Source organism: Ranitomeya variabilis, chromosome 7 (genome assembly GCF_051348905.1).
Source record: "Ranitomeya variabilis isolate aRanVar5 chromosome 7, aRanVar5.hap1, whole genome shotgun sequence".
NCBI lineage: Eukaryota > Metazoa > Chordata > Amphibia > Anura > Dendrobatidae > Ranitomeya > Ranitomeya variabilis.
The window spans coordinates 155,899,505-155,971,593 of NC_135238.1; the positions used below are offsets into that span (position 1 = coordinate 155,899,505).

At 45.4% G+C, this 72,089-nt stretch overlaps 1 long non-coding RNA gene across 1 annotated transcript; it reads right to left on the bottom strand.

Moving 5' to 3' along the window:
- Positions 1 to 3,811: 3,811 nt before the first annotated feature.
- On the bottom strand, positions 3,812 to 59,052 carry LOC143785701 (uncharacterized). The gene is made up of 3 exons (XR_013218054.1): positions 58,988 to 59,052; positions 58,762 to 58,906; positions 3,812 to 3,843 (listed from the first exon to the last, which is right to left on the bottom strand). It is a non-coding gene; the product is annotated as an uncharacterized LOC143785701 (long non-coding RNA).
- Positions 59,053 to 72,089: the final 13,037 nt, after the last annotated feature.

Genomic DNA, 72,089 nt, shown 5'->3' on the forward strand with positions numbered 1-72,089 from the left:
TCGAAACGTAAATGAGCCCTTTCTGTCCTTCTATATGCTGTTCCGGAGGGGGGAAGAGTGTGGGCGGTGCGTGGGCGGACACTGTGAGTGTCTGTGTGTGCGGGCGGGGTCTGTGCGGGCCTGCCAGGGATCTGTACGTGCCTACCAGGGGCTCTATGCGGGCTGCCGGGGCTGTATGCAGCATGCTGGGGCTGTATGTGGGCTGCCTGGGCTCTATGCGGCGTGGGGGGTCTCTGTGCGGTGTGGGGGGGTCTCTGTGTGGCATGGGGGGGTCTCTGTGCGGCGTGGGGGGTCTCTGTGTGGCGGGTTGGGGCTCTGTGCGGCATGCTGGGGCTCTGTGCGTGTGTGCAGGCATCGTCCGATGGGACTACAAGTCCCATCGGGCTATGCCTGCTACACTGACAGTGATTGACACATTAGCCAATGATGGGACAGTAGTAGTCCCATCATCTGGCTAATGTGTTGAATGAAAAAAAAAATGCTCCATACATGCTACATACATACTCCATACATGCTACATACATACTCCATACATGCTACATACATACTACATACATGCTACATACATACTACATACATACTCCATACATACTCCATACATACTCCATACTTGCTACATACATGCTACATACATACTCCATACTCCATACATACTTCGTACATAATACATCCATACATACTACATACATACATACTACATACATACTCCATACATACATACCCCATACATACTAAAGAAAAAAGGAATATAGTCAGCTTACCGGTCTTAGACGAAATCCCCAGACCTGCCAACGCCCAGCACGGTTCGGGGTGAGCGCCCACAGCAAATGAAGACAAAAAGAGAAATGATCCAGCTGGAGGTGGAGGCAGTTCAGACTTTGTGAGACTTTATTAGCAACTAGAGCGATAAATAGTTCTTCAAAAAGAAAAATCTTTACATAGCAAACACGTGGCACACCAGTGAGGAGGATCAACGCGTTTCAACTATGAAGTCTTACTCATAGTCTTGATCATGAGTAAGACTTCATAGTTGAAATGCGTTGATCCTCCTCACTGGTGTGCCAGGTGTTTGCTATGTAAAGATTTTTCTTTTTGAAGAACTATTTATCGCTTTAGTTGTCTAATAAAGCCTCACAAAGTCTGAACTGCCTCCACCTCCAGCTGGATCATTTCTCTTTTTGTCTCCATACATACTACATCCATACATACTACATACATACATACAAACTCCATACAGTACATTCATACATGACATACATATAGACATACAGTACATTAAACATAGATTACAGACTCACCATTACTTGTCATTTTGATCCCCGAAGCCGGTGTCAACCTGTAAAAAATATGAAAAAAACAAACAACCAATATACTCTCTGTCCGCAGAAATCAAAGAGTGTCCCACGACGATCTCCCGTGGAGAACGGCAGCAACAGCTGTTGCGACCGCTCTCTAGGGGCCCCAGAAACACAATGAAGGGAGGAAGGTATTCCTCCGCCGCTGTAAAAAAAAAGTCCCTAGTCTGACTTATGGCATTGCTGTATGAGAATTTTTCCCAGGCAGCAATTGCCATAAAGTGAGACTTTGAACTATAGTAACCTCAGTGATGCACTGCAGGAGCCATTGTCTCCTGTCAGTGTGTCACTGAGGGTCCTATAGAGCAGTGACATCACCCGATGTCACTGTTCTATAGGGGAGATCGTCGTGGGACACTCGTTATTAATTGGACTACGGCGGACAGGTAGTATACGGTTTATTATTTTACATTTTTGCAGGCGCTGAAGTATGGTAAGTAAGGTGAAATGAAGAATATTAAAATACTTTTTCCTAATGTGTGCGTGTTTTATTAACCCTTTCTTACTATTGGATTAATAATGGATAGGCATCTTATTGACGCCTCTCCGTTATTAACCCGGCTTAATGTCACCTTACAATAGCAAGGTGACATTAACCCCTTATTACCCCATATCCCACCGCTACACGGGAGTGGGAAGAGAGGGGCTAAGTGCCGGAATTGGCGCATCTTACAGATGCGCCATTTCCGGGGTGGCTGCGGACTGGTATTTGTAGCCGGGGGGGGGGGCAATATCCATGGCCCCTCTTTAGGCTATGAATATCAGCCCGCAGCTGTCTGCGTAGCCTTTCTGGCTATAAATATAGGGGGACCCAACGTCATTTTTTTGGGGGGTCCTCCTATTTTAATAGGCAGTAAAGGCGGGCTGATATTCATAGCAGGCTACAAATATTGGCCCCCGGCCATCGGCTTTCCCCCTCTGGGGCCAATATTTGTAGCCTGCTATGAATATCAGCCCGCATTAAAATAGGGGGACCCCTCAAAAAAATGACGTGGGGTCCCCCTCTATTTTATAGCCAGAAAGGCTATGCAGACAGCTGCGGGCTGATATTCATAGCCTAAAGAGGGGCCATGGATATTGCCCCCCCGGCTACAAATACCAGTCCGCAGCCGCCGGATTTCTGCGGACAGGGAGTATATTGGTTGTTTGTTTTTTTCATATTTTTTACAGGTTGACACTGACTTTGGGGATCCAAATGACACGTAATGGTGAGTCTGTAATCTATGTTTAATGTACTGTATGTCTATATGTATGTCATGTATGAATGTACTGTATGTAGTATGTATGTAGTATGTATGTATGTATGTAGTATGTATGCAGTATGTATGTAGTATGTATATATGTATGTAGTATGTATGTAGCATGTATGTAGCATGTATGTAGTATGTATGTATGTAGCATGTATGTAGCATGTATGTATGTATGTAGTATGTAGCATGTATGTAGCATGTATGTAGTATGTAGCATGTATGTAGTATGTATGTATGTATGTAGCATGTATGTAGCATGTATGTATGTAGCATGTATGTAGCATGTATGGAGTATTTTTTTTTTTTTACATTCAACACATTAGCCGGATGATGGGACTATTACTGTCCCATCATTGGCTAATGTGTCAATCACTGTCACTGTAGCAAGCATAGCCCAATGGGACTTGAAGTCCCATCGGACGATGCATGCACAGACACATAGACCCCCGGCAGGCCGTACAGACCCCCCGGCAAGCCGCACAGACTCCGGAGAGGCCGCACAGACCCCCCCGGCAGGCCGTACAGACCCCGGAGAGGCCGCACAGACCCCCCGGCAAGCCACACAGACCCCCCGGCAGGCCGTACAGACCCCCCGGCAGGCCCTACAGACCCTGGAGAGGCAGCACAGACCCCCGGCAGGCCGTACAGACCCACCAGCAGGCACGCACAGACCACCCACGGTCCCGCACAGACCCCGCCCACACAGAGACATGCAGTCTCCGCCCACGCACCGCCCATACTCAATTATACTGCATTTTTGCACTGTGGGAACTTCCGATTCTGGTATCCGATATCGCAAAAATATCGGAACTCGGTATCGGAATTCCGATACAGCAAATATCGGCCGATACCCGATATTTGCAGTATCGGAATGCTCAACACTAATATACATTATACAGCTGATACTGTGATTATATACAGCAGTATCACCTATACTGTATATTGTATATACAGCAGTCTATACACATTATATAGGTGATACAGTGATTATACACAGCCAGTATCACCTATATAATGTATATACAACAGAGTCGCAGTATCACATATATTGTATATTAAGCAGTTGGTATACATTATACAGGTGGTACTGCAAGTGCTGTATATACAGAAAAAAAGTTTCCATATTGGGACTCACCCAGGTCCCTGAGATGGGGGAAGGATGAGGAACTGAGGTGGGTCCATCGTCGGGCGTGCAGTGGAGTGGATCCCTGGCTGGGACGAGTGAGTAGAGCAGGAAACTAAAACAAGATGCTCTTGTAAGCATCAGACAGAAGAGTCCTCGCCACGACGGCCCTTTCAAACTTGTGACTGAAGGCCCTGTGTGCGTGCCCTGTCATGCTTGCACACACTGATAAGGGCCACAGCTGCGCACATGCACGTAGGTACGCGCTGACAAGGGCCACAGGGGCCCTTGTCAGTGCGTGCAAGTGAGAGAGCTCACGCACACAGTGTTAGGGCTAGCGGAACGCACCAAATAATTAGAATAGAGTAAGGTGCTTTCGCAGCCCGGGGTCCACCGTGCAGAGATGGAACCTGCTGCTAAGTAATGACGTACTATATGGCGGTACAATGTGGATACACACACAGGTTAACCTCACCCTGTGTGAAGGAAGCGAACCCTGTTACGTCACAGGGCCGCGGTACCGCACCTAGAGCGCAAGCAAGGAGTCTCAGAACTCAATCCCAAGACACAGGATTTAAGTTCATATAGACCTCTTGCGCTCGACACCGCAACTGAGGTGTCAGAGTGAAGGAAGCAATGCTAATAAAGATGCACGAGAGTGCATGCGGTGCCGCACTGGCAGACGCCACTAACCACCCAGGCTTGGGTCGAGAATTTAGCCGCTGGGCTGTCTGTAAATACACCAAGTTCTTGTGGTCTGTGAACACCTGGAAGGGAAAGCGAGCTCCCTCCAGTAGATGTCTCCACTCTGAGAAAGCCAACTTCTTAGCTAGCAACTCCCTGTCCCCGATGGAATAATTCCTCTCCGGTGGTGAAAAGGTCTTAGAGAAGAAGAAGCAAGGATGCTTCTGACCTTGAGCATCTTTTTGGAAGAGGACTGCTCCAGCACCAACAGATGAGGCATCCACTTCCATAATAAATGGCCTATCTACATCGGGGCGATATAGGATGGGAGCGCTAGCGAAGTGTGACTTAATCGAGAGAAAGGCCTTGGAGACCTCCTCCGACCGCAACTTGGCATTTGCCCCCTTCTCGGTGAGGGCAACCAAGGGAGCTACCTAAGTTGAGAAGTGGGGAATGAACTGGCGATAATTAGGGTTGAGCGACTTTCATTTTTTAAAGATCGAGTCGGGTTTTGTGAAACCCGACTTTGTCCAGAGTCGAGTCGAGTGCAGTCGGCCGATTATCGCTAAAAGTCGGGGATCGACCGAAACACGAAACCCAATGCAAGTCAATGGGGAAGCATAGTCGGCAGTGAGTGGAGGCCAGGAAAACACCTACAGTGCCCATTTTAATGCCAAAAACATCCATTCTTGTTTCTGAAGCTTGTCAATCTTAATTAACTTTATAATAATAGTTGGGCATTGGAAATTGGGTGTCATTTGGCAAAAGTTGTGGGGGGTACGGCTGGTTCAAGGTTTTAGTGGGCCCAGGAATCGTGGACTACGTCACGGCGGTGGAGCAGGGAGAGGTAAGTATTTCAACATTGCAAGTGCTGTAATCCTGAGCAAGCAGGGGGGCACACTTGTTCGCATTGGCACTGGCACAGGGCCCCTCAAAGTACAGCGGTGTGTTTGCACGGCGGGGGCGCCTCCCACCAGCAGTGACACTTTTGCGTACTCTGAGGGGCCCTGTGCCAGTGACGTCGCCAACGAGTATGTCCCCCCCACCTGATGAAGGAACCTGCACTTTCATCTGCACCTTCCTCTTTGTCCCTGTGTAAGGTGGTATAACATGCGGGAAGGGGAACCTTACTTTCAGCAGGGTCAGATTCTGGCTGTGTAGAGTGCAAGGGGAATGTAGTGGTTTAGGTCAATGTACCAGCAGACTCATCTAGCAGTGGCTGAGCAATGGGCAGGATGAGGAGGAAACAGATATAGGGCCAAAGAATAAAGTAGGCTAAATGCAGTTCAAAATTTGTAACAGGACTAAACAGGCGGCATTGCTTTGTTCAGTGGAGTAGCAAACCCAGGAGCAGCAGACACTGTTTTAAGGGCCCAAACACACTAATATGCCAAATGCAGTTTAATATCTGATACTTTAGGCCAAAAGCCTAAGACTGAAGCTCAGCTTTATTCAGTTGAGGGCAAACACCAGGGAGGGGCAGACACCGTTAGTAGGCCGTAACCACCAATTTTTAAAAACACAGCACTTAATGAGAGCCAGAAGGTTGAAGCTCAGCTTTATTCAGTTGAGGACAAACACCAGGCAGGGGCAGACACCGTTAGTAGGCCGTAACCAAAGTTGAAGGCCAAATGCAGTTTAATATCTGATACTATAGGCCGAAAGCCAGAAGGTGGAAGCTCAGCTTTATTCAGTTGAGGTCAACACCAGGGAGCAGCAAACAGAGGTATTATGCCCCAACCAGCACTTAAAAAAAAAAAAAAAATTAGAGCCAGAAGGTTGAAGCTCAGCTTTATTCAGTTGAGGAAAAACACCAGGCAGGGGCAGACACCGTTAGTAGGCCGTAACCAAAGTTGAAGGCCAAATGCAGTTTAATATCTGATACTATAGGCCGAAAGCCAGAAGGTGGAAGCTCCGATTTAGACAGTGGAGGACAATTTGAATTAGGGACTGCAGACAGACTTAGTAGGCTGTCCCCTGTGGACCATGCATCCACCACATTAACGCATTGCGCCGTAATGGACACGTAATCTTCCGTGGCCATGCCTACAGGTCCATGCGTCTGTTGTCAGGTGCACCTTTGTACTCACAGATTGCCAGAGTGCATGGACAATGCGGTCTTTTACATGCTGGTGGAGGGTTGGGATGGCTTTTCTCGCAAAAGAAGTGTCGACTGGTTAGCTTGTAGCGTGGTACAGCGTAGTCCATCATGGCCTTATTAATAGTAAATAAAATATATAACTAGGCTCTATGAACTTTTAAATAGGTTCCAGGGGTACACGGGCAGCATTGGTGTGGTCAGTGGAGGAGTATTGCAAGTAGGGGCCGCAGACAGGCTATCAAAGGCCTAAAATAACAAACAATAGGCAGGCATGGCAGTTTTAAATCGGTTACATGGATACACAGGCAGGCACTCCAGGCAGCATTGTGGTCAGTGGAGGAGTATTGCAAGTAGGGGCCACAGACAGGCTATCAAAGGCCTAAAATAACAAACAATAGGCAGGCATGGCAGTTTTAAATCGGTTACATGGATACACAGGCAGGCACTCCAGGCAGCATTGTGGTCAGTGGAGGAGTATTGCGAGTAGGGGCCGCAGACAGGCTATCAAAGGCCTAAAATAACAAACAATAGGCAGGCATGGCAGTTTTAAATCGGTTACATGGATACACAGGCAGGCACTCCAGGCAGCATTGTGGTCAGTGGAGGAGTATTGCGAGTAGGGGCCGCAGACAGGCTATCAAAGGCCTAAAATAACAAACAATAGGCAGGCATGGCAGTTTTAAATCGGTTACATGGATACAAAGGCAGGCACTCCAGGCAGCATTGTGGTCAGTGGAGGAGTATTGCAAGTAGGGGCCGCAGACAGGCTATCAAAGGCCTAAAATAACAAACAATAGGCAAGCATGGCAGTTTTAAATCGGTTACATGGATACACAGGCAGGCACTCCAGGCAGCATTGTGGTCAGTGGAGGAGTATTGCGAGTAGGGGCCGCAGACAGGCTATCAAAGGCCTAAAATAACAAACAATAGGCAGGCATGGCAGTTTTAAATCGGTTACATGGATACACAGGCAGGCACTCCAGGCGGCATTGTGGTCAGTGGAGGAGTATTGCAAGTAGGGGCCACAGACAGGCTATCAAAGGCCTAAAATAACAAACAATAGGCAGGCATGGCAGTTTTAAATCGGTTACATGGATACACAGGCAGGCACTCCAGGCAGCATTGTGGTCAGTGGAGGAGTATTGCAAGTAGGGGCCGCAGACAGGCTATCAAAGGCCTAAAATAACAAACAATAGGCAGGCATGGCAGTTTTAAATCGGTTACATGGATACACAGGCAGGCACTCCAGGCAGCATTGTGGTCAGTGGAGGAGTTGTCATGTTCTCAATGGCAAGAGAACATAGCATCAGCATATATAGGAACTAGCTCTTGGAAGATGGGAACTGAGCTGACCATGAACTAAACCTAACACACAACTAGCAGTGGCCGGGTAGCATGCCTACGTTGATTCTAGATGCCCAGCACCAGCCGGAGGACTAAATAATGCTAGCAGAGGGAAATATTAGTCCTAGCTCACCTCTAGAGAAATACCCCGAAAGGAGACAGAGGCCCCCCACATGTATTGGCGGTGAATCAAGATGAAATAACAAACGTAGTATGAAAATAGGTTTAGCAAATTTGAGGTCCACTTACTACATAGCAGAAGACAGAAAGGGCACTTTCATGGTCAGCTGAAAACCCTATCAAAACACCATCCAGAAATTACTTTAAAACTCTGGCATTAACTCATAACACCAGAGTGGCAATTCCTGTTCACAAGAGCTTTCCAGACACAGTAACGAAACTACAGCTGTGAACTGGAACAAAATGCAAAAACAAACATGGACAAGAGTCCAACTTATCTAGTAGTTGTCTAGGAGCAGGAACAAGCACAGAGAGGCTTCTGATAACATTGTTGACCGGCAAGCAACTAACAGAGCAGCAAGGTTATATAGCGACTCCCACATCTTGATGGGAACAGGTGAACAGAGAAGATGAAAACACCAGTTCAATTCCACCAGTAACCACCGGGGGAGCCCAGAATCCAAATTCACAACAGTACCCCCCCCTCAAGGAGGGGGCACCGAACCCTCACCAGAACCACCAGGGCGATCAGGATGGGCCCTATGAAAGGCACGAACCAGATCAGAGGCATGAACATCAGATGCATTAACCCAAGAATTATCCTCCTGGCCGTATCCCTTCCACTTGACCAGATACTGGAGTCTCCGTCTGGAAACACGAGAGTCTAAGATTTTCTCCACAACGTACTCCAACTCACCCTCAACCAACACCGGAGCAGGAGGCTCAACGGAAGGCACAACCGGTACCTCATACCTGCGCAATAATGACCGATGAAAAACGTTATGAATAGAAAAGGATGCAGGGAGGTCCAAACGGAAGGAAACAGGGTTAAGAATCTCCAATATCTTATACGGGCCGATGAACCGAGGCTTAAACTTAGGAGAAGAGACCCTCATAGGGACAAAACGAGAAGACAACCACACCAAATCCCCAACACAAAGCCGAGGACCAACACGACGGTGGCGGTTGGCAAAAAGCTGAGTCTTCTCCTGGGACAACCTCAAATTGTCCACCACCTGCCCCCAGATCTGATGCAATCTCTCCACCACAGCATCCACTCCAGGACAATCCGAAGATTCCACCTGACCAGAGGAAAATCGAGGATGAAACCCCGAATTACAGAAAAACGGGGACACCAAAGTGGCAGAGCTGGCCCGATTATTGAGAGCGAACTCTGCCAATGGCAAAAAAGCAACCCAATCATCCTGGTCAGCAGACACAAAACACCTCAGATATGTCTCCAGGGTCTGATTAGTCCGCTCGGTCTGGCCATTCGTCTGAGGATGGAAAGCGGACGAAAAAGACAAATCTATGCCCATCCTAGCACAGAATGCCCGCCAAAATCTAGACACGAATTGGGTCCCTCTGTCAGAAATGATATTCTCAGGAATACCATGCAAACGAACAACATTTTGAAAAAACAGAGGAACCAACTCGGAAGAAGAAGGCAACTTGGGCAGAGGAACCAAATGGACCATCTTAGAGAAACGGTCACACACCACCCAGATGACAGACATCTTCTGAGAAACAGGCAGATCTGAAATAAAATCCATCGAGATGTGCGTCCAAGGCCTCTTAGGAATAGGCAAGGGCAACAATAATCCACTAGCCCGAGAGCAACAAGGCTTGGCCCGAGCACAAACGTCACAAGACTGCACAAAGCCTCGCACATCTCGTGACAGGGAAGGCCACCAGAAGGACCTTGCCACCAAATCCCTGGTACCAAAAATGCCAGGATGACCTGCCAACGCAGAAGAATGAACCTCAGAGATGACTCTACTGGTCCAATCATCAGGAACAAACAGTTTATCAGGTGGGCAACGATCCGGTCTATCTGCCTGAAACTCCTGCAAGGCCCGCCGCAGGTCTGGAGAAACGGCTGACAATACCACTCCATCCTTAAGGATACCTGTGGGCTCAGAGTTACCAGGCGAGTCAGGCTCAAAACTCCTAGAAAGGGCATCCGCCTTAACATTCTTAGAACCCGGTAGGTATGACACCACAAAATTAAACCGAGAGAAAAATAATGACCAGCGCGCCTGTCTAGGATTCAGGCGCCTGGCGGTCTCAAGATAAATCAAGTTTTTGTGGTCAGTCAATACCACCACCTGATGTCTGGCCCCCTCAAGCCAATGGCGCCACTCCTCAAAAGCCCACTTCATGGCCAAAAGCTCCCGATTCCCAACATCATAATTCCGCTCAGCGGGCGAAAATTTACGGGAAAAGAAGGCACAAGGCCTCATCACGGAGCAGTCAGAACTTTTCTGCGACAACACTGCCCCAGCTCCGATCTCAGAAGCGTCGACCTCAACCTGAAAAGGTAGAGCAACATCAGGCTGACGCAACACAGGGGCAGAGGAAAAACGGCGCTTAAGCTCCCGAAAGGCCTCCACAGCGTCAGGGGACCAATCCGCAACATCAGCACCCTTCTTAGTCAAATCGGTTAATGGCTTAGCAATATCCGAAAAACCAGCAATAAATCGACGATAAAAGTTAGCAAAGCCCAAAAATTTCTGAAGACTCTTAAGAGAAGAGGGCTGCGTCCAATCACAAATAGCTTGAACCTTGACAGGATCCATTTCAATGGAAGAGGGAGAAAAAATATATCCCAAAAAGGAAATCCTCTGTACCCCAAAAACACACTTAGAACCCTTCACACACAAAGAATTAGACTGCAAAACCTGGAAAACCCTCCTGACTTGCTGGACATGAGAGTCCCAGTCATCCGAAAAAATCAGGATATCGTCCAGATACACAATCATAAATTTATCCAAATAATCGCGAAAAATATCATGCATAAAGGACTGGAAAACTGACGGAGCATTTGAAAGACCAAAAGGCATCACTAAATACTCAAAGTGGCCCTCGGGCGTATTAAATGCGGTTTTCCACTCATCCCCCTGCCTGATTCGCACCAAATTATACGCCCCACGAAGGTCAATCTTAGAGAACCACTTGGCCCCCTTTATGCGAGCAAACAAATCAGTCAGCAACGGCAATGGGTATTGATATTTTACAGTGATTTTATTCAAAAACCGATAATCGATACATGGTCTCAAAGAGCCGTCTTTTTTTGACACAAAGAAAAAACCGGCTCCTAAGGGAGATGACGATGGACGAATATGTCCCTTTTCCAAGGACTCCTTTATATATTCTCGCATCGCAGCATGTTCAGGCACAGACAGATTAAATAAACGACCCTTTGGGTATTTACTACCCGGGATTAAATCTATGGCACAATCGCACTCTCGGTGCGGAGGTAATGAACCAAGCTTGGATTCTTCAAAGACGTCACGATAGTCAGACAGGAACTCAGGAATTTCAGAGGGAATAGATGATGAAATGGAAACCACAGGTACATCCCCATGAGCCCCCTTACATCCCCAGCTCAACACAGACATAGCTCTCCAGTCGAGGACTGGGTTGTGAGATTGCAGCCAAGGCAATCCTAGCACCAAATCATCATGTAGATTATACAGCACCAGAAAGCGAATAATCTCCTGGTGATCCGGATTAATACGCATAGTTACTTGTGTCCAATATTGTGGTTTATTATTAGCCAATGGGGTGGAGTCAATCCCCTTCAGAGGAATAAGAGTCTCCAAAGGCTCTAAATCATACCCACAGCGTTTGGCAAAGGACCAATCCATAAGACTCAAAGCGGCGCCAGAGTCGACATAGGCGTCCGTGGTAATAGATGACAAAGAGCAAATCAGGGTCACAGATAGAATAAACTTAGACGGTAAGGTGCAAATGGAAACAGATTTATCAAGCTTTTTAGTGCACTTAGAGCATGCTGATATAACATGAGTAGAATCACCACAATAGAAACACAACCCATTTTTCCGTCTAAAATTCTGCCGCTCGCTTCGGGACAGAATTCTATCACACTGCATACTCTCTGGCGACTTCTCAGTGGACACCGCCAGATGGTGCACTGGTTTGCGCTCCCGCAAACGCCTATCGATCTGAATAGCCATTGTCATGGACTCATTCAGACCCGCAGGCACAGGGAACCCCACCATAACATCCTTAATGGCATCAGAGAGACCCTCTCTGAAAGTCGCCGCCAGGGCGCACTCATTCCACTGAGTAAGCACAGACCATTTACGGAATCTTTGACAGTAAATTTCCGCTTCATCTTGCCCCTGAGATAGGGACATCAAAGTTTTTTCTGCCTGAAGCTCCAAATGAGGTTCGTCATAAAGCAACCCCAAGGCCAGAAAAAACGCATCCACACTGAGCAACGCAGGATCCCCTGGTGTCAATGAAAAAGCCCAGTCTTGAGGGTCGCCCCGGAGCAAGGAAATCACAATCCTGACCTGCTGTGCAGGGTCTCCGGCAGAGCGAAATTTCAGGGACAAAAATAATTTGCAATTATTTCGAAAATTCTGAAACCCAGATCTATTCCCCGAGAAAAATTCCGGCAAAGGAATTCTCGGCTCAGATATAGGTGCATGACAAACAAAGTCTTGCAAATTTTGTACCTTCGTGGCGAGATTATTCAAACCTGCAGTTACACTCTGAAGATCCATTACAAACAGGTGGACACAGAGCCATTCAAAGATTAGAAGGAGAAAAAAAAAAAAAATTCTCAGCAGACTTCTTATTTCTCTCCTTTCTCAGCCAAGGATTTTAACCCTTTAGTGGTCCGGTCAAACTGTCATGTTCTCAATGGCAAGAGAACATAGCATCAGCATATATAGGAACTAGCTCTTGGAAGATGGGAACTGAGCTGACCATGAACTAAACCTAACACACAACTAGCAGTGGCCGGGTAGCATGCCTACGTTGATTCTAGATGCCCAGCACCAGCCGGAGGACTAAATAATGCTAGCAGAGGGAAATATTAGTCCTAGCTCACCTCTAGAGAAATACCCCGAAAGGAGACAGAGGCCCCCCACATGTATTGGCGGTGAATCAAGATGAAATAACAAACGTAGTATGAAAATAGGTTTAGCAAATTTGAGGTCCACTTACTACATAGCAGAAGACAGAAAGGGCACTTTCATGGTCAGCTGAAAACCCTATCAAAACACCATCCAGAAATTACTTTAAAACTCTGGCATTAACTCATAACACCAGAGTGGCAATTCCTGTTCACAAGAGCTTTCCAGACACAGTAACGAAACTACAGCTGTGAACTGGAACAAAATGCAAAAACAAACATGGACAAGAGTCCAACTTATCTAGTAGTTGTCTAGGAGCAGGAACAAGCACAGAGAGGCTTCTGATAACATTGTTGACCGGCAAGCAACTAACAGAGCAGCAAGGTTATATAGCGACTCCCACATCTTGATGGGAACAGGTGAACAGAGAAGATGAAAACACCAGTTCAATTCCACCAGTAACCACCGGGGGAGCCCAGAATCCAAATTCACAACAAGGAGTATTGCAAGTAGGGGCCGCAGACAGGCTATCAAAGGCCTAAAATAACAAACAATAGGCAGGCATGGCAGTTTTAAATTGGTTACATGGATACACAGGCAGGCACTCCAGGCAGCATTGTGGTCAGTGGAGGAGTATTGCAAGTAGGGGCCGCAGACAGGCTATCAAAGGCCTAAAATAACAAACAATAGGCAGGCATGGCAGTTTTAAATCGGTTACATGGATACACAGGCAGGCACTCCAGGCAGCATTGTGGTCAGTGGAGGAGTATTGCAAGTAGGGGCCGCAGACAGGCTATCAAAGGCCTAAAATAACAAACAATAGGCAGGCATGTCAGTTTTAAATCGGTTACATGGATACACAGGCAGGCACTCCAGGCAGCATTGTGGTCAGTGGAGGAGTATTGCGAGTAGGGGCCGCAGACAGGCTATCAAAGGCCTAAAATAACAAACAATAGGCAGGCATGGCAGTTTTAAATCGGTTACATGGATACACAGGCAGGCACTCCAGGCAGCATTGTGGTCAGTGGAGGAGTATTGCAAGTAGGGGCCACAGACAGGCTATCAAAGGCCTAAAATAACAAACAATAGGCAGGCATGGCAGTTTTAAATCGGTTACATGGATACACAGGCAGGCACTCCAGGCAGCATTGTGGTCAGTGGAGGAATATTGCAAGTAGGGGCCGCAGACAGGCTATCAAAGGCCTAAAATAACAAACAATAGGCAGGCATGGCAGTTTTAAATCGGTTACATGGATACACAGGCAGGCACTCCAGGCAGCATTGTGGTCAGTGGAGGAGTATTGCGAGTAGGGGCCGCAGACAGGCTATCAAAGGCCTAAAATAACAAACAATAGGCAGGCATGGCAGTTTTATATCGGTTACATGGATACACAGGCAGGCACTCCAGGCTGCATTGTGGTCAGTGGAGGAGTATTGCAAGTAGGGGCCGCAGACAGGCTATCAAAGGCCTAAAATAACAAACAATAGGCAGGCATGGCAGTTTTAAATCGGTTACATGGATACACAGGCAGGCACTCCAGGCAGCATTGTGGTCAGTGGAGGAGTATTGAAAGTAGGGGCCGCAGACAGGCTATCAAAGGCCTAAAATAACAAACAATAGGCAGGCATGTCAGTTTTAAATCGGTTACATGGATACACAGGCAGGCACTCCAGGCAGCATTGTGGTCAGTGGAGGAGTATTGCAAGTAGGGGCCGCAGACAGGCTATCAAAGGCCTAAAATAACAAACAATAGGCAGGCATGCCAGTTTTAAATCGGTTACATGGATACACAGGCAGGCACTCCAGGCAGCATTGTGGTCAGTGGAGGAGTATTGCAAGTAGGGGCCGCAGACAGGCTATCAAAGGCCTAAAATAACAAACAATAGGCAGGCATGGCAGTTTTAAATCGGTTACATGGATACACAGGCAGGCACTCCAGGCAGCATTGTGGTCAGTGGAGGAGTATTGCGAGTAGGGACGGCAGACAGGCTATCAAAGGCCTAAAATAACAAACAATAGGCAGGCATGGCAGTTTTAAATCGGTTACATGGATACACAGGCAGGCAGCATTGTGGTCAGTGGAGGAGTATTGCAAGTAGGGGCCGCAGACAGGCTATCAAAGGCCTAAAATAACAAACAATAGGCAGGCATGGCAGTTTTAAATCGGTTACATGGATACACAGGCAGGCAGCATTGTGGTCAGTGGAGGAGTATTGCAAGTAGGGGCCGCAGACAGGCTATCAAAGGCCTAAAATAACAAACAATAGGCAGGCATGGCAGTTTTAAATCGGTTACATGGATACACAGGCAGGCAGCATTGTGGTCAGTGGAGGAGTATTGCAAGAAGTGTCTGATACAGTTAGTACTCCCAAAAAATAAATAGATGTTAATGTCTCGCAAAACAACTATAAATAAAAAAAAGGGTGGCATGCTTAGGTACAGGGGTGGGCTCATCTGCAGAGTTTATGACAAAGTAATTTGGCAGTAAATTAGTATTTACTGGTGTCAATATAGCACACTGACCCAGACTACTTTAACTAGCATCATAGATGTCAACAAATTGGTATTGTTTGTCAGTGCCAGGCATTGAATGATGTCAGCGCATAGACTAAACATTGGTGGAGCTGTGCGAGATAATTTTGCACATGGTAGAGCACAGTTTGAGCGGGGGGGGAACTCTCTTGTGGCCGGCGGTACCGCCCCAGGGCCCCTCATGTTACAATGGTGTGTCTGACGTTGGGTGCGCACCACCACCGCCAGAGACACTACATTGTACTATGAGGGACCCAGTGGCAGTGCCGTCGACCAAAAGCGGGCACACCCACCTCTTCAGACAAACAGCACTGTAACGGGTGCTTGCGCCAAGTGGCGAGACCACGGCCCCATGGGGGGAGTTTTCCCATTGGGGGAGGTGTAAACATGTCGTATGCTGAACAAACAGCTGCTGCAAATTAACAGATTGGAACACTCAGTAAGACCAGTCCACAAGCAAGCAATTTTTATAGGAAAGCTAGGTGTCAGCCGGGAAAGGTGGGGCAAAATAATTTGAAATCCAGGAGTGGTTCATTTTAATGAAGGTGAGATCATCCACATTTTGGGTAGCCAGACGAGTCCTTTTTTCGGTTAATATTGAACCAGCAGCACTGAATACTCTTTCTGATAGCACACTAGCTGCTGGGCAAGCAAGCTCCTGCAATGCATATTCTGCCAATTCAGGCCAGGTGTCTAATTTGGATGCCCAGTAATCAAATGGGAATGACGGTTGAGGGAGAACATCGATAAGGGATGAAAAATAGTTAGTAACCATACTGGACAAATGTTGTCTCCTGTCACTTTGAATATATGCTGCAGTACCTGTCCTGTCTGCGGTCATTGCGAAATCACTCCACAACCTGGTCAGAAAACCCCTCTGTCCAATGCCACTTCTGATCTGTGCACCTCTAACACCTCTGCCATGTAGCCCCCTGCAGCTTGTGTGAGCACCATCACCGGCGCTGTGTGCTGGGAATGCCTGAATCAAACGGTCTACAAGAGTAGCTTGTTTGGTTGCTAATATTTGTTCGAGGTTCTCATGTGGCATAATATTTTGCAATTTGCCTTTATAGCGAGGGTCAAGGATGCAGGCCAACCAGTAATCATCATCGCTCATCATTTTTATAATGCGTGTGTCCCTTTTGAGGATACGTAAGGCATAATCCGCCATGTGAGCCAAAGTTCCAGTTGTCAAATCTGCGGTTGTGCTGGTTGGAGGGGCAGTTACAGGCAAATCTACGTCACTTGTCTCCCTTAAAAAAACAGAACCCGGCCTTGCAATGCCACTAATTTCTGTTGGCCCAGAAGAAGCTTACTCATTCAAAAAGTACTCATCCCCATCATCCTCCTCGTCCTCCTCCTCCTCTTCGCCCGCTACCGCGTCCTCTACACGGCCCTGACCAGACAATGGCTGACTGTCATCAAGGCTTTCCTCTTCCTCGGCTGCAGACGCCTGCTCCTTTATGTGCGTCAAACTTTGCATCAGCAGATGCATTAGGGGGATGCTCATGCTTATTATGGCGTTGTCTGCACTAACCAGCCGTGTGCATTCCTCAAAACACTGAAGGACTTGACACAGGTCTTGTAGCTTCGACCACTGCACACCTGACAACTCCATGTCTGCCATCCAACTGCCTGCCCGTGTATGTGTATCCTCCCACAAAAACATAACAGCACGCCTCTGTTCGCACAGTCTCTGAAGCATGTGCAGTGTGGAGTTCCACCTTGTTGCAAGGTCGATGATTAGGCGATGCTGGGGAAGGTTCAAAGACTGCTGATAGTTCTGCATACGGCTGGAGTGTACGGGCGAACGGCGGATATGCGAGCAAAGTCTGCGCACTTTGAGGAGCAGGTCGGGTAACCCCGGGTAACTTTTCAGGAAGCACTGCACCACCAGGTTTAAGGTGTGAGCCAGGCAAGGAATGTGTTTCAGTTGGGAAAGGGCTATGGCAGCCATGAAATTCCTTCCGTTATCACTCACAACCTTGCCCGCCTCAAGATGTACAGTGCCCAGCCATGACTGAGTTTCATTCTGCAAGAACTCGGACAGAACTTCCGCGGTGTGTCTGTTGTCGCCCAAACACTTCATTGCCAATACAGCCTGCTGACGCTTGCCACTAGCTGTCCCATAATGGCACACCTGGTGTGCAACAGTGGCAGCTGCGGATGGAGTGGATGTGCGACTGCGGTCTGTGGACGAGCTCTCGCTTCTGCAGGAGAAGGAGGAGGAAGAGGAGGAGGGGGGGCGAACGCCTACAGCCAACTCTTTCCTTGACCGTGGGCTAGGCAGAACTGTCCCAATATTGCTGTCCCCTGTGGACCCTGCATCTACCACATTCACCCAGTGTGCCGTGATGGACACGTAACGTCCCTGGCCATGCCTACTGGTCCATGCATCTGTTGTCAGGTGCACCTTTGTAGTCACAGACTGCCTGAGTGCATGGACGATGCGGTCTTTAACATGCTGTTGGAGGGCTGGGATGGCTTTTCTAGAAAAGAAGTGCCGACTGGGTAGCTCGTAGCGTGGTACAGCGTAGTCCATCAGCGCTTTGAAAGCTTCGCTTTCAACTAACCGGTAGGGCATCATCTCTAATGAGATTAGTCTAGCAATGTGGGCGTTCAAACCCTGTGTACGCGGATGCGAGGATGAGTACTTCCTTTTCCTAACAAGAGTCTCATGTAGGGTGAGCTGGACTGGAGAGCTGGAGATCGTGGAACTAGCGGTGGTGCCGGTGGATATGGGTGAGTGAGAGAGGGTTGGAGATGGTATTCTTGCCGGTGCCCTACATGCAGTGTTTCCTACTACTAACCTGGTGATTCCCTGACTGCTTTGGCCTGGCGACGAAAGCTGCACAGATACTGCAGGTGGCGCGAGAAATGGTGGGCTTACAGGGAGGGAAGGGATGTAGCGTTGCTGACTAGCTTCATTGGCCGAGGGTGCTGCAACCTTTAGGGACGTTTGGTAGTTAGTCCAGGCTTGCAAATGCATGGTGGATAAATGTCTATGCATGCAACTTGTATTTAGACTTTTAAGATTCTGACCTCTGCTTAAGGTAGTTGAACATTTTTGACAGATGACTTTGCGCTGATCATTTGGATGTTGTTTAAAAAAATGCCAGACTGCACTCTTTCTACTATCGGATACCTTTTCAGGCATTGCAGACTGAGCTTCTTTAACTGGATGGCCATGCTGTCCTCCAACTGGTTTTGGTTTTGCCACGCGTTTTTGGCCAGATACGGGCCCAGTAGATGGAACCTGTTGTGATGTTGATGCCTGCTGCGCTCCTCCTCCTCCGCTTCAGAACTACTGCCGCCTGCACCCTGTTCCCCCAATGGCTGCCAATCGGGGTCCACAACTGGGCCATCTATGACCTCCTCTTCTATGTTGTGTGCAATTTCGTCTGTGTCACCGTGTAAGCCGGTGGCATTGCGTTCGTGACGGAGCACCATAGTCTCCGCTGGTTTTGATTCTGCCTCAGTACACTGCGAGGGCAATGTTCTGGTCTGAGTCAAAGGAACAGCATAGTAATCTGGCTGTGGCTGTGCATCTGTGCACTCCATGTCCGATTCAACTTCTAATGGGCATAGCCTGTTAACTGTTTCACTGTGTAACCCAGGAACGGTATGTGTAAAGAGCTCCATGGAGTAACCTGTTGTGTCGACTGACGCATCCTTCACTGTTGTTTTTAGTGAAGGACACAAGGAAGCGACTTGTTCCTGACCGGGAGCATCCACTGACGATGCACTGCTCTGACATTTGGCACTTTCCGAGGAGGAGGCGAAAAAGTTAGAGGCAGAGTCAGCAATGAAAGCCAATACTTGTTCCTCCTGCTCTGGCTTCAAAAGTGGTTTTCCTACTCCCAGAAAAGAGAGCGTTCGAGGCCTTGTGTAGCCAGACAACGAACCTGGCTCAACAACTCGAGACTTAGGTGCTGTACTGCTTTTACCACGACCACCTGATGCTCCACCACCACTACCATCATTACCAGCTGACAATGACCGCCCACGGCCATGACCTCTTCCACTAGACTTCCTCATTGTTTGCAAAACGTAACCAAACTAACGCTATTTGTTATTGTAAAACAACTTATCAGGTGAACTCAAACTTCTGTAGGATTTATATATACCTTTATAGGTGCCTGACACTGAAAGGAAAATCAGGCCCAATGTTACACACTAAGTTTTCTGTGCCCCAATAATTTGAGACAGATGGCACACACAGGACCAGCACTCAAGCAGAAATGCCAATCTTAATCTCCCACTATTTTTTTTTTTTTTTCTGGGAGAATTTACCCTAAAAAAAAAAAAAATGGCCAAGTACTACGCAGTGTTTTCGGTGGCACACAATGAGAGACAGATACCACACACAGCAATGGCACGGAGGCAGACTTGCCAATATTTATCTCCCACTAATTTTTTTTTGGGGAAAAGGGAGAATGTACCCCCCCCAAAAAAAAATGGCCAAGTATTACACAGTGTTTTCGGTGCCACACAATGAGAGACAGATACCACACACAGCAATGGCACGGAGGCAGACTTGCCAATATTTATCTCCCACTAATTTTTTTTGGGGAAAAGGTAAAATTTAGCAAAAAAAAAAAAATGGCCAAGTATTACACAGTGTTTTCGGTGGCACACAATGAGAGACAGGTACCACACACAGCAATGGCACGGAGGCAGACTTGCCAATATTTATCTCCCACTAATTTTTTTTTGTGGAAAAGGGAGAATGTACCCCCTCCCCCCCAAAAAAGGCCCAAGTATTACACAGTGTTTTCGGTGCCACACAATGAGAGACAGATACCACACACAGCAATGGCACGGAGGCAGACTTGCCAATATTTATCTCCCACTAATTTTTTTTTGGGGAAAAGGGAGAATGTACCCAAAAAAAAAAAAAAGGCCAAGTATTACACAGTGTTTTCGGTGCCACACAATGAGAGACAGATACCACACACAGCAATGGCACGGAGGCAGACTTGCCAATATTTATCTCCCACTAATTTTTTTTTTGGAAAGGGAGAATTTAGCAAAAAAAAAAAAATGGCCAAGTATTACACAGTGTTTTTGGTGGCACACAATGAGAGACAGATACCACACACAGCAATGGCACGGAGGCAGACTTGCCAATATTTATCTCCCACTAATTTTTTTTTTGGAAAGGGAGAATTTAGCAAAAAAAAAAAAAATGGCCAAGTATTACACAGTGTTTTCGGTGGCACACAATGAGAGACAGATACCACACACAGCAATGGCACGGAGGCAGACTTGCCAATATTTATCTCCCACTAATTTGTTTTTTTTTGGAAAAGGGAGAATGTACCCCCTCCCCCCCCCAAAAAAATGGCCAAGTATTACACAGTGTTTTCGGTGCCACACAATGAGAGACAGATACCACACACAGCAATGGCACGGAGGCAGACTTGCCAATATTTATCTCCCACTAATTTTTTTTTGTGGAGAAGGGAGAATGTACCCAAAAAAAAAAAAAAGGCCAAGTATTACACAGTGTTTTTGGTGGCACACAATGAGAGACAGATACCACACACAGCAATGGCACGGAGGCAGACTTGCCAATATTTATCTCCCACTATTTTTTTTTTGTGGAGAAGGGAGAATGTACCCCCCCCCCAAAAAAAAAGGCCAAGTATTACACAGTGTTTTCGGTGCCACACAATGAGAGACAGATACCACACACAGCAATGGCACGGAGGCAGAGTTGCCAATATTTATCTCCCACTAATTTTTTTTTGGGGAAAAGGGAGAATGTACCCCCCCCCAAAAAAAAATGGCCAAGTATTACACAGTGTTTTTGGTGCCACACAATGAGAGACAGATACCACACACAGCAATGGCACGGAGGCAGACTTGCCAATATTTATCTCCCACTAATTTTTTTTTGTGGAAAAGAGAGAATGTACCCCCCCCCCAAAAAAAGGTCAAGTATTACACAGTGTTTTCGGTGGCACACAATGAGAGACAGATACCACACACAGCAATGGCACGGAGGCAGACTTGCCAATATTTATCTCCCACTAATTTTTTTTTTGTGGAAAAGGGAGAATGTACCCCAAAACAAAAAAAAAGGCCAAGTATTACACAGTGTTTTCGGTGCCACACAATGAGAGACAGATACCACACACAGCAATGGCACGGAGGCAGACTTGCCAATATTTATCTCCCACTGATTTTTTTTTTGGAAAGGGAGAATTTATCAAAAAAAAAAAATGGCCAAGTATTACACAGTGTTTTTGGTGGCACACAATGAGAGACAGATACCACACACAGCAATGGCACGGAGGCAGACTTGCCAATATTTATCTCCCACTAATTTTTTTTTTGGAAAGGGAGAATTTATCAAAAAAAAAAAAATGGCCAAGTATTACACAGTGTTTTCGGTGGCACACAATGAGAGACAGATACCACACACAGCAATGGCACGGAGGCAGACTTGCCAATATTTATCTCCCACTAATTTTTTTTTATGGAAAAGGGAGAATGTACCCAAAAAAAAAAAAAGGCCAAGTATTACACAGTGTTTTCGGTGCCACACAATGAGAGACAGATACCACACACAGCAATGGCACGGAGGCAGACTTGCCAATATTTATCTCCCACTGATTTTTTTTTTGGAAAGGGAGAATTTATCAAAAAAAAAAAATGGCCAAGTATTACACAGTGTTTTTGGTGGCACACAATGAGAGACAGATACCACACACAGCAATGGCACGGAGGCAGACTTGCCAATATTTATCTCCCACTAATTTTTTTTTTGGAAAGGGAGAATTTAGCAAAAAAAAAAAAAATGGCCAAGTATTACACAGTGTTTTCGGTGGCACACAATGAGAGACAGATACCACACACAGCAATGGCACGGAGGCAGACTTGCCAATATTTATCTCCCACTGATTTTTTTTTTGGAAAGGGAGAATTTATCAAAAAAAAAAAAATGGCCAAGTATTACACAGTGTTTTCGGTGGCACACAATGAGAGACAGATACCACACACAGCAATGGCACGGAGGCAGACTTGCCAATATTTATCTCCCACTAATTTTTTTTTATGGAAAAGGGAGAATGTACCCAAAAAAAAAAAAAGGCCAAGTATTACACAGTGTTTTCGGTGCCACACAATGAGAGACAGATACCACACACAGCAATGGCACGGAGGCAGACTTGCCAATATTTATCTCCCACTAATTTTTTTTTATGGAAAAGGGAGAATGTACCCAAAAAAAAAAAAGGCCCAGTATTACACAGTGTTTTCGGTGCCACACAATGAGAGACAGATACCACACACAGCAATGGCACGGAGGCAGACTTGCCAATATTTATCTCCCACTAATTTTTTTTTTGGAAAATTGAGAATTTACCCTAAAAAAAAAATGGCCAAGTATTACGCAGTGTTTTCGGTGGCACACAATGAGAGACAGATACAACACACAGCAATGGCACGGAGGCAGACTTGCCAATATTTATCTCCCACTAATTTTTTTTTTTGGAAAAGGGAGAATGTACCCCCCCCCAAAAAAAAAAAATGGCAAAGTATTACACAGTGTTTTCGGTGCCACACAATGAGAGACAGATACCACACACAGCAATGGCACGGAAACAGACTTGCCAATATTTATCTCCCACTAATTTTTTTTTGTGGAAAAGGGAGAATGTACCCAAAAAAAAAAAAAATGGCCAAGTATTACACAGTGTTTTCGGTGCCACACAATGAGAGACAGATACCACACACAGCAATGGCACGGAGGCAGACTTGCCAATATTTATCTCCCACTAATTTTTTTTTTGGAAAGGGAGAATTTAGCAAAAAAAAAAAAAATGGCCAAGTATTACACAGTGTTTTCGGTGGCACACAATGAGAGACAGATACCACACACAGCAATGGCACGGAGGCAGACTTGCCAATATTTATCTCCCACTGATTTTTTTTTTGGAAAGGGAGAATTTATCAAAAAAAAAAAAATGGCCAAGTATTACACAGTGTTTTCGGTGGCACACAATGAGAGACAGATACCACACACAGCAATGGCACGGAGGCAGACTTGCCAATATTTATCTCCCACTAATTTTTTTTTATGGAAAAGGGAGAATGTACCCAAAAAAAAAAAAAGGCCAAGTATTACACAGTGTTTTCGGTGCCACACAATGAGAGACAGATACCACACACAGCAATGGCACGGAGGCAGACTTGCCAATATTTATCTCCCACTAATTTTTTTTTATGGAAAAGGGAGAATGTACCCAAAAAAAAAAAAGGCCCAGTATTACACAGTGTTTTCGGTGCCACACAATGAGAGACAGATACCACACACAGCAATGGCACGGAGGCAGACTTGCCAATATTTATCTCCCACTAATTTTTTTTTTGGAAAATTGAGAATTTACCCTAAAAAAAAAATGGCCAAGTATTACGCAGTGTTTTCGGTGGCACACAGTGAGAGACAGATACAACACACAGCAATGGCACGGAGGCAGACTTGCCAATATTTATCTCCCACTAATTTTTTTTTTTGGAAAAGGGAGAATGTACCCCCCCCCAAAAAAAAAAAATGGCAAAGTATTACACAGTGTTTTCGGTGCCACACAATGAGAGACAGATACCACACACAGCAATGGCACGGAAACAGACTTGCCAATATTTATCTCCCACTAATTTTTTTTTGTGGAAAAGGGAGAATGTACCCAAAAAAAAAAAAAATGGCCAAGTATTACACAGTGTTTTCGGTGCCACACAATGAGAGACAGATACCACACACAGCAATGGCACGGAGGCAGACTTGCCAATATTTATCTCCCACTAATTTTTTTTCGGGGAAAAGGGAAAATTTAGCAAAAAAAAAAAATGGCCAAGTATTACACAGTGTTTTCGGTGGCACACAATGAGAGACAGGTACCACACACAGCAATGGCACGGAGGCAGACTTGCCAATATTTATCTCCCACTAATTTTTTTTTGTGGAAAAGGGAGAATGTACCACCCCCCCAAAAAAAGGCCAAGTATTACACAGTGTTTTCGGTGCCACACAATGAGAGACAGATACCACACACAGCAATGGCACGGAGGCAGACTTGCCAATATTTATCTCCCACTAATTTTTTTTTTATGGAAAAGGGAGAATGTACCCAAAAAAAAAAAAAGGCCAAGTATTACACAGTGTTTTCGGTGCCACACAATGAGAGACAGATACCACACACAGCAATGGCACGGAGGCAGACTTGCCAATATTTATCTCCCACTGATTTTTTTTTTGGAAAGGGAGAATTTATCAAAAAAAAAAAATGGCCAAGTATTACACAGTGTTTTTGGTGGCACACAATGAGAGACAGATACCACACACAGCAATGGCACGGAGGCAGACTTGCCAATATTTATCTCCCACTAATTTTTTTTTTGGAAAGGGAGAATTTAGCAAAAAAAAAAAAAATGGCCAAGTATTACACAGTGTTTTCGGTGGCACACAATGAGAGACAGATACCACACACAGCAATGGCACGGAGGCAGACTTGCCAATATTTATCTCCCACTGATTTTTTTTTTGGAAAGGGAGAATTTATCAAAAAAAAAAAAATGGCCAAGTATTACACAGTGTTTTCGGTGGCACACAATGAGAGACAGATACCACACACAGCAATGGCACGGAGGCAGACTTGCCAATATTTATCTCCCACTAATTTTTTTTTATGGAAAAGGGAGAATGTACCCAAAAAAAAAAAAAGGCCAAGTATTACACAGTGTTTTCGGTGCCACACAATGAGAGACAGATACCACACACAGCAATGGCACGGAGGCAGACTTGCCAATATTTATCTCCCACTAATTTTTTTTTTTGGAAAAGGGAGAATGTACCCCCCCCAAAAAAAAAAAATGGCAAAGTATTACACAGTGTTTTCGGTGCCACACAATGAGAGACAGATACCACACACAGCAATGGCACGGAAACAGACTTGCCAATATTTATCTCCCACTAATTTTTTTTTGTGGAAAAGGGAGAATGTACCCAAAAAAAAAAAAAAATGGCCAAGTATTACACAGTGTTTTCGGTGCCACACAATGAGAGACAGATACCACACACAGCAATGGCACGGAGGCAGACTTGCCAATATTTATCTCCCACTAATTTTTTTGGGGGGAAAAGGGAGAATGTGCCCCCCCCCAAAAAAAAATGGCCAAGTATTACACAGTGTTTTCGGTGCCACACAATGAGAGACAGATACCACACACAGCAATGGCACGGAGGCAGACTTGCCAATATTTATCTCCCACTAATTTTTTTTTTGTGGAAAAGGGAGAATGTACCCCAAAAAAAAAAAAGGCCAAGTATTACACAGTGTTTTCGGTGCCACACAATGAGAGACAGATACCACACACAGCAATGGCACGGAGGCAGACTTGCCAATATTTATCTCCCACTGATTTTTTTTTTGGAAAGGGAGAATTTATCAAAAAAAAAAAAAAGGCCAAGTATTACACAGTGTTTTTGGTGGCACACAATGAGAGACAGATACCACACACAGCAATGGCACGGAGGCAGACTTGCCAATATTTATCTCCCACTAATTTTTTTTTTGGAAAGGGAGAATTTATAAAAAAAAAAAAAATGGCCAAGTATTACACAGTGTTTTCGGTGGCACACAATGAGAGACAGATACCACACACAGCAATGGCACGGAGGCAGACTTGCCAATATTTATCTCCCACTAATTTTTTTTTATGGAAAAGGGAGAATGTACCCAAAAAAAAAAAAAGGCCAAGTATTACACAGTGTTTTTGGTGGCACACAATGAGAGACAGATACCACACACAGCAATGGCACGGAGGCAGACTTGCCAATATTTATCTCCCACTAATTTTTTTTTTGGAAAGGGAGAATTTAGCAAAAAAAAAAAAAAATGGCCAAGTATTACACAGTGTTTTCGGTGGCACACAATGAGAGACAGATACCACACACAGCAATGGCACGGAGGCAGACTTGCCAATATTTATCTCCCACTGATTTTTTTTTTGGAAAGGGAGAATTTATCCCAAAAAAAAAAATGGCCAAGTATTACACAGTGTTTTCGGTGGCACACAATGAGAGACAGATACCACACACAGCAATGGCACGGAGGCAGACTTGCCAATATTTATCTCCCACTAATTTTTTTTTATGGAAAAGGGAGAATGTACCCAAAAAAAAAAAAGGCCCAGTATTACACAGTGTTTTCGGTGCCACACAATGAGAGACAGATACCACACACAGCAATGGCACGGAGGCAGACTTGCCAATATTTATCTCCCACTAATTTTTTTTTTGGAAAATTGAGAATTTACCCTAAAAAAAAAATGGCCAAGTATTACGCAGTGTTTTCGGTGGCACACAATGAGAGACAGATACAACACACAGCAATGGCACGGAGGCAGACTTGCCAATATTTATCTCCCACTAATTTTTTTTTTTGGAAAAGGGAGAATGTACCCCCCCAAAAAAAAAAAAATGGCAAAGTATTACACAGTGTTTTCGGTGCCACACAATGAGAGACAGATACCACACACAGCAATGGCACGGAAACAGACTTGCCAATATTTATCTCCCACTAATTTTTTTTTGTGGAAAAGGGAGAATGTACCCAAAAAAAAAAAAAATGGCCAAGTATTACACAGTGTTTTCGGTGCCACACAATGAGAGACAGATACCACACACAGCAATGGCACGGAGGCAGACTTGCCAATATTTATCTCCCACTAATTTTTTTTTGGGGAAAAGGGAGAATGTGCCCCCCCCAAAAAAAAAATGGCCAAGTATTACACAGTGTTTTCGGTGCCACACAATGAGAGACAGATACCACACACAGCAATGGCACGGAGGCAGACTTGCCAATATTTATCTCCCACTAATTTTTTTTCGGGGAAAAGGGAAAATTTAGCAAAAAAAAAAAATGGCCAAGTATTACACAGTGTTTTCGGTGGCACACAATGAGAGACAGGTACCACACACAGCAATGGCACGGAGGCAGACTTGCCAATATTTATCTCCCACTAATTTTTTTTTGTGGAAAAGGGAGAATGTACCACCCCCCCAAAAAAAGGCCAAGTATTACACAGTGTTTTCGGTGCCACACAATGAGAGACAGATACCACACACAGCAATGGCACGGAGGCAGACTTGCCAATATTTATCTCCCACTAATTTTTTTTTGTGGAAAAGGGAGAATGTACCCCCCCCCAAAAAAAGGCCAAGTATTACACAGTGTTTTTGGAGCCATACAATGAGAGACAGATACCACACACAGCAATGGCACGGAGGCAGACTTGCCAATATTTATCTCCCACTAATTTTTTTTTTGGAAAGGGAGAATTTAGCAAAAAAAAAAAAATGGCCAAGTATTACACAGTGTTTTTGGTGGCACACAATGAGAGACAGATACCACACACAGCAATGGCACGGAGGCAGACTTGCCAATATTTATCTCCCACTAATTTTTTTTTTGGAAAGGGAGAATTTAGCAAAAAAAAAAAATGGCCAAGTATTACACAGTGTTTTCGGTGGCACACAATGAGAGACAGATACCACACGCAGCAATGGCACGGAGGCAGACTTGCCAATATTTATCTCCCACTAATTTTTTTTTGTGGAAAAGGGAGAATGTACCCCCCCCCCAAAAAAAAGGCCAAGTATTACACAGTGTTTTCGGTGGCACACAATGAGAGACAGATACCACACACAGCAATGGCACGGAGGCAGACTTGCCAATATTTATCTCCCACTAATTTTTTTTTATGGAAAAGGGAGAATGTACCCAAAAAAAAAAAAAGGCCAAGTATTACACAGTGTTTTTGGTGGCACACAATGAGAGACAGATACCACACACAGCAATGGCACGGAGGCAGACTTGCCAATATTTATCTCCCACTAATTTTTTTTTTGGAAAGGGAGAATTTAGCAAAAAAAAAAAAAAATGGCCAAGTATTACACAGTGTTTTCGGTGGCACACAATGAGAGACAGATACCACACACAGCAATGGCACGGAGGCAGACTTGCCAATATTTATCTCCCACTGATTTTTTTTTTGGAAAGAGAGAATTTATCCAAAAAAAAAAAATGGCCAAGTATTACACAGTGTTTTCGGTGGCACACAATGAGAGACAGATACCACACACAGCAATGGCACGGAGGCAGACTTGCCAATATTTATCTCCCACTAATTTTTTTTTATGGAAAAGGGAGAATGTACCCAAAAAAAAAAAAGGCCCAGTATTACACAGTGTTTTCGGTGCCACACAATGAGAGACAGATACCACACACAGCAATGGCACGGAGGCAGACTTGCCAATATTTATCTCCCACTAATTTTTTTTTTGGAAAATTGAGAATTTACCCTAAAAAAAAAATGGCCAAGTATTACGCAGTGTTTTCGGTGGCACACAATGAGAGACAGATACAACACACAGCAATGGCACGGAGGCAGACTTGCCAATATTTATCTCCCACTAATTTTTTTTTTTGGAAAAGGGAGAATGTACCCCCCCAAAAAAAAAAAAATGGCAAAGTATTACACAGTGTTTTCGGTGCCACACAATGAGAGACAGATACCACACACAGCAATGGCACGGAAACAGACTTGCCAATATTTATCTCCCACTAATTTTTTTTTGTGGAAAAGGGAGAATGTACCCAAAAAAAAAAAAAATGGCCAAGTATTACACAGTGTTTTCGGTGCCACACAATGAGAGACAGATACCACACACAGCAATGGCACGGAGGCAGACTTGCCAATATTTATCTCCCACTAATTTTTTTTTGGGGAAAAGGGAGAATGTGCCCCCCCCCAAAAAAAAATGGCCAAGTATTACACAGTGTTTTCGGTGCCACACAATGAGAGACAGATACCACACACAGCAATGGCACGGAGGCAGACTTGCCAATATTTATCTCCCACTAATTTTTTTTCGGGGAAAATGGAAAATTTAGCAAAAAAAAAAAATGGCCAAGTATTACACAGTGTTTTCGGTGGCACACAATGAGAGACAGGTACCACACACAGCAATGGCACGGAGGCAGACTTGCCAATATTTATCTCCCACTAATTTTTTTTTGTGGAAAAGGGAGAATGTACCACCCCCCCAAAAAAAGGCCAAGTATTACACAGTGTTTTCGGTGCCACACAATGAGAGACAGATACCACACACAGCAATGGCACGGAGGCAGACTTGCCAATATTTATCTCCCACTAATTTTTTTTTGTGGAAAAGGGAGAATGTACCCCCCCCAAAAAAAGGCCAAGTATTACACAGTGTTTTTGGAGCCATACAATGAGAGACAGATACCACACACAGCAATGGCACGGAGGCAGACTTGCCAATATTTATCTCCCACTAATTTTTTTTTTGGAAAGGGAGAATTTAGCAAAAAAAAAAAAATGGCCAAGTATTACACAGTGTTTTTGGTGGCACACAATGAGAGACAGATACCACACACAGCAATGGCACGGAGGCAGACTTGCCAATATTTATCTCCCACTAATTTTTTTTTTGGAAAGGGAGAATTTAGCAAAAAAAAAAAATGGCCAAGTATTACACAGTGTTTTCGGTGGCACACAATGAGAGACAGATACCACACGCAGCAATGGCACGGAGGCAGACTTGCCAATATTTATCTCCCACTAATTTTTTTTTGTGGAAAAGGGAGAATGTACCCCCCCCCAAAAAAAAAGGCCAAGTATTACACAGTGTTTTCGGTGGCACACAATGAGAGACAGATACCACACACAGCAATGGCACGGAGGCAGACTTGCCAATATTTATCTCCCACTAATTTTTTTTTATGGAAAAGGGAGAATGTACCCAAAAAAAAAAAAAGGCCAAGTATTACACAGTGTTTTTGGTGGCACACAATGAGAGACAGATACCACACACAGCAATGGCACGGAGGCAGACTTGCCAATATTTATCTCCCACTAATTTTTTTTTTGGAAAGGGAGAATTTAGCAAAAAAAAAAAAAAATGGCCAAGTATTACACAGTGTTTTCGGTGGCACACAATGAGAGACAGATACCACACACAGCAATGGCACGGAGGCAGACTTGCCAATATTTATCTCCCACTGATTTTTTTTTTGGAAAGAGAGAATTTATCCAAAAAAAAAAAATGGCCAAGTATTACACAGTGTTTTCGGTGGCACACAATGAGAGACAGATACCACACACAGCAATGGCACGGAGGCAGACTTGCCAATATTTATCTCCCACTAATTTTTTTTTATGGAAAAGGGAGAATGTACCCAAAAAAAAAAAAGGCCCAGTATTACACAGTGTTTTCGGTGCCACACAATGAGAGACAGATACCACACACAGCAATGGCACGGAGGCAGACTTGCCAATATTTATCTCCCACTAATTTTTTTTTTGGAAAATTGAGAATTTACCCTAAAAAAAAAATGGCCAAGTATTACGCAGTGTTTTCGGTGGCACACAATGAGAGACAGATACAACACACAGCAATGGCACGGAGGCAGACTTGCCAATATTTATCTCCCACTAATTTTTTTTTTTGGAAAAGGGAGAATGTACCCCCCCAAAAAAAAAAAAATGGCAAAGTATTACACAGTGTTTTCGGTGCCACACAATGAGAGACAGATACCACACACAGCAATGGCACGGAAACAGACTTGCCAATATTTATCTCCCACTAATTTTTTTTTGTGGAAAAGGGAGAATGTACCCAAAAAAAAAAAAAATGGCCAAGTATTACACAGTGTTTTCGGTGCCACACAATGAGAGACAGATACCACACACAGCAATGGCACGGAGGCAGACTTGCCAATATTTATCTCCCACTAATTTTTTTTCGGGGAAAAGGGAAAATTTAGCAAAAAAAAAAAATGGCCAAGTATTACACAGTGTTTTCGGTGGCACACAATGAGAGACAGGTACCACACACAGCAATGGCACGGAGGCAGACTTGCCAATATTTATCTCCCACTAATTTTTTTTTGTGGAAAAGGGAGAATGTACCACCCCCCCAAAAAAAGGCCAAGTATTACACAGTGTTTTCGGTGCCACACAATGAGAGACAGATACCACACACAGCAATGGCACGGAGGCAGACTTGCCAATATTTATCTCCCACTAATTTTTTTTTGTGGAAAAGGGAGAATGTACCCCCCCCAAAAAAAAGGCCAATTATTACACAGTGTTTTTGGTGCCATACAATGAGAGACAGATACCACACACAGCAATGGCACGGAGGCAGACTTGCCAATATTTATCTCCCACTAATTTTTTTTTTGGAAAGGGAGAATTTAGCAAAAAAAAAAAAAAATGGCCAAGTATTACACAGTGTTTTTGGTGGCACACAATGAGAGACAGATACCACACACAGCAATGGCACGGAGGCAGACTTGCCAATATTTATCTCCCACTAATTTTTTTTTTGGAAAGGGAGAATTTAGCAAAAAAAAAAAATGGCCAAGTATTACACAGTGTTTTCGGTGGCACACAATGAGAGACAGATACCACACGCAGCAATGGCACGGAGGCAGACTTGCCAATATTTATCTCCCACTAATTTTTTTTTGTGGAAAAGGGAGAATGTACCCCCCCCCCAAAAAAAAGGCCAAGTATTACACAGTGTTTTCGGTGGCACACAATGAGAGACAGATACCACACACAGCAATGGCACGGAGGCAGACTTGCCAATATTTATCTCCCACTAATTTTTTTTTATGGAAAAGGGAGAATGTACCCAAAAAAAAAAAAAGGCCAAGTATTACACAGTGTTTTTGGTGGCACACAATGAGAGACAGATACCACACACAGCAATGGCACGGAGGCAGACTTGCCAATATTTATCTCCCACTAATTTTTTTTTTGGAAAGGGAGAATTTAGCAAAAAAAAAAAAAAATGGCCAAGTATTACACAGTGTTTTCGGTGGCACACAATGAGAGACAGATACCACACACAGCAATGGCACGGAGGCAGACTTGCCAATATTTATCTCCCACTGATTTTTTTTTGGAAAGGGAGAATTTATCCAAAAAAAAAAAATGGCCAAGTATTACACAGTGTTTTCGGTGGCACACAATGAGAGACAGATACCACACACAGCAATGGCACGGAGGCAGACTTGCCAATATTTATCTCCCACTAATTTTTTTTTTTTATGGAAAAGGGAGAATGTACCCAAAAAAAAAAAAGGCCCAGTATTACACAGTGTTTTCGGTGCCACACAATGAGAGACAGATACCACACACAGCAATGGCACGGAGGCAGACTTGCCAATATTTATCTCCCACTAATTTTTTTTTTGGAAAATTGAGAATTTACCCTAAAAAAAAAATGGCCAAGTATTACGCAGTGTTTTCGGTGGCACACAATGAGAGACAGATACAACACACAGCAATGGCACGGAGGCAGACTTGCCAATATTTATCTCCCACTAATTTTTTTTTTTGGAAAAGGGAGAATGTACCCCCCCAAAAAAAAAAAAATGGCAAAGTATTACACAGTGTTTTCGGTGCCACACAATGAGAGACAGATACCACACACAGCAATGGCACGGAAACAGACTTGCCAATATTTATCTCCCACTAATTTTTTTTTGGGGAAAAGGGAGAATGTACCCAAAAAAAAAAAAAATGGCCAAGTATTACACAGTGTTTTCGGTGCCACACAATGAGAGACAGATACCACACACAGCAATGGCACGGAGGCAGACTTGCCAATATTTATCTCCCACTAATTTTTTTTCGGGGAAAAGGGAAAATTTAGCAAAAAAAAAAAATGGCCAAGTATTACACAGTGTTTTCGGTGGCACACAATGAGAGACAGGTACCACACACAGCAATGGCACGGAGGCAGACTTGCCAATATTTATCTCCCACTAATTTTTTTTTGTGGAAAAGGGAGAATGTACCACCCCCCCAAAAAAAGGCCAAGTATTACACAGTGTTTTCGGTGCCACACAATGAGAGACAGATACCACACACAGCAATGGCACGGAGGCAGACTTGCCAATATTTATCTCCCACTAATTTTTTTTTGTGGAAAAGGGAGAATGTACCCCCCCCCAAAAAAAGGCCAAGTATTACACAGTGTTTTTGGTGCCATACAATGAGAGACAGATACCACACACAGCAATGGCACGGAGGCAGACTTGCCAATATTTATCTCCCACTAATTTTTTTTTTGGAAAGGGAGAATTTAGCAAAAAAAAAAAAATGGCCAAGTATTACACAGTGTTTTTGGTGGCACACAATGAGAGACAGATACCACACACAGCAATGGCACGGAGGCAGACTTGCCAATATTTATCTCCCACTAATTTTTTTTTTGGAAAGGGAGAATTTAGCAAAAAAAAAAAATGGCCAAGTATTACACAGTGTTTTCGGTGGCACACAATGAGAGACAGATACCACACGCAGCAATGGCACGGAGGCAGACTTGCCAATATTTATCTCCCACTAATTTTTTTTTGTGGAAAAGGGAGAATGTACCCCCCCCCCCAAAAAAAGGCCAAGTATTACACAGTGTTTTCGGTGCCATACAATGAGAGACAGATACCACACACAGCAATGGCACGGAGGCAGACTTGCCAATATTTATCTCCCACTAATTTTTTTTTTGGAAAGGGAGAATTTAGCAAAAAAAAAAAAATGGCCAAGTATTACACAGTGTTTTTGGTGGCACACAATGAGAGACAGATACCACACACAGCAATGGCACGGAGGCAGACTTGCCAATATTTATCTCCCACTAATTTTTTTTTTGGAAAGGGAGAATTTAGCAAAAAAAAAAAATGGCCAAGTATTACACAGTGTTTTCGGTGGCACACAATGAGAGACAGATACCACACACAGCAATGGCACGGAGGCAGACTTGCCAATATTTATCTCCCACTAATTTTTTTTTATGGAAAAGGGAGAATGTACCCAAAAAAAAAAAAAGGCCAAGTATTACACAGTGTTTTCGGTGCCACACAATGAGAGACAGATACCACACACAGCAATGGCACGGAGGCAGACTTGCCAATATTTATCTCCCACTAATTTTTTTTGGGGGAAAAGGGAGAATGTACCCCCCCCCAAAAAAAATGGCCAAGTATTACTCAGTGTTTTCGGTGCCACACAATGAGAGACAGATACCACACACAGCAATGGCACGGAGGCAGACTTGCCAATATTTATCTCCCACTAATTTTTTTTGGGGAAAAGGGATAATTTAGCAAAAAAAAAAAAATATGGCCAAGTATTACACAGTGTTTTCGGTGGCACACAATGAGAGACAGATACCACACACAGCAATGGCACGGAGGCAGACTTGCCAATATTTATCTCCCACTAATTTTTTTTTGTGGAAAAGGGAGAATGTACCCCCCCCCCAAATAAAGGCCAAGTATTACACAGTGTTTTCGGTGCCACACAATGAGAGACAGATACCACACACAGCAATGGCACGGAGGCAGACTTGCCAATATTTATCTCCCACTAATTATTTTTTGTGGAAAAGGGAGAATGTACCCAAAAAAAAAAAAAAAGGCCAAGTATTACACAGTGTTTTCGGTGCCACACAATGAGAGACAGATACCACACACAGCAATGGCACGGAGGCAGACTTGCCAATATTTATCTCCCACTAATTTTTTTTTTGGAAAGGGAGAATTTAGCAAAAAAAAAAAAATGGCCAAGTATTACACAGTGTTTTTGGTGGCACACAATGAGAGACAGATACCACACACAGCAATGGCACGGAGGCAGACTTGCCAATATTTATCTCCCACTAATTTTTTTTTATGGAAAAGGGAGAATGTACCCCCCCCAAAAAAAAAAGGCCAAGTATTACACAGTGTTTTCGGTGCCACACAATGAGAGACAGATACCACACACAGCAATGGCACGGAGGCAGACTTGCCAATATTTATCTCCCACTAATTTTTTTTTTGGAAAGGGAGAATTTAGCAAAAAAAAAAAATGGCCAAGTATCACACAGTGTTTTTCGGTGGCACACAATGAGAGAGATGCCACCCACAGCAATGGCACAGAGGCAGACTTGCCAATATTTATCTCCCTGCAGTAATCTCAGAAAAGTATGGCAGGCAGCTTTAATAAGGACTGCTGCACACAAAAGTGTGGACAAACACACAAGATAGCTGTGCAAAAAGGAAGGAAAAACAGGATTTGTGCTTTGAAAAAAGCAGTTGGTTTGCACAGCGGCGTACACACAGGCACAGCAACGCAGCTATCAGGGTCAGGGAGCCTTCTAGGGCAGCCCAATGAGCGACAGCGCTGAGGAAAAAAAATGTAGCTTCCACTGTCCCTGCAAACAAAAGGTGGTGTTGGACAGTGGAAATCACTACAGCACAAGCGGTTTGTAGCTTTATGTACCCTGCCTATCACTATCCCTGCTTCCAAAGAAGCTGCAGCAACCTCTCCCTACGCTCAGAGCAGCAGCAGTAAGATGGCGGTTGGCGGGAACGCCCCTTTATAGCCCCTGTGACGCCGCAGAAAGCAAGCCAATCACTGCAATGCCCTTCTCTAAGATGGTGGGGACTGAGATCTATGTCATCACGCTGCCCACACTCTGCATCCACCTTCATTGGCTGAGAAATGGCGCTTTTAGCGTCATTGAAACGCGACTTTGGCGCGAAAGTCGCGTACCGCATGGCAGACCCCACACAGGGATCGGCTCGGTTTCATGAGACGCCGACTTTGCCAAAAGTCGGCGACTTATGAAAATGAACGATCCGTTTCACTCAACCCTAGCGATAATAATTAATGAACCCCATAAAGCGCTGCACCGCTTTGAGGGAATGGGGTTCCTGCCAGTCCATCACAGCCTGTAGCTTAGCAGGGTCCATTTCCAATCCGTGGGCAGAGATGATATAGCCAAGGAAAGGCAAGGATTCCTGCTCAAACACACACTTCTCCAACTTGGCATAGAGGGAGTTAGCCCGTAGGAGGTCAAAGACCTTGCAAACATCTCTCCGGTGGGAGTCTACACTATGTTCCAAATTATTATGCAAATGATATTTTTCTCGGATTTTCCTAAATGGTCACTCCAAATGACAGTCAGTCTAATAAAAGTCATCACCCTTTAGATTATACATCAAATTTTATTGAAGAAACCTCCCAATGATAACAGTATAATCTCCAAAATGAATAAAAACTCAAAATGCACTGTTCCAAATTATTAGGCACAGTAGAATTTCTAGACATTTGATATGTTTTAAAGAACTGAAAATGCTCATTTGTGGAATTTGCAGCATTAGGAGGTCACATTCACTGAACAAAAAAGCTATTTAACTCCAAAACATCCTAACAGGCCAAGTTACATGTTAACATAGGAACCCTTCTTTGATATCACCTTCACAATTCTTGCATCCATTGAACTTGTGAGTTTTTGGAGAGTTTCTGCTTGTATTTCTTTGCATGAAGTCAGAATAGCCTCCCAGAGCTGCTGTTTTGATGTGAACTGCCTCCCACCCTCATAGATCTTTTGCTTGATGATACTCCAAAGGTTCTCTATAGGGCTGAGGTCAGGGGAAGATGGTGGCCACACCATGAGTTTATCTCCTTTTATGCCCATAGCAGCCAATGACTCACAGGTATTCTTTGCAGCATGAGATGATGCATTGTCATGCATGAACATGATTTTGCTCCTCAAGGCACGTTTCTGCTTTTTATACCATGGAAGAAAGTTGTTAGTCAGAAACTCTATATACTTTTCAAAGATCATTTTCACATCTTCAGGAACTTTAAAGGGCCCTACCAGCTGTTTCCCCATGATTCTGTCCCAAAACATGACTACTCCACATCCTTGCTGATGTTGCAGCCTTGTTGGGACATGGTGGCCATCCACCAATCATCCACTACTCCATCCATTTGGACCATCCAGGGTTGCTCGACACTCATCAGTAAACAAGACTGTTTGAAAATTAGTCATCATGTATGTCTGGGCCCACTAGTAGGTTTATGAACCAAAGCAAGCCTTTGAAGGATCCTACACCTTGAGATTCGAGGGACTCCAGAGGCATCAGCAGCTTCAAATATCTGTTTGCTGGTTTGTAATGGCTTTTTAGCAGCTGCTCTCTTTATCCGATGAACTTGCCTGGCAGAAACCTTCCTCATTATGCCTTTATCAGCATGAACACGACTGTGCTCAGATTCAGCCACTAATCTCTTAACAGTAAGATGATCACGCTTAAATTTTCAAGAAATATCTAATGTTTTCATCCCTTGACCTAGACATTGCACTATTTGATGCTTTTCGGCAGCAGAGAGATCCTTTTTCTTTCCCATGTTACTTGAAAACTGTGGCCTGCTTAATAATGTGGAACATCATTTTTAAGTAGTTTTCCTTTAATTAGAATCACCTGGAAAACTAATTATCACATGTGTTTAAGATTGATTTCAGTGATCCATTGAGCCCTGAGACACAATGCCATCCATGAGTTAATTTGAAAAACAAAACAATGAAATCGTTTTGACACTTAAATCCAATTTGCATAATAACTTGGAACACAGTGTATATCTGGAGAGTAGATGAGAATATCATCCAGATAGACTACGACCGAGGTGGTGAGCATATCCCGGAAGATGTCGTTTACAAAGTCTTGGAAAACGGCTGGGGCATTACAGAGCCCGAAGGGCATCACCAGATATTCATAGTGCCCATCCCTGGTGTTAAAAGCCGTCTTCCATTTGTCCCCCTCACGGATGCGAATCAGGTTGTAAGCACCCCGCTAATCTAATTTAGTAAATACCCTTGCTCCCCGTAGCCTATCAAAAAGCTCAGATATCAGGGGTAGTGGGTACTTATTTTTAACGGTGATGGCATTAAGACCCCTGTAGTTTATGCATGGATGCAGTTCTCCACTCTTCTTCTGTACGAAGAAGAACCCAGCCCCTGCAGGTGACACTGACTTCCTAATGAATCCTCTTGCCAGATTCTCTCGGATATACTGTGACATTGCCTCCATCTCCGGGAGAGACAAAGGATAGACTCGACCCCGGGGAGGCTCAGCACCAGGCAAGAGGTCAATAGGGCAGACATAGGGGCGGTGAGGCGGAAGGGTCTCCACAGCCCTTTAGGAGAACACGTCCGCATAGGGCCAATATTGCTTGGGAAGAGAGGATAAATCTGTGGGTACCTCAGTAGTAGCAACCTGTATGCTCTCCCTCTGACATCTACCCCCACAAGATTCACCCCATCCTAAAATTCTGCCTGTGAACCACTCGATATGAGGAGAGTGATACCGTAGCCAAGGCATCCCTAACAGGATCTCATCAATTCCCTCAGGAATGACGAGCAGAGATATAATCTCCTGATGAGATGGCAACAAGGACAGAGTGAAAGGGATGGTTTGGTGTGTTATCTGTGAGGGCAGTGTTGACCCATTCACCACTCGTAGAGTTACTGGTTGAGCTAGCATTACCAGGGGTATTGCGTGACGCTGGGTGAAGGCAGAAGACATAAAATTGCCCTCCGCTCCAGAATCCACGCAGAGCTCTACCGAGTGAGTGAATGAGCCTATTGTAATTGTCCCCTTAAAGGACAATCTGGAGGCAAACGTCGCCGTGTCTAGTGTACCTCCACCTACTACCACTAGATGCTGACATTTCCTCGACCGCTGCGGACATCTGGTGGCAAGATGTCCTGACTGCTGGCAAACATGACAAACCTGGAGTGCACGAGCGGTCCGGGACTTAGATCCCGCTCGTGACACTTCCATGGCCTCATGTGACTCAGGGGCCTGGACTGGAGATTCCAAAGGTTTGGCGAAGGTGGGAGCCAGCCGAAACCTCTGCCTACACTGGGCTCGCTCTAACCTCCGCTCGTGAAAACGGAGGTCAATACGAGTGGACACTGCTATTAACTCCTCCAGTGTGGTGGGAATCTCCCTAGTGGCCAGGGCGTCTTTCACGTGGTCAGCCAGCCCCCTCCAAAATATCTGAATAAGGGCTTTATCTGACCACTCCAGCTCAGATGCTAGGGTGCGGAAGTGGACGGCAAAATGGCTGACCAAGGACGAGCCCTGAGTCAATGCCAACAGTTGGAGCGCCGTATCATGGGTGACACGAGGTCCTAAAAAGACCTGCTTCAGAGTGCTCAGAAACAACTAAGCACTCTGCACCACATGATCGCCACACTCCCACAGCGGCGTAGCCCACTCCAACGCCCTGTCCGACAGGAGAGACACAATAAACCCCACCTTAGCCCACTCTGTAGGGAAACGAGAGGCCAGAAGCTCAAGATGTACAGAGCACTGACTCACGAAACCCCTACAAGACTTACTATCACCACAAAATTTTTCTGGCAGCGGGAGGCGAGATAGAGTCGGTACAGGGGTGGCAGTGGACAAGGTTGCTGCAGCCACGCTAGCAGCCTGAACAGTAACTGCGGTTACATCCACAGCTGAGGTTGTGCGCTCGAGAGCCGCCAACCTACCCTCCAGCTGCTGGATGTACAGCAAGGATTGCTGTTTGTCCGTCATTACTAGCCAGACCCTGGCGCTAGTGTAATGTTAGGGCTAGTGGAATGCACCAAATAATTAGAATAGATAGAGTAAGGTGCGTTCGCAGCCCGGGGTCCACCGTGCAGAGATGGAACCTGCTGCTAAGTAATAACGGACTATATGGCGGTTGTTGTGAATTAGACCTTTTGGCTCCCTCTTGTGGTTACTAGTGATATTACTCTGGGATTGTCTTTCCTCAGTTTGGCACCCACCTGGGTCGTTAGCCCAGGGGTGTTGCTATATAAACTTCCTGGATCCTTAGTCCAGTGCCTGGCATCGTTGTAATCAGATCCTTTCTGTTTGCTCCTGTCTGCTGTCCTGGTTCGTGCAAAATTAAGCTAAGTCCTGCTTCTTTGTTTTTTGGTTATTGCTTTGCTCTTATTTTTGTCCAGCTTGTACTAAATGTGATTCCTGACTTTGCTGGAAGCTCTAGGGGGGCTGGTGTTCTCCCCCCGGGCCGTTAGACGGTTCGGGGGTTCTTGAATATCCAGCGTGGATATTTTGATAGGGTTTTTGCTGACCATATAAGTCATCTTACTATATTCTGCTATTAGCTAGTGGGCCTCTCTTTGCTAAATACCTAGCTCATTCTTACGTTTATCTTTTCCTCTTACCTCACCGTTATTATTTGTTGGGGGCTTGTATCCAACTTTTGGGGTCTTTTCTCTGGAGGCAAGAAAGGTCTTTCTTTTCCCTTCCAGGGTTAGTTAGTTCTCCGGCTGGCGCGAGACGTCTAGAACCAACGTAGGCACGTTCCCCGGCTGCTGCTATTTGTGGTGCTAGGATTAGATATATGGTCAGCTCAGTTACCACTGCCCTATGAGCTGGTTTTTTGTGTTTGCAGACTTAGTAATTATTTCTGAGACCCTCTGCCATTGGGGTCATAACATTATGCCAGGCCAACATTGAATGTTTAATGCATTGCAGAAGTGGGATAATAAGAAAGGAAATTCTGAGTTTTTTTTTTTTTTTCCTCTCTTCCTCCCCTTTACCTCTGAGTGGCTTGTGCTTGCTGCAGACATGAATGTCCAGACCTTGATTACAAGTGTAGACCAGCTTGCTGCTCGTGTGCAGGGCATACAAGATTTTGTTACCAGTAGTCCAATGTCTGAACCTAAAATACCTATTCCTGAACTGTTTTCTGGAGACCGATTTAAGTTTAGGAATTTCAGGAATAATTGTAAATTGTTTCTATCTCTGAGACCCCGTTCATCTGGAGATTCAGCTCAGCAAGTTAAAATTGTTATCTCTTTTTTACGGGGCGACCCTCAGGATTGGGCTTTCTCGCTAGCGCCAGGAGATCCGGCATTGGCAAATATTGATGCGTTTTTTCTGGCGCTCGGATTGCTTTACAAGGAACCCAATCTTGAAGTTCAGGCAGAAAAAGCCTTGCTGGCTATTTCTCAGGGCCAGGATGAAGCTGAAGTGTATTGCCAAAAATTTCGGAAATGGTCCGTGCTTACTCAGTGGAATGAGTGTGCTCTGGCCGCAAATTTCAGAAATGGCCTTTCTGAAGCCATTAAGAATGTGATGGTGGGTTTCCCCATTCCTACAAGTCTGAATGATTCCATGGCGCTGGCTATTCAAATTGACCGGCGTTTGCGGGAGCGCAAAACCGCTAATCCTCTGGTGGTGTTGTCTGAACAAACACCTGATTTAATGCAATGTGATAGAATTCAGACTAGAAATGAGCGGAAAAATCATAGACGTCAGAATGGGTTGTGTTTTTACTGTGGTGATTCTACACATGTTATATCAGCATGCTCTAAACGCCTAACAAGGGTTGTTAGTCCTGTCGCCATTGGTAATTTGCAACCTAAATTTATTTTGTCTGTGACTTTAATTTGCTCATTGTCTTCTTACCCTGTTATGGCGTTTGTGGATTCAGGTGCTGCCCTGAGTCTTATGGATCTGTCATTTGCCAAGCGCTGTGGTTTTGTTCTTGAACCGTTGGTAAATCCTATTCCTCTTAGAGGTATTGATGCTACGCCATTGGCGGAAAATAAACCGCAGTTTTGGACGCAGGTAACCATGTGCATGACTCCTGAACATCGGGAGGTGATTTGTTTTCTTGTTCTGCATAAAATGCATGATTTGGTCGTTTTGGGTCTGCCATGGTTACAGACCCACAATCCAGTCTTGGATTGGAAGGCAATGTCTGTGTCAAGTTGGGGCTGTCAGGGAATTCATGGTGATTCCCCCCCCGGTGTCTATTGCTTCCTCTACTCCTTCGGAAGTTCCTGAGTATTTGTCTGATTATCAGGATGTATTCAGCGAGTCCAGGTCCAGTGCTCTGCCTCCTCATAGGGACTGTGACTGCGCCATAGATTTGATTCCAGGTAGTAAATTTCCTAAGGGAAGACTATTTAATCTGTCTGTACCTGAGCATGCCGCAATGCGTTCGTATATCAAGGAGTCTCTGGAGAAGGGGTATATCCGTCCATCCTCTTCCCCTCTTGGTGCGGGATTCTTTTTTGTGGCCAAGAAGGACGGATCTTTGAGACCTTGTATTGACTATCGGCTTCTGAATAAAATCACTGTTAAATTTCAGTATCCTTTGCCTCTATTGTCGGACTTGTTTGCCCGGATTAAAGGTGCCAAGTGGTTCACCAAGATAGATCTTCGTGGTGCGTACAACCTTGTGCGCATTAGGCAAGGAGATGAATGGAAGACAGCATTTAATACGCCCGAAGGTCATTTTGAGTACTTGGTGATGCCTTTTGGGCTCTCTAATGCTCCCTCAGTGTTTCAGTCCTTTATGCATGATATTTTCCGGAAGTATCTGGATAAATGTATGATTGTTTATCTGGATGATATTCTGGTTTTCTCTGAAGATTGGGACTCACATGTGGAGCAGGTCAGGATGGTGTTTCAGGTTTTGCGTGAGAATGCTTTGTTTGTTAAGGGCTCAAAGTGTCTCTTTGGAGTACAGAAGGTTCCCTTTTTGGGGTTTATTTTTTCCCCTTCTGCTGTGGAGATGGACCCAGTCAAGGTCCGAGCTATTCATGATTGGACTCAACCCACGTCAGTTAAGAGTCTTCAGAAGTTCTTGGGTTTTGCTAACTTCTACCGTCGTTTTATCGCTAATTTTTCTAGCGTTGTTAAAACTTTGACGGATATGACCAAGAAAGGTTCTGATGTTGCTAACTGGGCTCCTGCAGCCGTGGAGGCGTTCCAAGAGTTGAAGCGCCGGTTTACTTCGGCGCCTGTTTTGTGCCAGCCTGATGTCTCACTTCCCTTTCAGGTCGAAGTGGATGCTTCTGAGATTGGGGCAGGGGCCGTTTTATCGCAGAGAGGCCCTGGTTGCTCGGTAATGAGACCATGTGCTTTCTTCTCTAGGAAGTTTTCGCCTGCTGAGCGGAATTATGATGTTGGCAATCGGGAGTTGCTGGCCATGAAGTGGGCATTTGAGGAGTGGCGTCATTGGCTCGAGGGTGCTAAGCATCGTGTGGTGGTCTTGACTGATCACAAAAATTTGATGTATCTCGAGTCTGCTAAACGCCTGAATCCTAGACAGGCCCGCTGGTCATTGTTTTTCTCCCGTTTTGACTTTGTGGTCTCGGATTTACCAGGTTAAAAGAATGTGAAGGCTGATGCTCTTTCAAGGAGCTTTGTGCCTGACTCTCCTGGAGTCGCAGAACCAGTTGGTATTCTTAAAGAGGGAGTTATCTTGTCGGCCATTTCTCCTGATTTGCGACGTGTGTTGCAGAGATTTCAGGCTTGTAGACCTGACTCTTGTCCACCTGACAGACTCTTTGTTCCTGATAAGTGGACCAGCAGAGTCATTTCCGAGGTTCATTCCTCGGTGTTGGCAGGGCATCCGGGAATTTTTGGCACCAGAGATCTGGTGGCTAGGTCCTTTTGGTGGCCTTCCTTGTCACGGGATGTGCGGTCATTTGTGCAGTCCTGTGGGACTTGTGCTCGAGCTAAGCCTTGCTGTTCTCGTGCCAGCGGGTTGCTCTTGCCCTTGCCTGTCCCGAAGAGGCCTTGGACACACATTTCCATGGATTTCATTTCAGATCTCCCGGTGTCTCAGGGCATGTCTGTCATCTGGGTGGTATGTGATCGCTTTTCTAAAATGGTCCATTTGGTGCCTTTGCCTAAGCTGCCTTCCTCTTCCGATTTGGTTCCTGTGTTCTTTCAGAATGTGGTTCATTTACACGGCATTCCTGAGAATATTGTGTCTGACAGAGGATCCCAGTTTGTTTCCAGGTTCTGGCGATCATTTTGTGCTAGGATGGGCATTGATTTGTCGTTTTCGTCTGCCTTTCATCCTCAGACTAATGGACAAACGGAGCGAACTAATCAGACTCTGGAGGCTTATTTGAGGTGTTTTGTTTCGGCAGATCAGGATGATTGGGTGACCTTCTTGCCGTTGGCTGAGTTTGCCCTTAATAATCGGGCTAGTTCCGCTACTTTGGTTTCGCCATTTTTCTGCAACTCTGGTTTCCATCCTCGTTTATCCTCGGGACATGTGGAGCCTTCTGACTGTCCTGGGGTAGATTCTGTGGTGGATAGGTTGCAGCAGATCTGGAATCATGTGGTGGACAACTTAAAGTTGTCACAGGAGAAGGCTCAGCGTTTTGCCAACCGCCGCCGCGGTGTGGGTCCCCGACTTCGTGTTGGGGATTTGGTATGGCTGTCTTCTCGATTTGTTCCTATGAAGGTCTCCTCTCCTAAATTTAAGCCTCGCTTCATCGGTCCTTACAAGATATTGGAAATCCTTAATCCTGTGTCCTTTCGCTTGGATCTTCCGGTGTCGTTTGCCATTCACAACGTGTTCCATAGGTCTTTGTTGCGGCGGTACGTTGTACCTGTGGTTCCTTCTGTTGAGCCTCCTGCTCCGGTGTTGGTTGAGGGCGAGTTGGAGTACGTGGTGGAGAAGATCTTGGATTCTCGTCTCTCCAGACGGAGGCTTCAGTATCTGGTCAAGTGGAAGGGTATGGTCAGGAGGATAATTCCTGGGTGGTTGCTTCTGATGTGCATGCGGCCAATTTAGTTCGTGCTGTTGTGAAATTGGATTTTGGGCTCCCCCGGTGGTCACTGGTGGAATTGAACTTGTGTGCATTATCCCCTCTGTTCACCTGTTCCCATCAGGATGTGGGAGTCGCTATTTAACCTTGCTCCTCTGTCACTTCCATGCCGGTCAACATTGTAATCAGAAGCCTTTCTGTGCATGTTCCTGCTACCAGACAACTTCCAGCTAAGTCGGACTTTTGTCCTTGTTTGTTTTTTGCATTTTGTTCCAGTTCACAGCTGCAGTTTCGTTTCTGTGTCTGGAAAGCTCTTGTGATCTGAAATTGCCACTCTGATGTTATGAGTTAATACTAGAGTCTTAAAGTAATTTCAGGATGGTGTATTGATAGGGTTTTCAGCTGACCATGAAAGTACCCTTTCTGTCTTCCTGCTATCTAGTAAGCGGACCTCGATTTTGCTAAACCTATTTTCATACTACGTTTGTCATTTTCATCTTAAATCACCGCCAATATATGTGGGGGCCTCTGTCTGCCTTTCGGGGAAATTTCTCTAGAGGTGAGCCAGGACTATATTTTCCTCTGCCAGGATTAGTTAGTCCTCCGGCCGGCGCTGGGCGTCTAGGGATAAAACGCAGGCTACGCTACCCGGCTACTGTTAGTTGTGCGGCAGGTTTAGTTCATGGTCAGTTTAAGTTTCCATCCTTCCAAGAGCTAGTTCCTATGTATGCTGGGCTATGTTCTCTTGCCATTGAGAACCATAACAGTTTGACCGGCCCACAAAGGGTTAAATTAATTGGCAGAGAAAGGAGAGAAAAAAGAAGTCTGCTGAAAAATTTTTTTTTTTTTTTTTTTTTCCTTCAGTTCTGAGTGTGCTTTCAATTGAATCACTTGCAAGTCTGCCTATATTGCAGCCTTCCTCTCTCTCTCTCCTTCTAATCCTGGAATGGCTCTGTGTTCACCTGTTTAAAATGGATATTCAGAGTTTAGCTGCAGGTTTGAATAATCTCACCACGAAAGTTCAAAATTTACAAGATTTTGTTGTTCATGTTCCTATATCTGAACCTAGAATTCCTTTGCCTGAATTTTTCTCGGGGAATAGATCTTGCTTTCAAAATTTCAAAAATAATTGCAAGTTGTTTTTGTCCCTGAAATCTCGCTCTGCTGGAGATCCTGCTCAGCAGGTCAGGATTGTGATTTCCTTGCTCCGGGGCGACCCTCAAGATTGGGCTTTTGCATTGGCTCCAGGGGATCCTGCGTTGCTCAATGTGGATGCGTTTTTTCTGGCCTTGGGGTTGCTTTATGAGGAACCTCATTTAGAGCTTCAGGCGGAAAAAGCCTTGATGTCCCTATCTCAGGGGCAAGATGAAGTTGAAATATACTGCCAAAAATTCCGTAAATGGTCTGTGCTTACTCAGTGGAATGAGTGCGCCCTGACGGCGAATTTCAGAGAGGGTCTCTCTGATGCCGTTAAGGATGTTATGGTGGGGTTCCCTGTGCCTGCGGGTCTGAATGAGTCCATGACAATGGCTATCCAGATCGATAGACGTCTGCGGGAGCGCAAACCTGTGCACCATTTGGCGGTGTCTACTGAGAAGACGCCAGAGAATATGCAATGTGATAGAATTCTGTCCAGAAGCGAACGGCAGAATTTTAGACGAAAAAATGGGTTGTGCTTTTATTGTGGTGATTCAACTCATGTTATATCAGCATGCTCTAAGCGTACTAAGAAGCTTGATAAGTCAGTTTCAATTGGCACTTTTCAGTCTAAGTTTATTCTATCTGTGACCCTGATTTGTTCTTTATCATCTATTACCGCGGATGCCTATGTCGACTCTGGCGCCGCTTTGAGTCTTATGGATTGGTCCTTTGCCAAACGCTGTGGGTATGATTTAGAGCCTCTTGAAACTCCTATACCTCTGAAGGGGATTGACTCCACCCCATTGGCTAGTAATAAACCACAATACTGGACACAAGTAACTATGCGAATTAATCCGGATCATCAGGAGATTATTCGCTTTCTTGTGCTGTATAATCTACATGATGTGTTGGTGCTTGGATTGCCATGGCTGCAATCTCATAACCCAGTCCTCGACTGGAACGCTATGTCTGTGTTAAGCTGGGGATGTAAGGGGATGCATGGGGACGTACCTTTGGTTTCCATTTCGTCATCTATTCCCTCTGAGATTCCTGAATTCTTGTCTGACTATCGTGACGTTTTTGAAGAACCTAAGCTTGGTTCATTACCTCCGCACCGGGAGTGCGATTGTGCCATAGATTTGATTCCGGGTAGTAAATACCCTAAGGGTCGTTTATTTAATCTGTCTGTGCCTGAACATGCTGCTATGCGAGAATATATAAAGGAGTCCTTGGAAAAGGGACATATTCGTCCTTCGTCATCTCCCTTAGGAGCCGGTTTTTTCTTTGTGTCTAAGAAAGATGGCTCTTTGAGGCCGTGTATTGATTATCGGCTTTTGAATAAAATCACGGTTAAATATCAATATCCGTTGCCACTGCTGACTGATTTGTTTGCTCGCATAAAGGGGGCCAAGTGGTTCTCTAAGATAGATCTCCGTGGGGCGTATAATTTGGTGCGAATTAAGCAGGGGGATGAGTGGAAAACCGCATTTAATACGCCCGAGGGCCACTTTGAGTATTTGGTGATGCCTTTTGGCCTTTCAAATGCCCCTTCAGTCTTTCAGTCCTTTATGCATGACATTTTCCGTGATTATTTGGATAAATTTATGATCGTGTATCTGGATGATATTCTGATTTTTTCGGATGACTGGGACTCTCATGTCCAGCAGGTCAGGAGGGTTTTTTAGGTTTTGCGGTCTAATTCCTTGTGTGTGAAGGGTTCTAAGTGCGTTTTTGGGGTTCAAAAGATTTCCTTCTTGGGATACATTTTTTCCCCCTCTTCCATCGAGATGGATCCTGTCAAGGTTCGGGCTATTTGTGATTGGACGCAACCCTCTTCTCTTAAGAGTCTTCAGAAATTTTTGGGCTTTGCTAACTTTTATCGTCGATTTATTGCTGGTTTTTCTGATGTTGTTAAACCATTGACTGATTTGACTAAGAAGGGTGCTGATGTTGCTGATTGGTCCCCTGCTGCTGTGGAGGCCTTTCGGGAGCTTAAGCGCCGCTTTTCTTCCGCCCCTGTGTTGCGTCAGCCTGATGTTGCTCTTCCTTTTCAGGTTGAGGTCGACGCTTCTGAAATCGGAGCTGGGGCGGTTTTGTCGCAAAGAAGTTCCGACTGCTCCGTGATGAAACCTTGTGCTTTTTTTTCTCGTAAATTTTCGCCCGCCGAGCGGAATTATGATATTGGGAATCGGGAGCTTTTGGCCATGAAGTGGGCTTTTGAGGAGTGGCGTCATTGGCTTGAGGGGGCTAGACATCAGGTGGTGGTATTGACCGACCACAAAAATTTAATTTATCTTGAGTCCGCCAGACGCCTGAATCCTAGACAGGCGCGCTGGTTGTTGTTTTTCTCTCGGTTTAATTTTGTGGTGTCATACCTACCGGGTTCTAAGAATGTTAAGGCGGATGCCCTTTCTAGGAGTTTTGAGCCTGACTCCCCTGGTAATTCTGAACCTACAGGTATCCTTAAGGATGGAGTGATATTGTCTGCCGTTTCTCCAGACCTGCGGCGGGCCTTGCAGGATTTTCAGGCGGATAGACCTGATCGTTGCCCACCTGGTAGACTGTTTGTTCCTGATGATTGGACCAGTAAAGTCATTTCTGAGGTTCATTCTTCTGCGTTGGCAGGTCATCCTGGAATCTTTGGTACCAGGGATTTGGTGGCAAGGTCCTTCTGGTGGCCTTCCCTGTCACGAGATGTACGAGGCTTTGTGCAGTCTTGTGACGTTTGTGCTCAGGCCAAGCCTTGTTGTTCTCGGGCTAGTGGATTGTTGTTGCCCTTGCCTATCCCAAAGAGGCCTTGGAAGCACATCTCGATGGATTTTATTTCGGATCTTCCTGTTTCTCAGAAGATGTCTGTCATCTGGGTGGTGTGTGACCGTTTCTCTAAGATGGTCCATTTGGTTCCCCTGCCTAAGTTGCCTTCTTCTTCCGAGTTGGTTCCTCTGTTTTTTCAAAATGTGGTTCGTTTGCATGGTATTCCGGAGAATATCGTTTCTGACAGAGGAACCCAATTCGTGTCTAGATTTTGGCGGGCATTCTGTGCTAGGATGGGCATAGATTTGTCTTTCTCGTCTGCTTTCCATCCTCAGACTAATGGCCAGACCGAGCGGACGAATCAGACTTTGGAGACATATTTGAGGTGTTTTGTGTCTGCAGATCAGGATGATTGGGTTGCTTTTTTGCCTTTAGCGGAGTTTGCCCTCAATAATCGGGCCAGCTCTGCCACCTTGGTGTCTCCTTTTTTCTGTAATTCGGGGTTTCATCCTCGATTTTCCTCCGGTCAGGTGGAATCTTCGGATTGTCCTGGAGTGGATGCTGTGGTGGAGAGGTTGCATCAGATTTGGGGGTAGGTGGTGGACAATTTGAAGTTGTCCCAGGAGAAAACTCAGTTTTTTGCCAACCGCCGGCGTCGGGTTGGTCCTCGGCTTTGTGTCGGGGACTTGGTGTGGTTGTCTTCTCGTTTTGTCCCTATGAGGGTTTCTTCTCCTAAGTTTAAGCCTCGGTTCATCGGCCCGTACAAGATATTGGAGATTCTTAACCCTGTGTCCTTCCGTTTGGACCTCCCTGCATCTTTTTCTATTCATAATGTTTTTCATCGGTCATTGTTGCGCAGGTATGAGGTACCGGTTGTGCCTTCCGTTGAGCCTCCTGCTCCGGTGTTGGTTGAGGGCGAGTTGGAGTACGTTGTGGAAAAAATCTTGGACTCCCGTGTTTCCAGACGGAAACTCCAGTATCTGGTCAAATGGAAGGGATACGGTCAGGAGGATAATTCTTGGGTGACTGCCTCTGATGTTCATGCCTCCGATCTGGTCCGTGCCTTTCATAGGGCTCATCCTGATCACCCTGGTGGTTCTGGTGAGGGTTCGGTGCCCCCTCCTTGAGGGGGGGGTACTGTTGTGAAATTGGATTTTGGGCTCCCCCGGTGGTCACTGGTGGAATTGAACTTGTGTGCATTATCCCCTCTGTTCACCTGTTCCCATCAGGATGTGGGAGTCGCTATTTAACCTTGCTCCTCTGTCACTTCCATGCCGGTCAACATTGTAATCAGAAGCCTTTCTGTGCATGTTCCTGCTACCAGACAACTTCCAGCTAAGTCGGACTTTTGTCCTTGTTTGTTTTTTGCATTTTGTTCCAGTTCACAGCTGCAGTTTCGTTTCTGTGTCTGGAAAGCTCTTGTGATCTGAAATTGCCACTCTGATGTTATGAGTTAATACTAGAGTCTTAAAGTAATTTCAGGATGGTGTATTGATAGGGTTTTCAGCTGACCATGAAAGTACCCTTTCTGTCTTCCTGCTATCTAGTAAGCGGACCTCGATTTTGCTAAACCTATTTTCATACTACGTTTGTCATTTTCATCTTAAATCACCGCCAATATATGTGGGGGCCTCTGTCTGCCTTTCGGGGAAATTTCTCTAGAGGTGAGCCAGGACTATATTTTCCTCTGCCAGGATTAGTTAGTCCTCCGGCCGGCGCTGGGCGTCTAGGGATAAAACGCAGGCTACGCTACCCGGCTACTGTTAGTTGTGCGGCAGGTTTAGTTCATGGTCAGTTTAAGTTTCCATCCTTCCAAGAGCTAGTTCCTATGTATGCTGGGCTATGTTCTCTTGCCATTGAGAACCATAACATCGTGCCTTTCACGCTGCTCATCCTGGTCGCCCTGGTGGTCTTGGTGAGGGTTCGGTGACCCCTCCTTAAGGGGGGGGTACTGTTGTGAATTAGACCTTTTGGCTCCCTCTTGTGGTTACTAGTGATATTACTCTGGGATTGTCTTTCCTCAGTTTGGCACCCACCTGGGTCGTTAGCCCAGGGGTGTTGCTATATAAACTTCCTGGATCCTTAGTCCAGTGCCTGGCATCGTTGTAATCAGATCCTTTCTGTTTGCTCCTGTCTGCTGTCCTGGTTCGTGCAAAATTAAGCTAAGTCCTGCTTCTTTGTTTTTTGGTTATTGCTTTGCTCTTATTTTTGTCCAGCTTGTACTAAATGTGATTCCTGACTTTGCTGGAAGCTCTAGGGGGGCTGGTGTTCTCCCCCCGGGCCGTTAGACGGTTCGGGGGTTCTTGAATATCCAGCGTGGATATTTTGATAGGGTTTTTGCTGACCATATAAGTCATCTTACTATATTCTGCTATTAGCTAGTGGGCCTCTCTTTGCTAAATACCTAGCTCATTCTTACGTTTGTCTTTTCCTCTTACCTCACCGTTATTATTTGTTGGGGGCTTGTATCCAACTTTTGGGGTCTTTTCTCTGGAGGCAAGAAAGGTCTTTCTTTTCCCTTCCAGGGTTAGTTAGTTCTGCGGCTGGCGCGAGACGTCTAGAACCAACGTAGGCACGTTCCCCGGCTGCTGCTATTTGTGGTGCTAGGATTAGATATATGGTCAGCTCAGTTACCACTGCCCTATGAGCTGTTTTTTTGTGTTTGCAGACTTAGTAATTATTTCTGAGACCCTCTGCCATTGGGGTCATAACAGGCGGTACAATGTGGATACACACACAGGTTAACCTGACCCTGAGTGAAGGAAGCGAACCCTGTTGCGTCACAGGGCCGCGGTACCGCACCTAGAGCGCAAACAAGGAGTCTCAGAACTCAATCCCAAGACACAGGATTTGAGTTCATATAGACCTCTTGCGCTCGACACCACAACTGAGGTGTCAGAGTGAAGGAAACAATGTTAATAAAGATGCACGAGAGTGCATGCAGTGCCGCACTGGCAGACGCCACTAACCACCCAGGCTTGGGTCAGGAAAGCGCTGTGAAAGCGCACGGCGCCGCACTGGCAGTCACAGCAATAGACGCTGTTTTGTGTGTTACGTGCTGATGGCTAAGTCAGGCGCTAGAATGCAAACATCCACCTTACGCGAGCAGTCATACCATAGGGATGGGATATTTAAGGATGACTTGCACTCATCAACACACACTCATATACAAATGTACAATAGCGCATGGCCGTGCGGTCATGCAAACCCTTTATAGCTGCAGCATGTACAAGACCTTCCCAGAAGGACCAATGGGAAGCTGCCACAGAAGTTGAGCACCTTCAGGACCTTCCTGGAGGACCAATGGAATCTGCTGCAGTATCTGAGCATGTGACCCTCGATCTCCAATGGGAGATCTTACCCTGGGCATGCTCAGAAGGGGAAAAGCAGGACTTAGTCCCGAAAGCGTCTGCTCGCCGCTGCCCAGCACCGGCTTCAATGGCAGAAGCTGGAAAAGCAGTAGTAACCTGTCATGGTTCCCAATGGCAAGGGAAAGTCAGAGAACATAAATAACAGAACAGCTCTTGGGTGATGGAATCTCGAGCTGACCGTGAGCTAAACCTATCACACAACTAACAGTGGCCGGGTGACGTACCTACGTTTTATCCCTAGACGCCCAGCGCCAGCCGGAGGACTAACTAACCCTAATAGAGGAAAAGACAGACCTGGCTTACCTCTAGGGAAATTCCCCCAAAAAGGAGACAGAAGCCCCCCACATATATTGACGGTGAGTTCAGAGGAAAAGACACACGTAGTATGAAGGTAGGTTCAGCAAAGCGAGGTCCGCTTACTAGATAGCAAGAAGATACAATAGGGAACTTCACGGTCAGCTGAAAACCCTATTAAAATACCATCCCGAAATTACTTTAAGACTCATGTGTCAACTCATGACACCGGAGTGGCAATTTCGGCCCACAAGAGCTTCCAGCTACAGAAAAATAACATAACTGTGAACTGGAACAAAAATGCAAAACAAACTTAGGACTAAGAGTCCAACTTAGCTGATAGTAGTCTAGAAGCAGGAACATGCAACAGAAAGGCTCTGGTTACATTGATGGCCGGCGCTAGAATAACTGAGCAGCAAGGCTAAATAGGATACTCCCATATCCTGATGGAAACAGGTGAACAGAGAAAGTGAAGCACACAAGTCCAGTACCACCAGTGACCACCGGGGGAGCCCAAAAACCAAATTCACAACAGTACCCCCCCCTCAAGGAGGGGGCACCGAACCCTCACAAGAACCACCAGGGCGATCAGGATGAGCCCTATGAAAGGCACGGACCAAATCAGAGGCATGAACATCAGAGGCTGTCACCCAAGAATTATCCTCCTGACCGTAGCCCTTCCACTTGACCAGATACTGAAGTTTCCGTCTGGAAACACGGGAGTCCAAGATCTTCTCCACAACGTACTCCAATTCACCCTCAACCAACACCGGAGCGGGAGGCTCAACGGAAGGCACAACCGGTACCTCATACCTGCGCAATAATGACCGATGGAAGACATTATGGATAGAAAAAGATGCTGGGAGGTCCAATCGAAAGGACACGGGGTTAAGAATCTCCAAAATCTTATACGGGCCAATGAACCGAGGCTTAAACTTAGGAGAAGAAACCCTCATAGGGACAAAACGAGAAGACAACCACACCAAGTCCCCAACACGAAGACGAGGACCAACACGACGACGGCGGTTAGCAAAATGCCGAGTCTTTTCCTGGGACAACTCCAAATTGTCCACCACCTGTCCCCAAATCCGATGCAACCTATCCACCACAGTATCCACTCCAGGACAATCCGAAGACTCCACCTGACCGGAAGAAAAACGAGGATGAAACCCCGAATTGCAAAAGAAAGGAGAAACCAAAGTGGCAGAACTAGCCCGATTATTGAGGGCAAACTCCGCCAACGGCAAAAAGGCAACCCAGTCATCCTGATCTGCAGACACAAAACACCTCAAATAAGTCTCCAAGGTCTGATTAGTTCGCTCAGTCTGGCCATTAGTCTGAGGATGGAACGCAGACGAAAAAGACAAATCAATGCCCATCCTAGCACAGAACGCCCGCCAAAATCTAGACACGAACTGGGTCCCCCTGTCAGAAACGATATTCTCCGGAATACCATGCAAGCGAACCACATTTTGAAAAAACAGAGGAACCAACTCGGATGAGGAAGGCAACTTAGGCAAGGGCACCAAATGAACCATCTTTGAAAAACGGTCACACACCACCCAGATGACAGACATTTTCTGAGAAACAGGGAGATCAGAAATAAAATCCATAGAGATGTGAGTCCAAGGCCTCTTCGGAATAGGCAAAGATAACAGCAATCCGCTAGCCCGAGAACAACAAGGTTTGGCCCGAGCACAAACATCACAAGACTGCACAAAAACTCGTACATCTCGAGACAGGGAAGGCCACCAGAAGGACCTAGCCACCAAATCCCTGGTACCAAAGATCCCGGGATGACCTGCCAACACAGAAGAATGAACCTCCGAGATGACTCTACTGGTCCAATCATCAGGAACAAACAGTCTACCAAGCGGGCAACGATCAGGTCTATCCGCCTGAAACTCCTGCAAAGCCCGTCGCAGGTCTGGGGAAACAGCAGATAATATCACCCCATCCTTAAGGATACCTGTAGGTTCAGAATCACCAGGGGAATCAGGCTCAAAACTCCTAGAAAGGGCATCCGCCTTCACATTTTTAGAACCCGGTAAGTATGAGACCACAAAATTAAACCGAGAGAAAAACAACGACCAGCGCGCCTGTCTAGGATTCAAGCGCCTGGCAGACTCAAGATAAATCAAATTCTTGTGATCGGTCAATACCACCACCTGATGTCTAGCCCCCTCAAGCCAATGACGCCACTCCTCAAAAGCCCACTTCATAGCCAAAAGCTCCCGATTACCAATATCATAATTTCGCTCGGCGGGCGAAAATTTTCGAGAAAAGAACGCACAAGGTCTCATCACGGAGCAGTCGGAACTTTTCTGCGACAAGACCGCCCCAGCTCCGATCTCGGAAGCATCGACCTCAACCTGAAAAGGAAGAGTAACATCAGGCTGACGCAACACAGGGGCGGAAGAAAAGCGGCGCTTAAGCTCCCGAAAGGCCTCCACAGCAGCAGGGGACCAATCAGCAACATCAGCACCCTTTTTGGTCAAATCAGTCAAAGGTTTAGCAACATCAGAAAAACCAGTTATAAATCGACGATAAAAATTAGCAAAGCCCAAAAATTTCTGAAGGCTCTTAAGAGAAGAAGGTTGCGTCCAATCACAAATAGCCCGAACCTTGACAGGATCCATCTCAATGGAAGAGGGGGAAAAAATGTACCCCAAAAAAGAAATCTTTTGAACCCCAAAAATACACTTAGAACCCTTCACACACAAGGAATTAGCCCGCAAAACCTGAAAAACCCTCCTGACCTGTTAGACATGAGAATCCCAGTCATCCGAAAAAATCAAAACATCATCCAGATACACGATCATAAATTTATCCAAATATTCACGGAAAATGTCATGCATAAAGGACTGAAAGACTGAAGGGGCATTTGAAAGACCAAAAGGCATTACTAAATACTCAAAATGGTCCTCGGGCGTATTAAATGCGATTTTCCACTCATCCCCCTGCTTAATTCGCACCAAATTATACGCCCCACGGAGATCAATCTTAGAGAACCACTTAGCCCCTTTTATTCGAGCAAACAAATCAGTAAGCAGTGGCAGAGGATACTGATATTTGACTGTAATTTTATTCAAGAGTCGATAATCAATACACGGCCTCAAAGAGCCATCTTTTTTAGATACAAAGAAAAAAACGGCTCCTAAGGGAGATGAAGAAGGACGAATATGTCCCTTTTCCAGGGACTCCTTAATATATTCTCGCATAGCAGCATGTTCAGGTACAGATAGATTAAATAAATGACCCTTTGGAAATTTACTGCCCGGAATCAGATCTATGGCACAATCGCAATCTCTGTGAGGAGGTAGTGAACCAAGCTTAGGCTCCTCAAAAACATCACGATAATCAGATAAAAATTCTGGAATCTCAGAGGGAATAGATGACGAAATGGAAACCAAAGGTACGTCCCCATGAGCCCCCTGACATCCCCAGCTTAACACAGACATTGCTTTCCAGTCAAGGACTGGGTTATGAGATTGTAACCATGGTAATCCGAGCACCAAAACGTCATGTAGATTGTACAACACAAGGAAGCGAATCATCTCCTGATGGTCTGGATTCATACGCATAGTCACTTGTGTCCAGTATTGTGGTTTATTACTAGCCAATGGTGTAGAGTCAATACCCTTCAGAGGTATAGGAACTTCCAGAGGCTCTAGATCAAACCCACAGCGCCTGGCAAAGGACCAATCCATTAGACTCAAAGCGGCGCCAGAGTCGACATAGGCATCCGCGGTAATTGACGATAATGAACAAATCAAGGTCACAGACAGAATAAACTTAGACTGTAAAGTGCCAATTGAAATAGACTTATCAACCTTTTTTGTACGTTTAGAGCATGCTGATATAACATGAGTTGAATCACCACAATAGAAGCACAACCCATTTTTTCACCTAAAATTCTGCCGTTCGCTTCTGGACAGAATTCTATCACATTGCATATTTTCTGGAGCCTTCTCAGAAGACACCGCCAAATGGTGCACAGGTTTGCGCTCCCGCAAACGCCGATCAATCTGAATAGCCATTGTCATGGACTCATTCAGACCTGTAGGTGCAGGGAACCCCACCATAACATCTTTAATGGCATCAGAGAGACCCTCTCTGAAATTCGCCGCCAGGGTGCACTCATTCCACTGAGTAAGCACAGACCATTTACGAAATTTTTGGCAGTATATTTCAGCTTCATCTTGCCCTTGAGATAGGGCCATCAAGGCTTTTTCAGCCTGAATCTCTAAGTTAGGTTCCTCATAAAGCAACCCCAAAGCCAGAAAAAACGCATCCACATTGAGCAACGCAGGATCCCCGGGTGCCAATGCAAATGCCCAGTTTTGAGGGTCACCCCGCAGCAAGGAAATTACTATCTTAACCTGCTGTGCGGGATCTCCAGCGGAGCAAGATCTCAGGGAAAGAAATAATTTACAATTATTTTTGAAATTCAGGAAACGAGATCTATCCCCGGAGAAAAATTCTGGTATAGGAATTCTAGGTTCAGATATAGGAGCATGAATAACAAAATCCTGTAAATTTTGAACCTTCATAGCAAGATTATTCAAACCTGTAGCCAAACTCTGAGGATCCATTTTAATCAGGTGAGATCAGAGCCATTCAAGGATTAGAAGGAGAGTGAGAGACAAAGGCTGCAATTAGAGCAGAAATGCAACTGAGTCAACTAAAAAGCAAGCTCAGAAGAAAAAAAAAAAAAATCTGCAGACTTCTTTTTCTCTCCTTTCTTCTGCCAACGGTTTTAACCCTTGGCCGGCCATACTGTCATGGTTCCCAATGGCAAGGGAAAGTCAGAGAACATAAATAACAGAACAGCTCTTGGGTGATGGAATCTCGAGCTGACCGTGAGCTAAACCTATCACACAACTAACAGTGGCCGGGTGACGTACCTACGTTTTATCCCTAGACGCCCAGCGCCAGCCGGAGGACTAACTAACCCTAATAGAGGAAAAGACAGACCTGGCTTACCTCTAGGGAAATTCCCCCAAAAAGGAGACAGAAGCCCCCCACATATATTGACGGTGAGTTCAGAGGAAAAGACACACGTAGTATGAAGGTAGGTTCAGCAAAGCGAGGTCCGCTTACTAGATAGCAAGAAGATACAATAGGGAACTTCACGGTCAGCTGAAAACCCTATTAAAATACCATCCCGAAATTACTTTAAGACTCATGTGTCAACTCATGACACCGGAGTGGCAATTTCGGCCCACAAGAGCTTCCAGCTACAGAAAAATAACATAACTGTGAACTGGAACAAAAATGCAAAACAAACTTAGGACTAAGAGTCCAACTTAGCTGATAGTAGTCTAGAAGCAGGAACATGCAACAGAAAGGCTCTGGTTACATTGATGGCCGGCGCTAGAATAACTGAGCAGCAAGGCTAAATAGGATACTCCCATATCCTGATGGAAACAGGTGAACAGAGAAAGTGAAGCACACAAGTCCAGTACCACCAGTGACCACCGGGGGAGCCCAAAAACCAAATTCACAACAGTAACCCTATGCACAGAGTGAGACTGAGCAAGATGCTGGGACCGACGTCTCCGCTGAGCAGACTCCACTGCGGCTGGAGAAGAATGGGAGACCACAGCGGAGATGGTTTGAGATTCCCCCTATGCAGCAGCAGGAACTCGACACCTAACACACAGGGCCTTTAGTAAAGATGTTTTAAAGGGCTGGCGGCCCACTGGGCATCTGCCCACCAATGCAGCTTAGCAATCCAGGCCTGACATAGGGGCATTATAGCTAAATGGAGGCACAAATAGTGGCATTATTACTATATGTAAGCACAATAGGGGCACTACTACTTTATGAAGGCACAGTGGGGGACTCTTACCATTTAGAGGCACAATAGGGGGGAATATTACTATATGAAGAGACAATGGGGAAACCATAACTAATTGAAGGCACTATTACCAAATGGGGTGCACTATTACTATATGGATTCATTTGTGGAGGGCACTATTATTATATGGATTCACTATAGGGGGCACTATTACTATATGGAGATACAATGGGGTCACTATTAGTATATGGAAAGGTATTATATGAGCTTGTGTGCTTTCATTTGCTAGGGTTGATTGCAGTCCCATTCAAAGACCAATAGTAATATAAGTAGCAGATAAAAGGAGTATATTTCTCTTATGCATATTTTTTCATCAGATCGAATTTCCTAACAGTTTATTACAGGGTTATATAAAAATCTAAAGAGATATTTTTGTTTCCATAGTAACAACATATGTACTAAAATACCATTCTTTAAGAAAGTTTGAAGAGAAGGAAACTTCAATGAGATTGTAGAGTCTCTGTGGTAGGAACAAAAGCACAATCGTCTGTGTTCTGCAGCTGCCTGTTCTCATCAGCCTGGAACGGATTCTTTACCTCGATCACACCAAACCTATTTGCAATTACCAGTGTCACCAATGGATTAGAGAGCATGAAACGACAGTTTGCATCGCACAAGCTGCGGATACTTTACCCAGTCTTGCACCAGCTGTAATTCTGCACATGTGAACAGTGGAGGACAGATCTGACTGCAGCACCTGCAGCATATAAACATATTATACAGTACACAGGCAAGGTATAGACAATTCTGCAATCAATGATTATACTGGCCCCTGACTCTTTCTGATTACTGCATCAAACCATTCAGTAGGTGCACTTGTAAGGCTCGTTCAGGAGACTAAGGGTACGTGGCCACGTTCAAGATGGCCGGCGCTTTGGATGGAGCGGAAAACCCGCTCCGCCCAAAGCTCTGCCCCCTTCTGTAGACGAGATGATGCCGGATGTGTTCATTGCACACATCCGGAATCATCGCACCCCACACATAGGGCCCTGTGTTTTACCTTGCGGCGGCACAGCGTCTCTGCAAGGTAAACGGACATGCTGCGTTCTAAAAAGACGCGCCGCATGTCCGGAATCGCAGGGCCGCCGGACGCGTTTTACCACGCATAGTGGAGACGGGATTTCATGAAATCCCCTCCACTATACTGTAACATCTGGATGCTGCGTGTTTGACGCTGCGGCTCTACGCAGCATCAAACACGCAGCATTTCCTGAACATGGAAACATACCCTTAAGGCCAGTCTGGACCATATTGGCCGTGAGTTTCCTGACCTTAAATCAACAGCCTCATGGGCACATATGGAGATAATACTCTATCTGTGAAGAATTTCCTGGGCATATAGAGAATATTAGGAGTACTGGCTCTAGGGCAAATACATCTATAGTGGTTAAACAAAAACCTGAGCCGGAGTATGACTTGAAAACATGCATGTTCATATTGGCCATGGAAACAAACAAAACCTAAGAAAAAACAATATGTGCATATCCCCTAATGAAAATAGATAAGTAAAAAAGCAAGTGCATTAAGCAATTAACGTAGGGTACTTAGTAAACACTGTTTTTGATTTAAAAAATCATAAAGCTATCCCACCGCAGCAAGGTGTACCCAATCGGGACGGTAACTACACTCTCTCCATTGTTAAAACCTACCTAGTGTGAATAGTGGCAGAAAGTCACAGGGTCCCAACCAGACACCCAGCTTTGGTGGAAATATATATGAATCCCTCAATATCTGTCCTCTATTTCATCCTTCTTCTCCGCTAGATTTCTAAAACTTAACATGGACAAAACAGAATTCATTGTCTTTCCCCCATCTCACGTGACTCCCCCAACCTATCCATTACAGTAAACGGCTGCCCACTCTCCCCAGTCCCACAAGCTTGCTGCCTTGGGGTAATCCTTGACACTGATCTCTCCTTCAAACCGCATATCCCTGCCCTTTCCATTTCCTGCCGCCTGCAACTCAAAAATATTTCACGGATCCGTACATTCCTAAACCAAGAATCTGCGAAGACCCTAGTCCATGCCCTCATCATCTCCCGCCTTGACTACTGTAACCTCCTGCTCTGTGGCCTCCCCTCTAACACTCTCGCACCCCTCCAATCTATTCTAAACTCAGCTGCCCAACTAATCCACCTGTCCCCCCGCTATTCTCCGGCCTCTCCCCTCTGTCAATCCCTTCACTGGCTCTCCATTACCCAGAGACTCCATTACAAAAGCCTAACCATGACATACAAGGCCATCCACAACCTGTCTCCTCCATACATCAGTGACCTCGTCTCCCGGTACGTTCCTGCATGCAACCTCCGATCCTCACAAGATCTCCTTCTCTACTCCCCTCTTATCTCCTCTTCTCATAATAGCATACAAGATTTCTCTCGCTCATCACCCCTACTCTGGAACTCTCTACCACAACACATCAGACTTTCACCTACCATTAGTGTTGAGCGATACCGTCCGATACTTGAAAGTATCGGTATCGGATAGTATCGGCCGATACCCGAAAAGTATCGGATATCGCCGATACCGATACCCGATACCAATACAAGTCAATGGGACACCAAGTATCGGAAGGTATCCTGTATGGTTCCCAGGGTCTGAAGGAGAGGAAACTCTCCTTCAGGCCCTGGGATCCATATTAATGTGTAAAATAAAGAATAAAAATAAAAAATATTGATATACTCACCTCTCCGACGCAGCCTGGACCTTATCGATGTAACCGGCAGCTTCCGTTCCTAAGAATGAGCGCTTGAAAGACCTTAGATGACGTCGCGGCTTGTGATTGGTCGCGTGGCGGTCACGTGACCGCTCACGCGACCAATCACAGGCCGCGACGTCATCTAAGGTCTTTCAAGCGCTCATTCTTAGGAACGGAAGCTGCCGGTTACATCGATAAGGTCCAGGCTGCGTCGGAGAGGTGAGTATATCAATATTTTTTATTTTTATTCTTTATTTTACACATTAATATCGATCCCGATACCGATTCCCGATATCACAAAAGTATCGGATCTCGGTATCGGAATTCCGATACAGCAAATATCGGCCGATACCCGATACTTGCGGTATCGGAATGCTCAACACTACCTACCATCGAAACATTCAAAAAGAACCTGAAGACCTACCTATTCCGGCAAGCCTACAACCTGCAGTTACCACCGATCGACCAAAGCACTGCACGACCAGCTCTATCCTCACCTACTGTATCCTCACCCATCCCTTGTAGATTGTGAGCCCTCGAGGGCAGGGTCCTCTCTCCTCCTGTACCAGCTGTGACTCGTATTGTTCAAGATTTTTTTTTTTTGGGTAGAGCATTGAACAGCAAGGTGGATTGTTGCTGAGGGGAAAAAAAAAAATCTTTAAATCTTCAGCTTAGCGAGTGTGAGCGAGCTGAGTGTGACCTAAGCGTAAGTGTAAACGGCGGTAAGTGTGACTTGTAATTCAGTGACTTTGGATTCAGGGAGTTTCCAAGGGAGGAATTACTGAATTGCTGTCTGTATTTTATTAATACTTTGTATTTATTTTTATTTAACGTTTCTGTCTGGTGCAATCCCCATTAGGAAATGTGCTCCACTATTGTTAATGCCATCCAGTGCACATCTTGCCACATGTATGCAGTCCTTGATCAGCCGGTCAAGGGTGCATACTGCTGTGCGAGATGTGAGCACGTTGAGCATTTGGAAGCCCAGATTCTGGATCTAAATGTGCAGCTGGCAACACTGAGATCCATAGACAATATGGAGAGGAGTCTTCTGCTCACTGAGCAGACGCTCAATGGGATAGATGAGGGGGGGGATGGTAGGATGGAGCTGCAGGACAGTGAAGTAGCTAGCTGGGTGACATTCAGAAAGCGGGGTAGAGGGAAGAGTGCCAGGGAGGCTAGTCCTGATCTGGCACACCACAATAAGTTTGCTAAGTTGGCAGATGAGGGGGGTGCCAGTACAGGGGTAGCACTGCTGCAGCAAGGCATGTCCTCTGAAAGCCGGAGGAGTGACTGCTACAGTAAGGAGGGAAATAGGAGAGCAGTACAGGCCAGACAGGTGCTGGTAGTGGGGGACTCAATTATTAGGGGAACAGATAGGGCAATCTGTCACAAAGACAGGGATCGTCAGACGGTGTGCTGCCTACCTGGTGCTCGAGTCCGACACATCGCTGATCGGGTGGACAGATTACTGGGAGGGGCTGGTGAGGACCCAGCGGTCATGGTGCACATTGGCACAAATGACAACGTTAGAGGTAGGTGGAAGGTCCTTAAAGATGATTTCAGGGAATTAGACTGCAAGCTGAAAGCAAGGACCTCCAACGTGGTATTTTCCAAAATACTGCCTGTACCATGTGCCACGCCAGAGAGGCAACGGGAGATTAGGGAGGTTAATAAGTGGCTCAAGAATTGGTGTAGGAAGGAGGGGTTGGGGTTCCTGCAGAACTGGGCCGACTTCTCAGTGGGCTACAGGCTCTACGCTAGGGACGGGCTGTACCTCAATGGGGAAGGTGCAGCTGTGCTGGGGGAGAAAATGGCTAGAGGGTTGGAGGAGTGTTTAAACTAGGGATTGGGGGGAGGGTATTCAATTTATAGGAGGGGAAGTTAGGGCAGATAGAGACTTGGGCACAAATAAGGAAGTTGGGGGTGGCAGTGGCATGGGGTTGTGGGGTTAGAACAGTTAATAATTTAAGAAAGAATAGAGGTACAGAGAGGAACATCAAGTGCATGTATACTAATGCCAGAAGCCTCGCCAACAAAATGGACGAATTAGAATGAATGTTGTTGGAGCATAATTATGACATGGTGGGGATATCTGAAACATGGCTGGATGAGAGCCATGACTGGGCTGTTAACTTGCAGGGCTATAGCCTTTTCAGAAATGACCGTACAGATAAGCGAGGGGGAGGGGTGTGTCTGTATGTAAAATCGTCCTTAAAACCCATCCGGCGTGATAATATAGGTGAATTTAATGAAAATGTAGAGACCCTGTGGGTGGAGATAAGGGGAGGGGGAAAAAATAATAAATTACTGATAGGGGTTTGTTATAAATCTCCAAAAATAATGGAAGCAATGGAGAATATCCTCGTAAAGCAAATAGATGAAGCTGCGACTCAAAGAGAAGTTGTTATTATGGGGGACTTCAACTACCCTGAAATAGATTGGGGAACAGAAACCTGCAGTTCCAGTAAAGGTAATCGGTTTTTGACAACTATGAGAGACAATTACCTTTCCCAACTGGTTCAGGACCCAACAAGAAGGGGGGCACTGCTAGACCTAATATTAACCAACAGACCAGACCGCATATCAAATATAAGGGAATAATGATCACAAAATAAGAAGTTTTCATGTATCCTTTAATAAGATGTGTAGTAGAGGGGTGACAAGGACACTAAACTTCAGGAGGGCAAATTTCCAACGGATGAGAGAGGATCTTGGTGCAATTACCTGGGACGATATCCTGAGACATAAAAATACACAAAGAAAATGGGAGACGTTTATTAGCATCCTGGATAGGACCTGTGTACAGTATATACCGTATGGGAATAAACATACTAGAAATAGGAGGAAACCAATATGGCTAAATAGAGCTGTAAGGGGCGCAATAAGTGACAAAAAGAAAGCATTTAGAGAATTAAAGGAAGTAGGTAGTGATGAGTCATTAAATAAATACAGAAAATTAAATAAATTCTGTAAAAAGCAAATCAAGGCAGCAAAAATTGAGACAGAGAGACTCATTGCCACAGTGTAAGGATTCCAGACTTTCCTGGTGTCTGTTCGCCCTGATCCAAGATGGAGGCTTGGATCTCACCCTGTCATGGAACTTCCTGTCTGTCCTGATTATTTAAGTCCGGGTCTTGTGTTCACCTGTGCCTGAATATTTTATGCTGCTGGCTCCTGAACATCTGCCTATTTGCTGGTTAATTCCCTGCTTCTGCTGCTCACTAATCAGGTCTGCCTCACCCCATTCAGCTATTTCTCGCCTCTGGAACTGCTGCGACTGGCAGCACACCAGTAGAAGGATTTCCTTTGTGTACTAAACTTTTCCCAGTGTTGTGCCTCTTTGCACAACCACACCAGGTGAGCAAGATTCAAGCTGTGTTATTGCTACAAGAAAGATTTACTCATCTACTACGCTTAGATGGCGCTCTCCCTCTTTCTCCCCTCGTCCTCTCTTTTCTAGAACGTCATTCACATGACGCATCATCTGTGAACTATTGGACTCCTACTAGCAAGTACTGTGCGCACGTATGAGCACGTGTTGCTGGACTTCATCATTTAAATACTGCGTGCATTTGCACTAAACCTTATTGGACTTCCTCGTTCAAGTATCTTGTTTGCTTCCACATAATTTCCTTGCTGGACTGGTTCACTTTAGCGGTCGCGCCCCGCTACTCAGTTTGCTGTGATTTTCTATATAGAGCTGAGGACCTCGTTACTATTGCAGAAATATCTGTACTATGTTTTGTTTGCTATCCTGTTGGCTATTTTCTATATAGAGCTGAGGACCTCTATTGCAGAAATATCTGTTATTTCTGTTTACATTTCTGTTTGTGAGTAAATACATCTTTTGCTGCAACTTAGTCTGGGGTAAATGGTGGATGAGGAAAAAGCCAATATGCTAAATGACTTTTTTTCATCAGTATTTACACAAGAAAATTCCATGGCAGACAATATGATCAGTGATAACAAAAATTCCCCATTAAGTGTCACCTGCTTAACCCAGCAGGAAGTACGGCGGCGTCTAAAAATCACTAAAATTGACAAATCTCCGGGCCCGGATTGGATACACCCCTGAGTACTGCAGGAATTAAGTACAGTCATTGATAGACCATTATTTTTAATCTTTAAAGAGTCCATAATAACAGGGTCTGTACCACAGGACTGGCGTATAGCAAATGTGGTGCCAATATTCAAAAAGGGGACAAAAACTGAACTCGGAAATTATAGGCCAGTAAGCTTAACCTCTACTGTGGGTAAAATCCTGGAGGGCATTCTAAGGGATGCTATACTGGAGTATCTGAAGAGGAATAACCTCATGACCCAGTATCAGCACGGGTTTACTAGGGACCGTTCATGTCAGACTAATTTGATCAGCTTCTATGAAGAGGTAAGTTCCGGACTGGACCAAGGGGACCCAGTGGACATAGCGTATATGGACTTTTCAAAAGCTTTTGATACGGTGCCACACAAAAGGTTGATATATAAAATGAGAATAATGGGGATAGGGGAAAATATGTATAAGGGGGTTGCGAGCTGGCTCAGGGATAGGAAACAAAGGGTGGTTATTAATGAAGCACACTCGGACTGGGTCACGGTTAGCAGTGGGGTACCACAGGGGTCAGTATTGGGCCCTCTTCTTTTTAACATATTTATTAATGACCTTGTAGGGGGCATTCAGAGTAGAATTTCAATATTTGCAGATGACACTAAACTCTGCAGGGTAATCAATACAGGGGAGGACAATTTTATATTACAGGATGATTTATGTAAACTAGAAGCTTGGGCTGACAAATGGCAAATGATCTTTAATGGGGATAAATGTAAGGTCATGCACTTGTGTAGAAGTAATAAGATGTATAACTATGTGCTTAATTCTAAAACTCTGGGCAAAACCGTCAATGAAAAAGACCTGGGTGTATGGGTGAACGACAAACTCACATTTAGTGGCCAGTGTCAGGCAGCTGCTGCAAAGGCAAATAAAATAATGGGATGCATTAAAAGAGGCATAGATGCTCATGAGGAGAACATAATTTTACCTCTATACAAGTCACTAGTTCGACCACACTTAGAATACTGTGCACAGTTCTGGTCTCCGGTGTATAAGAAAGACATACCTGAACTAGAGCGGGTGCAGAGAAGAGCGACCAAGGTTATTAGACGACTGGGGGGTCTGCAATACCAAGATAGGTTATTACACTTGGGGCTGTTCAGTTTGGAAAAACGAAGACTAAGGGGTGATCTTATTTTAATGTATAAATATATGAGGGGACAGTACAAAGACCTTTCTGATGATCTTTTTAATCATAGACCTGAGACAGGGACAAGGGGGCATCCTCTACGTCTGGAGGAAAGAAGGTTTAAGCATAATAACAGACGCGGATTCTTTACTGTAAGAGCAGTGAGACTATGGAACTCTCTGCCGTATGATGTTGTAATGAGTGTGGAGCGGTCCCCAGACGCAGGACGACAGGGTACTCGGATCCGGGTCTCTCGGTTCTGAGGATGTCACGGTGGCCCGACCCGGTCCGTGGTCCTGCTAAGGGGCGCCCAATAAAAGGTGTAGGTGGTGGTGTAGGTCGCAGTAAATAACGAGGACACAGGGTTGCAGTCTCTTTACCTCTTTACTGAAGGCTTCGGCATCCGCAATGCAGAGCACTGCTAACAGGGCTGGCTGAGATCGGCCGGTCCGAAGGCACATCCAGAGTTCCCTTTGCAGGTGGAAATCAGTGCCTACCTACTAGCGCCTGGGTGTTGTAGTACTTCCCTGCTGAGCACCACGGGATAGTCCTCACAACTGTCGTCTATGTTTCTGTTCTTTCACTCCGTCCCCCAGGTGATATGGATAGGACGCACCTATGACGTGGTAGGCCTGGAGTTATTTTATAGGGACCCTAGAGACGCCCCTCTCCCACAATTGCCTCCGTTGTCTTCATTAGGTGATTTAGGTGAGGCAGCCAACCTATAATTAACTGCCCTGCCGTTGGTTTGAAGTAATGCGTGGAGCCCAATACTTCCTCAGCGTTCCGGCCACCGGCTACGCGCCTCTGTAGGATGTTGCCGATCTCGGGGCACGACTCCTACTGGTTCTATCGTCCTTGTGCTGTGATCTTGTTTCTCACTTCTCCACAGTAAACCTCGCTTCTTGTCCTTTCTTAAGATACCGCCACAATGAAGTGCAGGCGTGGCTCCGTTACGATCTGTCCTTTTCGCTAGGCCTCTGACAGGGACCCCTGTTGTGGATTCTGTTTGTGGGCTCCCTCTGGTGGTTACTGCTGGTACTGGGTGACTTTGGTGGGTTGCGGCCTTTGGTTTCCACCTGTCCATCAGAGGCTGGGTGTTTCCTATTTTACCTGGCCTTTCTGTCATTCCCTTGCCGGCTATCAATGTATTCAGATGTGCTCTGTTTGGTTCCTGCCTACCTGCTCCCAGATCTTTCAGGATAAGCTAAGTGCTGATTTTCAGTTGTTGGTTTTTTTGTCCAGCTTGCTTATTATGTCTCTATGCTAGCTGGTAGCTCTAGTGGACTGAGGTTCTCCCCATGTGCCATGAGTTGGCACATGGGTTCTTGTAAACTCAGGATGGTTTTTTTGATTAGGGTTTTTTGCTGACCGCTCAGACCCCTTTTGTATCGTTCTGCTTTCTAGTTTACAGCGGGCCTCAATTTGCTGAACCTATATATATCATCTCTATGTGTGTGCCTTCCTCTCATTTCACCGTCAATACATGTGGGGGGCAACTATACCTTTTGGGGTTCATTCCTCTGGAGGCAAGTGAGGTCTTTATTTTCTCTGCAGTACTAGTTAGCTCTTAGGCTGGTGCGTGGCGTCTAGAACCAACGTAGGCACGCTCCCTGGCTATCTCTAGTTGCGTTTGTCAGGCGTAGGGCAGCGGTCAGCCCAGGTTCCATCACCCTAGAGCTCGTCCGATATTTTGTATTACTTTGCTTGTCCCTTGCTATCCCTAGCCATTGGGATTCATGACAGTATAGCCGGCCAACAAAGTGTTAATTGTTTGGGCTGAAGCAGGAGAAAAAGAAGTGTTTAAGGGAAATTTATTTATTTTTATTTTTTACCTTCAGAGTTTTGCTGCCTAGCCCTTAATTGCTGTCTAGCTGCTTCTTACCTCCTCTTAACCCTTGAATGGCTCTGATATTAGCTGTTTAACATGGATGTCCAGAGTTTGGCTTCCAGCCTGAGTAATCTCGCGGCAAAAGTTCAAAACATACAGGATTTTGTTGTTCACACTCCCATGTCTGAACCTAGAATTCCTATTCCAGAGTTCTTTTCTGGAGATAGATCTACCTTCCTGAATTTCAGGAACAATTGTAAATTGTTTCTTTCTTTAAAATCTCGCTCCTCTGGAGACCCTGCTCAACAGGTCAAGATTGTAATATCTTTCCTGCGAGGCGACCCTCAGAATTGGGCATTTGCATTGGCACCAGGGGATCCTGCATTGCTCAATGTGGATGCGTTTTTTCTGGCATTGGGATTGCTCTATGAGGAACCCAACCTGGAGATTCAGGCTGAAAAGGCTTTATTAGCCCTCTCTCAGGGGTATGATGAAGCGGAAATATATTGTCAAAAATTTCGGAAATGGTCGGTGCTTACTCAGTGGAATGAGTGCGCCCTGGCTGCAAACTTCAGAAATGGTCTTTCCGAGGCCATTAAGGATATTATGGTGGGGTTCCCTATGCCTACAGGTCTGAATGAGTCGATGGCTATGGCCATTCAGATTGATCGGCGTTTACGGGAGCGCAAACCCGTGCACCAGTTGGCGGTGTCTTTTGAACAGGCACCTGAGACTATGCAATGTGATAGAATTCAGTCCAGAAGTGAACGGCAAAATTATAGGTGGAAAAATGGATTGTGTTTTTATTGTGGTGATTCAGCTCATGTTATATCAGCATGCTCTAAACGCACAAAAAGGGTTGATAAATCTTTTGCCATTGGTACTCTGCAGCCTAAGTTCATTTTGTCTGTGACTCTGATTTTTTCACTGTCTTCCATTTCTGTTGATGCCTATCTGGATTCGGGCGCTGCCCTGAGTCTTATGGATTGGTCATTTGCTAAACGCTGCGGTTTTAGTCTGGAACCTCTGGAAGTTCCTATTCCTCTGAAGGGAATTGACTCTACACCATTGGCTATGAATAAACCGCAGTATTGGACACAAGTGACCATGCGCATGACTCCCGTTCATCAGGAGGTGATTCGCTTCCTTGTACTGTATAATTTACATGATGTACTAGTGCTTGGTCTGTCATGGTTACAAACTCATAATCCTGTCCTGGACTGGAAAACAATTTCTGTGTTAAGCTGGGGATGTCAGGGGGTTCATGATTATGCACCTCCGATTTCAATCGCTTCATCTACTCCTTCTGAGATCCCTGCGTTTTTGTCTGACTATAGGGATGTTTTTGAGGAGCCTAAGCTCAATTCGCTCCCTCCGCATAGAGATTGTGACTGTGCTATAGAATTGATTCCTGGCAGTAAGTTCCCTAAGGGTCGTTTATTTAATCTGTCACTGCCAGAGCATACTGCTATGCGGAATTATATTAAGGAGTCCTTGGAAAAGGGACATATTCGTCCATCTTCGTCCCCTCTGGGAGCAGGTTTTTTTTTCGTGGCAAAAAAAGATGGTTCCCTGAGGCCTTGTATAGATTATCGCCTTCTGAATAAGATTACAGTCAAGTATCAGTATCCATTGCCATTATTGACTGATTTGTTTGCTCGCATTAAGGGGGCTAGGTGGTTCACTAAGATAGATCTTCGCGGTGCGTATAATCTGGTGCGGATAAAACAGGGTGATGAGTGGAAAACCGCATTTAATACGCCTGAGGGCCATTTTGAGTATTTGGTAATGCCTTTTGGACTCTCCAATGCTCCGTCAGTCTTTCAGTCCTTTATGCACAATATTTTCCGTGAATATCTGGATAAGTTTATGATTGTGTATTTGGATGATATTTTGGTGTTTTCTGATGACTGGGAGTCTCATGTTTTACAGGTCAGGAAGGTGTTTCAGGTTCTGCGGGCCAATTCTCTGTTTGTGAAGGGCTCAAAGTGTCTCTTCGGAGTCCAGAAGATTTCTTTTTTGGGGTACATTTTTTCTCCTTCTACTATTGAGATGGATCCCGTCAAGGTTCAGGCGATTTGTGACTGGACACAACCTACATCTTTTAAGAGCCTTCAGAAGTTCTTGGGGTTTGCTAATTTTTATCGTCGGTTCATTGCTAATTTTTCCAGTATTGTTAAACCTTTGACTGATTTGACTAAAAAGGGTGCTGATGTTGCTGATTGGTCTCCTGCGGCCGTGGAGGCCTTTCAGGAACTTAAGCGCCGGTTTTCTTCTGCTCCTGTGTTGTGTCAACCAGATGTTTCACTTCCTTTTCAGGTTGAGGTTGATGCTTCCGAGATTGGAGCGGGGGCGGTTTTGTCACAGAGAAGTTCTAATGGCTCGGTGATGAAGCCATGTGCATTCTTCTCTAGAAAATTCTCGCCCGCCGAGCGCAATTATGATGTGGGTAATCGGGAGCTTTTGGCCATGAAGTGGGCATTTGAGGAGTGGCGTCATTGGCTTGAGGGTGCTAAACATCGTGTGGTGGTCTTGACTGATCACAAGAATCTCATTTACCTTGAGTCTGCCAGGCGTTTGAATCCTAGACAGGCTCGTTGGTCGTTGTTTTTTTCTCGTTTCAATTTCGTGGTTTCATACCTGCCAGGTTCAAAGAATGTGAAGGCAGATGCTCTTTCCAGGAGTTTTGTGCCTGACTCTCCTGGAGACTCTGGGCCTACTGGTATCCTTAGGGATGGGGTAATATTGTCCGCCGTATCCCCAGACTTGCGACGTGCATTGCAGGAGTTTCAGGTGGATAAACCGGATCGTTGTCCACCAGAAAGACTGTTTGTTCCGGATGATTGGACCAGTAGAGTCATCTCCGAGGTCCATTCTTCTGTGTTGGCTGGTCATCCTGGAATATTTGGTACTAGAGACTTGGTGGCCAGGTCTTTTTGGTGGCCTTCCTTGTCTAGGGATGTGCGTACCTTTGTGCAGTCTTGTGAAGTGTGTGCTCGAGCTAAGCCTTGCTGTTCTCGGGCCAGTGGGTTGTTGTTATCCTTGCCCATCCCGAAGAGGCCTTGGACGCACATTTCCATGGATTTTATTTCTGATCTCCCGGTTTCACAGAAAATGTCCGTTATCTGGGTTGTGTGTGACCGCTTTTCTAAGATGGTTCATTTGGTGCCCTTGCCTAAGTTGCCTTCCTCCTCTGAGTTGGTCCCTTTATTTTTTCAGAACGTGGTTCGTTTGCATGGGATTCCGGAGAATATCGTTTCTGACAGGGGATCCCAGTTTGTGTCTAGATTTTGGCAGACGTTTTGTGCCAAGATGGGCATTGATTTGTCTTTCTCGTCTGCATTCCATCCTCAGACGAATGGCCAGACGGAGCGAACTAATCAGACCTTGGAAACTTATTTGAGGTGTTTTGTTTCTGCTGATCAAGATGACTGGGTTGCTTTTTTGCCACTGGCCGAATTTGCTCTTAATAATCGGGCTAGTTCTGCCACGTTGGTCTCTCCTTTTTTTTGTAATTCGGGGTTTCATCCTCGTTTTTCCTCTGGTCAGGTGGAGTCTTCGGATTGTCCTGGAGTGGACGTGGTGGTGGACAGGCTGCATCAGATTTGGAACCAGGTGGTGGACAATTTGAAGTTATCTCAGGAGAAGACTCAGCAGTTTGCTAATCGCCGTCGCCGCGTGGGTCCCCGACTTCTTGTTGGGGATTTGGTGTGGTTGTCTTCTCGTTTTGTCCCTATGAAGGTCTCTTCTCCTAAGTTCAAGCCTCGGTTCATCGGTCCTTATAGGATCTCGGAGATTCTTAACCCTGTATCTTTTCGTTTGGATCTCCCAGCATCGTTTGCTATTCATAATGTGTTCCATCGGTCGTTGTTGCGGAGGTATGAGGTGCCCGTTGTTCCTTCGGTTGAGCCTCCTGCTCCGGTGCTGGTGGAGGGAGAATTGGAGTATGTTGTTGAGAAGATCTTGG